The sequence below is a fragment of the Saimiri boliviensis genome, chromosome 4, assembly GCF_048565385.1.
Source record: "Saimiri boliviensis isolate mSaiBol1 chromosome 4, mSaiBol1.pri, whole genome shotgun sequence".
Taxonomy (NCBI): domain Eukaryota; kingdom Metazoa; phylum Chordata; class Mammalia; order Primates; family Cebidae; genus Saimiri; species Saimiri boliviensis.
This window is the reverse complement of record NC_133452.1, coordinates 95,354,140-95,414,172: the sequence shown is the minus strand read 5'-3', so window position 1 is coordinate 95,414,172 and position 60,033 is coordinate 95,354,140. Positions and strand designations below refer to the sequence as shown.

Below are 60,033 nucleotides of genomic sequence, written 5' to 3'. Positions count from 1 at the left end.
ATGCAAATTAATAAGCTGTTAAAACATATATTATGCTATAATACATTAATGTACTAAATTTTTTGTTTTTCCTTTTCAAGTACTTTAGAAAAACTTGGTATTTGTGTATATATGTGATGCCTATGGATACATAAATTTATGGCAGCATGGGATGACAGAAAGAGCACTGAACTTATCACCTCTCCTATTATCTTGCAAGATGAGCTTGAATGTGAACTTAAGCCTAAGTTTTCTCACCTGTAAAATCAAGAGAAGTGCTTTGGTAACCATCCTGCATCTCAGACTTGGTACAAGGATCAAATCAGATGATATTATTTATTTAAACTAATCAAAGTACTTCATAAAGTGAAAGGCAAGTAAATTTTAATTATTTTCTCTGCATAATGGGCACTTATTTTTGATTTAGAAGGAAATGAAGATGATGCATACCATACTGAAATAACCAGATGTACATTTTATGTTCATTACTACCCAAAAAGTATACTGTGTTCTACTTGGAGTAAAACTAAAATTGAAGAAATCTACGAACATGTACTCACTGTTTTTACCATTTAGAGTGCAGAGATAGGCATTGAAACCATAAGAACTTTTTAGCAATTTGTAGAAATCTTTTTAGATTTTAAAAATCTTTGTAATTTAATGTGTCAAGTAAGTGGCGTTTAAATGAAAATCTTACAAACATACAAGTTTTAGAAAACACAGAATGGGTCAGTCCTAAGGACAGATAAAACAGTATGCCCCAATGGAGACCTCTGCAGCTTGGTTGATCTGCCATCTTGTAGCCAATACCTAGCACAGCGGCTAGCACACAGGAAGCACTTAACAATTATTTTTTCTACTGTGATGCCTCTTGGTAAGCTATTAGCTAACCCTAGATAGATTTGCAAATGCAAGGACAATATACTTACCCTCAAGGACAAGTTACTGTAAATTTCATAAGGTAAAGGACCAGGTCTGTCTTATTTTCTGATGTAGCTCCAGATTGTAGAACTTGGTGATTGTTCAGTAGAATGTGTTGGGAATTTTTAAAAATACCTCATTTAATGAGCCAGCAATTCCTACAGGCTATGTCTTATGTAAGTTGACTAAGACTTGGTCTTTATACTCAAAGTTTATCATATGAAATAACTAGGCTGGGTGCGGTGGCTCATGCCTATAATCCTAGCACTTTGGGAGGCTGAGGTGGATGGATCAGCTGAGGTCAGGGGATTGAGACCAGCCTGGCCAAGATGGTGAATCCCATCTCCATTAAAAATACAAAAATTAGCCAGGCATGTTGGTGGGCACTTGTAATCCCAGCTATTTGGGAGGTTGAGGTAGGAGAATCACTTGAACCCGGGAGGCGGAGGTTGCAGTGAGCCGACATCGTGACATTGCACTCTAGGCTGGGCAACAGAATGAGACTCTATCTCAAGAGAAAAAAAAAAAAGAAAAGAAAAGAAAAAGAAAGGAAGAAATAACCAGGGAGACAGAATTTTATAGAACTATGGGACAACAGATTAAGTGTCAAATTATGAAATAAAGTGCTCTGAAACATATAGCACTGTTTTGCTATGCTAGTTGCACATTAGAATCATCTGGGGATTTTTTGAAGCAATATTAGTGTCCCAGATCAAATAAAACAGAGGATGGGGCTTGGGCATTAGTATTTTTTTTTTAAACTAGGTGATTTTAATGTGCAATCAGCAATAGAATAGTTGACAGAGAAGTTAAAATGAAGTAATTATAACACATAAAGGAGTTAGGAAAGGACATTTTCTCAGGTGAAGCCTGTTTGTCTCTATGATTCATGAAGTCCAGAAAAAAATGCCAAATTTTCCCCCTTCCAAATTTTCAACAGATCTCTTCTAAACAGATTATGAAGTCAAGTTCTTCCAATGTGCTACTCTTCACAACCCTTTGAAGTTCTAAATCCCAAAGATTTAAAGTGGCATCAGAGAATCTTAAAAGTCTTAGATCACAACTTACTTGGGAACAAGATTCAATATCTGGATCAATTCAAGCTATTGAATTGATCAAGATTTAATTCAACCTAGAGTAAGGTTAGAAAAAAAAAAGGAGAACTAGGATCTTGTAGGTCTCAAGTGAATGAATGTTTGATATATATCTAATTTTCTTCACTTCAAGAGTTCTTCACATGTAAGCAAACCCAAGGGTGTGGAGTTTCATGATTTAATCAGAGCTAGTATAACCTGAGAAGTCAAAGTATTATCTTTATCTGTAATAAGTTTCAATCATGTTCATACTTAGTTTTGATAACTTACACTCACTTATTTATAACAATAAGCAAACAACTTGGTCTACCATATTGAGAAGGGAAACAACAGGGTTCTTTATCTTATTACCCTGACTTTCCAATACCAACCAAATTGGAGGAAAAATTTTTCCCTCTTCTTGCAAGTAATACCAAAAATTATGTACCAAAAGAGTATCCATTGTAAAAGATATGTTTTAAAAATAATGTACTCAGGAGTAAACAGACAATCTATAGAATGGGAGAAAATATTCACAAATATACATCCAAGAATGGTCCAATATTCAGAATCGATGAGAAACTTAAACAATTTAATAAGCAAAAAATAAAAAAAAAACCATTAAAACTTAGCAAAGGACATGAATAGATACTTCTCAAAGAAGACATACAAGCAGCCGATGAACATATGAAAAAAATTCTCAATACCACTAATTATCAGGCACATGCAAATCAAAACCAAAATGAGATATCATCTCATATCAATCAGAATGGGTATTACAAAAAAGTAAAAAAATAACAGATGTTGGCGAGGCTATGGAGAAAAGGAAACACTTATACACTGTTGGTGAGAATTTAAATTAGTTCAGCCTCCGTGGAGAGCAGTTTGGAGATTTCTCAAAGAACTAAAAATAGAACTACCATTTGGTCAAGCAGTCTCATTACCGGATACATACCTAAAGGAAAAATAAATCATTCTATGAAAAATATATATGTCCCTGTATGTTCATTACAGCACATTAATCACAATAGCAAAGACATGGAGTCAACAGAGATACCTATCAACAGTGATTGAATAAAGAAAATGTGGTACATATACACCATGGAAAACTATGCAGCAATAAAAAAGAACAAAATAACATCCTTTGCAACAACGTGGATGTACCTAGAGGCCATTATTCTAACTGAATTAACATAGAAACAGAAAACCAAATACACTTCATGTTCTCACTTACAAGTGAGAGCTAAATATTGGGTATACATGTACATAGAGATAAGAACAATAAACACTGGGGACTATAAGAGTGGGGACAGAGGGAAGCCCGGGCATTGTGTCTCCTGGCTATCTATTACTTTTGATGAGTATAATGTGGATCACTTGAGTTCAGGAGTTTGAGACCAGCCTAGCCAACATATGGAAGCCTGTCTCTACTAAAAATACAAAAATTACCCGGGTGTGGAGGAAGGTGCCTATAATCTTTGCTACTCAGAAGGCTCAAGGAGGAGAATCACTTGAACCCAGGAAGCAGAAGTTACAGTGAGCTGAGATTGCACCACTGCACTTTAGCCTAGATGACAGAGCAACACTCCATTTCAAAAAAAAAAAAAAAAAAAAAAAAAAGGAGTGGGCAGGTAAAGGTTGAAAAACTTCCTGCTGAGAATTATGCTTACTACCTGGGTGATGGATTCAGTCATACCCTAAACCTCAGCATTTGGCAATATACCTACATAACAAACCTGCACATTTAACTCATAATCTAAGATAAAAGTTGAAATTTTAAAAATAAAAAATTAAAAGTAAAAACTTATAAGTTTAAAAATACTGTACTCCAGTCCAATAGGATCAGAATTTTTTTAAGCTTTCTTTCTTCAAAACTATAGATAGAAATATGTATATACATATTACATATGTATATATGTAGAGAAAAAATTGACACTAATAACTAAAATAGAAACCTAAGCTCTAACATCTATTGTAGAAGAAAGAGTACTTTGAAACTAAAGTTGTATTTGCAGTTCTGCCAAGAGTTACATGTATGAGGTTGAACAAGCCATTCTTTAACATCTTATAATTTGAAAGAACGCTTTTCAACACAATGTTATATCCCATTTTAAATTCAACTTATTAACAACATTTTCCAAAGGCATCCAAGGCAAATATATTAGTCTGTTCTCACATTGCTAATAAAGATATACCAGAGACTGGGTAATTTATAAAGGAAAGAGGTATAATGGACTCGGTTCAGCGTGGCTGAGGAGACCTCACAATCATGGCAGAAGGCAAAAGAGAAGCAAAGACACAAGCTACATTGCACAGGCAAGAGAGCTTGTGCAGGAGGACTCCCCTTTATAAAACCATCAGATCTTGTGAGACTTATTTGCCACCACCAGAACAGTATGGGGAAAACCACCCCCATGATTCAGTTATCTCTACCTGGCCCTGCCCTTGACACGTGGGGATCATTACAATTCAAGGTGAGATTTGGGTGGAAACACAGCCAAACTATATCAGCAAGCAAGTGAATATCCTGAGGTAAAAAAGGTTAACATCCCTCTAATGCTTTTGACACTAGTTTACAGATGCCAATATTAAAAATCACTTGAAATCTGGTTTCACTATGACCACCTTTGAACAGGAGCTTTTACAAGTCATTCTAAGTATCTTAGCACCCAGGCCATTCTACCTGGCCAAGTTACAAGAATCCTGAAAGATATGTATTACTTTTTTTGTTTGTTTGTTTGAGACAGGGGTATTATTACATTGCCCAGGCTGGTCTTGAACTCTTGGGCTCATGCAACACCCCTGCCTCAGCCTCCAGAGTAGTTAGGATTATAGGGGTGTGTCACCATGCCCAGCTATATATTACTTTTGATGGGTATAGGTAGCCCATGTGGACTTTGTCGGTCATCAGAAACCTTTTCCTACACAGCTATTACTCGCCTAAATAAAAGAGCCATAACTCCTGCACTCTATTTCTCTGCCTAAATAAGGCTGTGTGTGGATATAATGTTACTAGGCAGTGGAAGAAAACATTAAAAGGGTACTGTCATCATTACAGTTTTAAGTTCCATCATACTTATTCAAAAACTATAAAGCAATGGATTAAAAAAATGCATGAGTAGAATGAACGACAAGACAGATCAGTCCTAGAGATACCATACTTTCAGGGCTGCCACCAATAGATCCAACAAGTGTATTCAATTCAACTATACACTTACAGACCTAACCAGAGCCTGAGAAGACCACTGTTGCCTGTGTACATTCAGAAAAGGTGCTTCTACTCCCTCCATCCATATATATTTCATAAGTTCTTCTTTCATATTAATAGGACCTTAAATATTACCTATAGGTCCCATAAACCCCTTGTGAGGCAAGTGGTGCTTATGGACCCAAAGACTTGTCAAGGAATCAGCTGTATAGAAAAGGAACATAACATGTGTTTGATTGGCATGATGAATTATATTATTAAAACAACCCAGGGTATGGATGATGGCAGGTCCAAAGGAGAATTAAAATCACCCAAATCTTCCCTATAGCTGAGAAGGGCCACAAAGGACTTAACTGATTGTAAGGTTAGAAATTACATTTTCAAGTTCCCATCTGGAGGCATGTTTGTTTCTTGCCATGTAACTTTGCTCCTGAGTTCTTCAATGGCCTGTTTTGAAAGGGTGCGACTGAAACAAATGCCTCTGTCTTAAGGACTTGGAAAAAAAAAAAAATCATTGAAAACAATGTAGGGATATAAATGTCTGTGCCCACAGCCAAGATAAAAAATGCAAAGTCTGGGCCACCTTGCCTTTAATTTTCTAACTGCTGTTTTGTAAGGCTGTGTCATGCTTCTCAGTTCAAACACGCTTTGGCTCTTTATTATTCATGGACCTTTTTCTCAGTCAGTGGTGTTGAATAATAAAACAGCCCAGGATCAAATGGGCCAATTCTCCATGCCTGACACCAACTGCTACTGTTCGCTGGGCTCTGCCAAGCGTTGCCTCTGATAATGAGTGGGATTTGGTTAAACAGTAAATTAATGAATAATGAAATATCCAGGTTGATCAGTTAGAGAGCACGCTTGCTTTGCCCTGGGCTAAACGCTTGGGGCAGAAATTACTCTCAAACGGCACTTGCCTGGCTGCTGGTCTGGATAACTATTTTACAGCCTATTGCTTGACAGAATGCTGGGGAGGGGGAGTCCACGAGGGAGAGAAAAGGAAGGACAATGTTATTAACAGCAACAACAAAAAAAAAAAAAAAAAAAAAAAAAAAAAAAAAAAAAGAAAAGAAAAAAAAAAGAAAAAAATGGGAGAGAGGAAGAATAACCTAGTTATCACCTTGTAACAGGTTTCCAAACTGCATGTGTAAGAATAAACTCACAAATATGATCTGGAGAAGTCAGAGTTCCAAAATTCCCAACACATGTTCAACATCAAGGAGAAATGATGAGTGGAAACAGTCTTCTATGTGTGCACATATGTGATTCAATGTGGGATGATTCAACTGCAAACTCATGTTTCTGTGTCCACGTTAGAGTGATGACAATGCAGGGAAGCTATCCAGTATCCAGCAGACAGGAAAACTCTACCCTCATTTTAAGGTTTCACACTCTGGTTACTAGACACATCCTCTTCTACAAATTTTAAACATTAAAAATAGAATGGCTTTTCTAAATGACCTCCATTAGGAAAAAAGTTTCACTGCAATTGTGGTTCCAGAAGACACATGTAGAAAGATATAGAGAGATATTTTGTCACTTTTCCACCTAAACTTGACCCAAAAGTTTCAAATTGTTATGTAGTCTTCTGCATGTATTTGTAATAGGTTTGCTTTGGATCATCAAAAATCCACAGCAGAGTGCCATAAGGACAACATGTACTGAGGGAATGTGCTATTTCACTCTTGACATTTATTTTGGAGATAAATTTCTCTAATTGGTTATCTCTAGAATATCTTATTCTTTCAGATCTTTGACCCCTTCAAATGGGCTTGAGATTAGTTGACTCTGCAGTTTTACACACTAAAGACTGAAACACTTTTCAAAAAATTGACAAACATGTAGTGAGTATTAGTGTTTTGTCAAGGTTGAGGTTTGGTTTGATTTTTGTTTGTTTTTAGGTGGATGAAAGAGGGAAGTGCCTTCACAAAACTGATGAGAGAGTGAGAACATATTCAGTAACCTAATTTAATAGTCTTCACATCTGAAGGTAAATCCCAAACAAGATTGAAAAGAGGCAAACTTTGTCTTCTGTTTCTGGTGTATAGGTGACATATGATAGGATTGTTTTTTAAATGCCCACAGATAATAAAGATGGGAAAGAAACATGAATTACCTAGGGCTTCAGAGTACATCATTAGTATACTCCATTCCTCAGGGCCTGAGAAGCAGCAAGGCTTAGTGGATGTTATTCGACTAGTTTCATCCTGAAAAACAGTGTTATGGACAAGGCTTTAACCTCTGCACACTGGCACCCAATTGGCCCTCCCCAGGAAAAAATAAAATGCTCTAATTGTCTTTATTGCTTTCAGACATTGGCTCCAAACACAGATGTTCATTACTGAGAATTAAAGAAGGGTAAAAGGTCACAGTGACCAAGATCAGCTTAATCCTTCTTTAGACTATTTGGCCCCACTATCTTGAATGGTCTTCATCTTTGAGGAAAAAAAGAATATTTAGACTGAACATAAAGGTGAGCGCATCATTCAGGGGGCTCATTTCATCGGGCGGGCTCATGCCTGTGGCCCCCTCTCCTGCCTCCCTAAACATAGCAAAAGGAAAAGCCCCTGAAACGATCTGAGGAAAAGCCCCTGAAACAATCTGTTTTTTAAAAGCCTTACTTTTGCCTGAGTCTTGATAGTTCCCCAACTTTAGGATTCCCTGGACAAAAGAATTCTACTGAAACAAGAGAAGCAAGAGCCTTAAAACCTAAGCAATGAAAATAATAATAATAATAATAATTTCTTCATTTAATACATGGGACTCTCAGGACAAAGAAATTTCACATTGGCAAACACTGCTTTGTTGTGGTTGAGTTTTATTTAGTCCGGATATTGGGGCGTTCCCATGCTTTGACATTGTGTGTATGAGTGTAAGTAGCCCTAACTACAATCCCCCAAAAGGGCCTTTCACCCAGTCACTTTGCAAATCATGTATCGGAGAGGATAACATTTACACAAAATTCTTCCTGGTCCAAGATTGATGCTTTAATCGCAAAAGTCAGCACTGGCATTTTTTTTGTGTTTTTTTTAATTTGTTTGGCAAGGGCTAACTAATGGAGCACTGAGGTTTAATTTGGTTTTATACTTGTTTTCCTTGCTTTGACTGGTACTTTCTCAGCCATTTTGTACAACATCTACCTGACCCTTTTCAAACTTAGAACAAGCGGCTGACCATTGAAGTAAAATCCAACGCTGTGTAGAAACTGTCTTAAAAATCGGATTTTCTAAATACAAGAAACTTGAGTTTCGAGTTGCACTCTCTTTGCCCAAGTAACCGACACCAGCCTTCCTCGTAATCAGATGCTTCTGAGCTGCCGGGCATCTGATGGAGAGTCCGGACGCTGAATTTCCAGTGTTCAGGACCATATGATTCACATAGCAAGTGCTAGGGCTCAGTGGCTGGACTCGATCTGCCAACCTATTCTACGCAGTATACCTGTCTGGTTTGGGGAGTTTCCAACCTCGAGAGGACTTGCATGATTTGCATGTTCAGTCCCAGTCTCAGAGAAGCTCCGCTTTCCACATGTGTGTACCCCACTGCTCAGGTGCCAGCTTTTCTCCAGCCATTTGATAAATGTCTGCACAGTTCGGGACATTTGGCTGTTACAGAGAACAAACCGTGACACCCCTCCTTCCCCCAAATTCTACGCCTATACGCTGTGGCCATGCCCTCCTCTCAGGCAAATGGCTGGGTGAGCAGGCGTTGGCTAATGACATCTGACAGCCACATCCTTGAAACGTTTGCTAATATCTCCGCGAACAGGCACGTTCGGGACGTTAACTGGTCGAGTTACAGATGACTGCCAGAGCTGCCCTCCGTGCAGCCTGGGCAAGTCACGCTTTGTTAAGTCCATTGGCCATTATGCTGATTAAAAAAAAAAAAAAATTAAAGAGCATTTTTATGCAGAAGACTCTCTTGGTAGCAGGTGTGACCCCTATTTGGGCCCTGGACGCCTCTCTCGCCTGAGTCCGCTCCAGAAGGCTGTAGCCTTTCGGAGGGAAGAGAAAAAGCGAAGAGCAGGGTGGGCAGGCACCAATAGGTTTCCGAACAAGTGGGCGAAAAATCACTGACCTTGCTAGCTTGTGACCAGCGTGAAACGTGTTGAACCTGTGTGGTAAAACTGCTTCCTCAGTCTGAGGATACGCAGTTTACAAAAAAAAAAAAAAAAAATTAAAGGCTTCTCATGCTGCAGCCCCTTCAAACTCCAGGGCCCTGATCCCGAGGGCGCGCACCACGAACTCCAGCGGGCGGGCTGCGCGCCCTGGGCCGTACTGGCGGCCGGGGTCACGCCTGGGGGCGCCGGGGCGCGTGCGCCTGCGTGGGCGTCCGCGCGTGCGCGCTTGTTGACACCCTGCCTGGCAACCCAGAGAGCGCGCCTAGACGCGGGCAGCCTGCGCGGCGTGCGTCGTCTCGACGCAGGCTGGGGCGGCGCACGCGCGATGCGTTAGCCCGCGGTTCTTGTGCCCAGAGCCGGGTGGATTACCGACTCTCCCAGCTGGTGTCGGCTCTTGAGCTCTGGAAACCTGAGGGAAAGACGGTGGGAGTGCGCCAACACGTGACCCAGGGGAGGGGCACGGCGGGACCCAAGCGGAGAAAGCGGACCCGGGGAGACGCTGGACGGGCCTCATCCTGAGGAAGCCCATGGGGTTATTTATGAGGCCTGATTGAAAGTAGTGGCTGCCAGGAAAGTGAAAAGGGAGCTCACCTCCAGCTAGGAGAGGAGCTACAGTCGCAAGAATGCTGTTTATGACGATATAAATCACCGTGGAGCGCGTGACGGGAAATATGGAGACTGCGACTTTGGGGTAGAAACAAGGAAACAAAGTCAAGAAGGAAAAATGAGTTTTCGCCCCCTCGTTTCTGTCCACCCCCTCCGCCCGCGCGCAGTCCCTCCCTCCCCTAGGAGGCCGCCATCCCGGCGGGGAGGACCGGAGGAGACGGCAGCCCCCGCCCCCGCAGCCCCGCGTGGCGGGCCGGGTCTGCCCGAGTCTTCCCCAAGTTTGCACGAGGATCGTTAGAGAGCCGGGGAATACATGTAAATAAACAACCTGGAAGATTTACGGGAAGGAGTTCAATTTTGTAGGACTGTATTTATAGAGCAAGCGCTGGCTCACTTAGAAATAGATTAATGGGAAGCTAAAATTAATGGACTTGTGAACTGCAGGTTTATTTTCTGAGGCTTCGACATGACAGACAACCGCCCTCGAAGTCCACGCGTGGAAGGCAGTTTGCCTCGGGAAGGGACACGTCCTACCGGGCCGACAACTCTCAGGTGGCCCCTAACTCCGGCGCCCGGGGTACCTGGGGAGAGACCCTACGGAACTGTGACTTGCAAATGAAGAAAATGAATGTGGCTTCATTAAAAAAAAAAAAAAAAATCGGGTCTTCCTTCCAGCACTATTTTTAATCAAGTTCTTAACCCGCTAAATCGGGCCGGCGGGTGCGTTCTGGGGCACCGTAAGCCGCCTACCGGACCTGGTGGTCTCTTGGCAGTCAGGGGCGGCAGCGACCCCTCCTCCAGGGTCATCCGGGGTCCCCGCGCTGGGCCGGTCAATGACCTAGAGGTTTTAACTACTGCTTTTTCCCTACTCCCTCCACAGCGCCTTAACACAGTAACAAAGACCAGGAGCTGTGACACTCAGTCCAGGGCTGTCTTATGAGGCAAGGCTGTCTCCGGCTTCCAATCCCTTTCCTTCCCTTTTCTGGTTCTTCTTGCCAGTTCTTTTCATGCTCCTCAAAATCTTGAGTTTTACTTGCTATAGATGGTTGTCTCAGACCCTCTCTTTGCCAAATGGGGCTGGTGAGTTTGGGTAGCCTGGAGCTTACCTGTGGGATAATAGATTGCCAGTCGGTTTATCAAGGGCTGGTGCGAACCTTGGGCGGGGAAAAATTGCCATAGGATATGAAAATTACCCACCACCTGCTTTGTATAATCCCAATGGTAACCAACCCCCACCCTCTGTAAAGCAAATGAAAAGGACACTCAATGTAACGACTGAACCAGAGACTAAGACGTATCTATTTTTTTCTAGGTAGATGTATGTCCTAATCACACGTCCCTTGGTTTTCTCTGTTTCCTTTTATTTACCCACACACACAATTGTTTTTTGTTTTGCTTTTCTTTGAGTCCACTGTTTATTGTAGCCATGATCTCCCAGCTTTTAATTAATAGGACAGGAAAGCGAAATCTCACATACAGTGGATTCCACTGTTCCTTCTGCCTTTCCCTATAGGGAAGTCCAATTGAAAAAGATTCACCTTTAAAAACAAAATTGGTATAAGAGGCATATTAACTGAAAACAAACTATATGCTAAGCACTCGTATAATCTGGGATCATCAAGATTTAACATTTCCAATTCTTAAATTCACATACAGGTTACTATTTCTGCTTTTTATAATTAAACTAGGCAATATTAATGAAGTAGAGGAACTTAGGAAGTCCATATTTATTTTTACAGATAAAGACCTTGAGGCACAGAAAGGAGCAGTGACTCATCCAAACTGTATAACAATGTGGATGATTTTGCTTTCCTGGCCTCAGGGAAGACACCTAAGCCTTGGAATAAAATACAGATTGAGAGGATGTTTGATCACTGCAGCCCATTAGGGCCAGGCTGAAGCCTATTAACCCAGGTGCGAAAAGCTCTGACTTCTCTATGCAGCCTCTGAGCCTAAGAGTCATCTTGCTAAGACATGTACACCTTTTTCCTCTTCTTGGTTGAGGAAGGTTTTTCCTCCTTTGTTTATGGAGGGCCTTGCACTGCTAATGAGATCAGGGTTGGGTTCAATCCTAAAATGGGTGTTAACTCCTTTAGATCTCAAGTTGAGGGGTGCAGGAGCCCACACCCAGCCCTGAAGCCTTCTCCTATACTGTGCACCATCTCCTTCTTTGAACACCATGCTAGAATGCCACTGTATGAGCAGTGGGAAGGGAGCATCATCTTTGACAAGGACCCAGAGTCCTTTAGTTACCTGGGAAGTAAATTCAACTCCTCAATTTGTAAAGGGCAAAATAAACCAAAAGATTCAGTTAATGTTAGCTTTTATTGCAAATCTGGTTAGAAATAGGAGAGAAGAATGTCGATTTGGAATTTTAAAAAATCAAAAACACTTCCTAGTGAAAAAAGTGTTCCTTTTTCTGAGAAGCAAAATTTATTCTATTTCTGTTGTAATGAAAACGCTGTGGGTGCTTTGATGAGAGGGGACAAAAAGAAAAAAAGCTTCTTGCTATAGTTTTCCTGTCTGTAAACACTGTCTACATTTAAGAAACTGAAGATGAAAACAACAAAAACACAACAATCTTTTTATTTATGTAAATCAGATTAACACTGGACAATAAACCAATTTCTACCCATTACCATAACAGCTTGTTTATAAAGAACAGAAAAATTCAGATAGGATTCTACCTAGGGTCAAGCGGTTTTTTTTTTTTTTTTTTAACCACCCATTCACAGAGGTATAGATTCACAGATAAATAATCCCAAACTACTTGCTCGCCATATTTACACATTCCCATTAAATTAAGCATAAATAAATATATACAAACTTAACATGAATACCCTCCAGAGCTCTTCTTGTGAAGAGTCAATAGATTGATATTTCTTGATTGTGTGGCAAAAACAATGTTAGAGAATTAGAGATCAACTGAAAAGAGGAGTCGATTTTGGCATTTAAGGAAGGATAGTGATCATTCCGTTAAAAAACGGGTTTTTTTCGATACTTTTTTTTTTTTTGCCAGTAATTTCACATACATCGGCAAAGGAGGGGAAACGCTGTTTGGGCTTTTGAGGCAACATCAGATGGTATAAGGTTATTTCCTTTCCACATAATGTATTACAAGTATAGATTATCAGTTGTGACGAAAAATTATCTATAAACACTCTTAACTAGGAACGCCTTGTAGCAGAGGAACAGTGTGTAGATAAGTTCGGGGTTTCGAGTTTTCTATTCGACCAAAGTTTTCATAGGACATGAAATAATTGCTTGAGAGAAAGTGGCTTCCTTGGTCAAAGAAAACAATGCAGCCAGGTCTTTGAAAGCCGCTTCCGTTCCTTAAGTGGGGGGGGGGGGTGGAGGGGGGGGGGGTGGAGAAAGCTATGGGTGTGGAGGCCAGAAAGAAGGAAAGAAAACGCAGGGTAATTGGTGATGTGGGAGTGAAGGTGGTGGGAAGAGGAGAAAGTTACCTTCCCACTTTGGGGGACAAGGTAAAGATCTTTTTAGATGATGGAATCCTTACCCAAAGGGCACACTTCTTACTCCCCAGAGACCCACAATAAGTGTAGGAGGCAGCAGGGTTGGGCAGAGAATGGTTTGGAGATCTTTGGAACCTTTAAAAGAACTTGCGAAGTGGAAAATGTGAAGGCAGCACTGCCCCATCCTAACTCTTCCTGTCTTTCTCTATTTTGTTTTGGGACTTAGCATTTAGGAGTTGGCACTGGCAGGGGCCAAATGTCTGAAGAGTGCAGGGGTCAGGGAAAGAGCTGCAACTCACCTGTTTGGTTTGAAAACAAAGCTCAAAGGGATCTTCCTTAAACGTTTCCCTCGACTTAAAAGGCAAACTATTGCGTTAATCCTACTGTTTATTGATTTATAGGCCCAAGGAAACCAAATCTTTTAATAACTCAATTATAAGATAAACGTAGCTGCCCTGGCTAACTAAAGCAAGGGGGCGGGGGACCTGCATGAAAGGAGAAGTGAGGGAAGGAAAAAGGGTAGTGGGCTCACTCCAGCAACCAGGAGGCTGGGGGTGGGGCGCAAAAGGTTCTGTCTTGCTGGAGCAGGGAAGAACACACAAATGAGGGCGTAGGCCAATGAAGGTAGCCTGCCTTGCCAAGTAAGACAATTCCCATCCCATTTCCCCGCTTTAGGATTGTGATAGTGGGGTGGTTCCGTACTGGCAGAGGTGGAGAAGGGGAAAGCTTCGGATTCCTTGGATATTTCTAGACCACTTTCCCTCCAGGAGCAGCGCCCGGAGTGGCCGCTGGCAGCGCTGGGAGCCCTCCCCACCTGCAGCCCACAGGGCGCCGCCCCATTACCTACTGGAGAGTGGGGCTTTCTCGGTCGCCTTAGCCCTTAGGGTGAGACCGAGAGCCGGAAGGGCCCGCGCAGCCGGCAGCCCCTCCAGCGGCTGATTCTACGTCCTCAACACGACTGGGCGCCTGTGGCCCACACGCCCTCAGGACCTGCACAGTTAGAGCAAGGCGCGTCCATCGCGTCTCTCGCACGTCACACGCGTGGGGCGCGTTGCCCTGCAAGGAAAGGAGACGATCGTTTTCAGTGTGGTCTCTCCTGGCCTTGTGCAATTAGAACACATCTAATGCGAGTGGCCAGGCCCTCGGACGAAGGCACAGTCCTCTGAGCTGGGAAAAGAGAGTGGTTACACTCTCCATTACGTCTAGTTCTTGGCCATTGTATTCCTCTCAACAGGTCTAGGGCTGGGCCCTGAAGATCAGAGGTGCCAAACGAACCTAGGGGCTGAAGATGGGCTGCAGTGTGGCCCCAACAGTTGCTTGGGCCCTTTTGCTGACGTGAGAGCAGCTTCTTAACTTCCCCATCCTCTCTTAATAAAAACTGGCAAAGCACCCACCCAGCAGGTTCCTATAACCCCAACCTCCCAATCCTCCCCAGTCCCCACCCCCACGAAGGAAAACCAGGAGAGGTGCAAAACTGAAAATCCGGGAGAACTTAGTGGGTCCTAACTATAAATCCTGTAGAACAACATCTATATCGTTATCTTCAAGGGGTATTGTAAAGATCCTGTCTATTTTGTTAAATAGGTGAGTGTATCTACACTGTATTTAGAGACTTCTCTCATTCACCCCCATCCCGGGATAATTTCTCACAGCTTTTGGAAAGGTGCAGACAATGGATTCCACATCATATTTCATGATAATGCTAAGATGGAGCCCAAGTATGAAGCTGGGCTGCCAGAAGTGAGAAATATTAAATGCATGAAACTTTATCTACTGGGAATAGTCCCAGTGTATCCAGACGGTAAAAATCAAAGCTGAAATACATCTCCTTTCACTTTGCATTATTTTGCCATTATATGCCGAAACAAGTGCACGTCTGGGAAGGAAAAAAAAATGCCTCATTCATAAAGCATCTTGTAAGAAAGCAATTGTTACAGAAATGTGAGAGCTTGTGCCACCCTCCTCCCCACATTCACTCGCAAAGCTGCTTCTTTCCTCGTTTAAACAGCAATCACCAAAGAACCCAGGGAAATCAAATCAATTTTAAATGCAGGGCAATACTATTAGAATATAGGGCTCTAAGAATCCTCACTCTTTTCCCTTAAAATTCATTTTGCAGCCCCCCTCCCCCCGCCACCCCCACCGGAATTCGAGTGTTGAGGAACGTTAGCATGTAGATTCAAAGCTGCTTCCATCATATTGGCCACTTTCTAAATTATTCCCTTTGAGCTTCTTTAAAGAAGTGCACCTGCAGAATTCTGACACACAGGCTTTGATTAAAAAGGGATCCGATTTTTTTCTCTGTACCTTATAGATTGTGTAGGAAGCCCAAGTCCTCTTTGAAGAAGCTCATAAACCATGCGGGCAAAGCTTTGGAAAACAGAAGAGAATGAAATGGTACATACCCCTCCGAAGAAATTACATACTAATCAACGTATTCATATTGTGTGTGGTTTTTTTTTTTTTTTTTTTTTACTATAGTTCATAAAATTGGTAGATGACACAAATATAACAAATGTGAGATTCTCTGTATGCAGATGCTGGCAAGGCTGGGAGATAGTAACATTTCTGAAAGGAACTGATGATGAGTCTGAATCAACTTATTGGTCCGGATTTTCCTTAGCCGCCAGAACCTGCTCGGCCGGTCGGCACCAAAAACTGCAGCCTCCGCCTAGTCTCCGCAGGCCTCCCTCCCCGCCCTCGCCCTCCCTAATTATGCAAGCAGCCGGGGAGCCAGGCCCGGTGAGTTAGGATCGCAGGGCGGGGTGGGAGGGGTAAAGAGAGGACTGAAACCAAGCAAAAGGACCAACCACACTCATTTTCCTCCCAGAAGATTCCCGTAACAATGTGAGGAAGGGAGGGTGACGAGGAAAAGGGTGGCTGGGAGAAGGGTGAGGTGAGATGGAGGGCGGGGACTGCGAGAGAGTTTCCTAAAAAAAAATTTAAAATTAAAAAGTTCGTGCGTCTCAGTCAACCAGCTCTCAAAGCACTGAAACCAACGTTTCTCCGATTTTCTTCCAATAAGTTAGCGTTTTTCTCATGTTTAGTCTTATGTTTATTTTCCAAAGGGAAGGGGAAATCATGGTTTTCTTTTATTATCAGTATTACTAAGCTCGAAAGAACCGAAGTGGAAAATCCGGACGGTTGTCTCCAAGTGTATCTTGAAATAGACACTGAGAACCGATATTGTTGCTCCGTTGTACGCCTCAGTTTTTTTTTTTTTTTTTAAGTTATTTAGCTTTTTTAAAATTTTGATTGTATGTGTATTCTACCTAATATAATTCTTCCAAAGCCAATCCAGTATTTTAAAGCTAAAATTAAATTTTTTGTTTTTCCTTTTGTATTTAAAACATTTTTCCTTCTTTTTTTAAATTTTTCATTTCCTGTGTTTCTCCTCCTTGTCGCCAGTTTTACTACCTGGGCCTTCCCCAGACGTGTGCCTGTTAGTGGTGGTGTTGTTCAAGAACATCTTGTCCATGCCTTTGAGCGCCTCGGTGAGATAGTTCTGCAGGGCCGTGAGCGCGGCGCAAATGGCCGGGGCGCCGAAGCCGTGCGTGATGAGGCTGAAGTGCGTGAGGCAGCTCTGGATTCCCGGCTCCAGGATGGGGCTGGGTCGGCTGTTCCCGATCGGTGTCCGGTCCTGCGCCAGCAGATCCGTAAATTCTTTACAAAGTTGCCTGCAAAGGGGTAGGCGAGGCACAGAAAATCACCCTCAGTGTCGTTGTCATGGGCATTAGAAAGGAGACGCTCACACACTCCCTGAGGCGCAGGGTCACCGAGGAGCGAGGCTAATGTGGACGATTCCGCTCTGTTTCCTTTCCCAGCGCTCTCTCTTCTCGAGCAGCTGGGACTGAAAGGAAAGCGGGGGTGGGGAGCTAATGCACCCCTTCCACCCCAAAGCCTTGCCTTCTCCTCCCCTTTGGTGTTTCCCCCTCCATCCCCGGACCGCGTGGACCCTGCTTTGGGAAATTAGCGAAGCTTTAGCAGTTGATTTGGAATAATTCATAATGTTGAGCTGTTGAGCTCTTACCTGGCATTTCTTTTGAGCTCTTTCCCCCACGTCCCTCCCACCTCTCCAGCCTCTTGGTGATGAGGCGCAAAAAGCCCTGAAAGATTTAGGCTCCTCGGCCACAAGCCTGTCCCTGGCACTGAAGCAGATTGCTGGAGACTTCCATAGCCCAAGGCAAGAAACTGTTTATTCTAGAGAATGCTGATTCCATTCAAAGCAAAAAACCTGTTTACCTGCAGTATTGAGGGAGGGAGATAGTTTCTGCCTTTCCTCCCTTTCTTTCTTGCAAGTGTAGGCTACTGAAAATCTTTGTATAACCAGATTGTTGTCAGTATAAAAGGATTCCCATATACTTTAAATAAAACCTAAAGGTAGACTGTTAAGACACTGGGGAGGATAGATTTTTATTTGCTGAAGGTTTTTATTTCCTCAAGGCACCTACAATTTAGAGGAATCTCCCAGCCTTAGAAATCATGTGTGCCTAACTATGGATTGAGCTTATTTGAGAAATTTTAATATAGGAGCTGGATAGGATGGTTTTAGCCCTGAAGGTCAAATGGCTGGCAGGCAGACACACAGCATCCCAAAGGCCATAGCTTTTCACAGATGGGCAGATTTCTCCTGTTCACCTGCCTCTACCCAGCCTGTGGGTCTGTGGCGTTTAGAAAAAAGCGAACCCCAATGGGATGGCTTGACTGACACATATCTAGCCACATCTGGCCTAGCAAACAGGTAAACAGGACAGCTGACTGGACTCAAAGAACCCTGGGCATCCTTTTCCAGGGTTCTGGATTCTCCCTTTGAAATACATACATAAATCCCACAACCAGGAAGAAATAGGTAAGGGTTCTCGCCAAAGTGGTACAGTTTTTAAGCTGTTAAAAGGTACACCTTAGAAACACCTGTGAGGTTCAAATACACACTTTGAGGCCCCCACCTCCACTAATTCCAATTTAGAAGATTTGGGGATAGCCCCATATGGAAATGTCTTGAAAAGCTCTCCAGCTGATTCTGATACTCCAGGTTTAAACGTGCTGGACTAAGGGAAGCCACAGTGGTTGGACAGGGGCAGTTATATGCATACCTTAGGGAAATGAGAATCATTTGTGATCCTGATTTATACAGTTTGGTTTTATTTTTTTCTTTAAAGTACCTTTCTTCCTTTATAAAGCACAACTGATCCCCACCACCAGCCACCAGCGCAAGGGGTAGGAGAACAATCTACTGACTATTATATTGCTTGATGAAAACCCTCTAAAAAGAGGGTGGATGCCAGGTTTTGATCATTGGAAGAGATGGGTAAAGTCTTTCCTTAAGTTTGCACTCATTATCAAAGTGCCAAAAAGGATATTCCGAACTGGGGAGAACAAATGCTTAGAGTCAAACATTTTAAATCTTCAAAGCCCAAACCAGGGTCTGTAAGCAATTAAAGTTCTGGGACATTAATATTTTTTGACCCTGCGGAAAGGGGCAATCAAATTCCAATCACGTCTCAAAAACATCTGGACAAATTTGAGCAAATGATTTTTCAGCCTTCCATATATTTCTTTAAATTACACTGTCAACGGGACAAACCGCGTCCTCGAGCACTAAATAAATGAACGCCGCTGTTTGGGCCGCGCCTGCGAGAGAAACGTGCTGGCGCACGCAGCGCCGCCCACTGCAGGCCTGAGCCGGCCATAAAACACCAACAATATGACACCGAAGCCAAAGACAGGAGTAAATCAAATAAATAGAAAACCCACTGTAAAAGTTCAAATGAGCTCTAGACCTAAATTTAGCCAGAGATTTACTATTTTCCCCTCTGGAGTTGTAGTAAATTTTACAAGTCTGTGGAAGATGACAAACAGCAACGTTGGAAACGGAGTAATTAGAGCTGTGGGTAGAGATGGGTACACGTGGGTTTTATAGACACTCTGAACGAGCACACAGGGCTGTGCGGCTATGACAGGGAGATAGATGTGAAACCCAAGCAGGAATATGCACCTCCAGATCCAGAGAAGAGCTGGAACAAGAACTCACCCGGAAAAGATCTGTCTGACATCCCCAGAGTGATAGAAAAGAACTGTAAGAAGCCTGGATTCGGATTAACAAAGCCATTTTCCGCAGAGAGAAGAGACCTGAGACCAACCTGTAGCCTGTCAGCTCTGCCTACCTGGCTTGCCACAGCCACAAATGCTACTTCTAGACAACCCTCTGAGTTCTTTCTCTGCCCCTCCCCACCGCTTCCTCCCAAGCCAAACCAGGCGGCCTAGCCAGCTGGGAGTGAGTTGAGAGCCCAGGGTCTAAGACACTCACTTGGTAGCCAACAGCATATTCTTTCGGGAGTGCAGGTCACTCGGGTCTGTGTGCTGCCGGTTCAAATACTCAGAGACGGCTTTGGCAGGAAACTCTGTTTCGCAAATGTACCCAAAATCCCGAGCTAAGTGAACAGCTTCTCCTGAAAAAGACAACAGTGAAGGTAATAATCAGCACCCAGTCCCTAAATATCTCAGGGCATAAGACATTCTCTCATCAACTTTGTTAGTATTTCCAGAGAAGGCCAGCTGTTGGAGCAGAAAGCAAAGGTGAGACAGATGCCTAAAGTAAAAATGATTCTCAAGCTGTAATTAAAATTGGTGGGACCAACTTTGCTCCTGCCTCTTTTTCCCGCCTCTCCCTGAGCCAAGTCCTAGCTAGACATCCCCTGAATAGCTATGGGGTCTTCCACACCCCACTCTTTTTGTCTTAAGGGAAAGATGTGCCAATAAAGGCAAGATTCACCTTACAATTGGATCTAGATATTTGGCTGGATATTTAAGCCAGATTTCCTCCTCCTTTTTAAAGCATCTGTCACACTTGCTTTAAATAAAATTTAAAAGTCACCATCTTCTTGCTACAATTGTATTACAACAATTATATAAAAACAAGCCCATGTGTATACATGTTCACATATATTAAAGAACATATGTAAAATGTATATGGAAAGAGTATTTCTATCTGCAATGAAATAATAATTCTCCTTATCACTTTTCCTGCTAGTCAAGTTTCAGGTTTTTCCCCCTTCAGAGGTGCCTGTCATCATTCTCCTACTTTAGGACTTTTCACTGCACAAAGATTACATAGCAGCTATAGAAAACTGGGGTATCTAAGGTATTACTCAGCTTATATAAAAGCCCCTTTTAAGTAAAGCATTATTACCTTTTAAAAACACAGCCTTTGGGGTTCAAAGAAAGATCCCACACATGAAAAACAGATATGTTGAAATACCCCATGGCTACATTATTTTTAAGGAGGATGACTTACTTTTAATCATTATTATCATAATAACAAAAGACTTCAGGCATGCTGCTTACAAGGATTCACAAAACCAAAAACTGCCAAACAAATATTGGAATTTTAGTGGGGTTTCCAGTTTCCTCTCTTCTCCACTAAAATCCCTCTCTTGAGCTAAGGTTACCTTGATTGCTTTTCAAAATGAGGACTGTGATATTAGCAACTCCCTGAAGGGTAAAATGTGAAACTTCCAGGCTGAGAGTCAACTGCTAATAAGTGTGGTCTGGAAATTCAGTGACTCCGGAGGGTGTTTGGGCCAAGCAACTTTGCCTTTAAAATGTCCAAGTATGAGGCCTGTAACTATGATGATTAATGGTTGCTGCTTAAATATTTTAAGATTCCATCTTCTAAAAACCAACTCTCTACAGGAGTGTCATAATGTCATACCCATACAAATGGAATTAAAAAACAAGACCTACAAGCTAGGTGCTAGAGAAAATTCTGCATCTTCCTCCATTAAGACCATCTAACTGTATTTCATATTACTTCCCACAAATTCAACTGCAGATCCTCTTGTTCTAGACTGTGTAGATGATTTTGTTTATAACATACTATAAATATCATCCCTAAACTCAAACTGATGAGCAAATTACAAGGTGCTTATTGCAATTATCACCCTTTAATTCACAATTGATGAATCTACATTGAAGATAATACAGGACTCCCTTACATATTTCCTCAGCCCCCCTCTCCAATCTTCTCCTAGCCATCATTGGCCTTATTAAGCTATCAATATTTCATTAACAATTTGTCCCAGGTAGTCTGCAGATTTGGCCCTAGGAGTGACAAAGGTTTTTAAATAACCATAAGGGGTCATGAACGCAATGTGTTTTCTACTACTGACAATTCAAATCTGGGAAGGTGAAGGGTGATAGAATGAATTATTGCTTAAAGAATTACTCTTGCAAGAGTTCACACAGAGGATGTCCTGCACGTGGCAGCAGGGGTGTCCCCTGCTTTGACTTGGAGGCTGTACCTTCTGTCATATACTTCCCTTGGCCTCTCTACAACTGCTGGCTTCCTCTAAGTAAAAGGACCTTTGAACCTCTCTCAAGCAGTCGCTTGACATCCAACTCATAAGGGCACAACAATCACAATGATTTCCAGTTAATCATGAAATGTGTAAAATGTCAGCCTCCAGCCGACAGTTAAGCTCACCCACTTCATGAAATGGCTACACGTCTTGCTTACCTTCCACCAGGGAGGTGAGTAACGTGACATTTGCTGCTTTGCGCCTGCCCGCGGGTAAATTCAAACCGATTTTTTCTAGCCTTTCTCGCAAAGATCTCCCCCCATTTTTCGATTTGGCTCTGAAATTGCAAGAATTAACATTCTGATTAACCTTAGAGTGTTCCTGAAACAAAGTTTAGACTTAGCAATCTAAAGCCCAGTGGAGCTTGAAGAGGTTTTAACTTGAGGTTAGCACATTTTTCCCCCTTCCTTTTGGTTATTTGCTGATAGTTTGCTGAGGTTTGCTTAATTTCTGCAATACAGAGAATTTTTTTTAACTGAGTTTTCTTTTTTTATGTTGTGAGAAAAAAAAAGATACCAGATGGGAATAATTAAGTGTAGGTTATGGGTCTAGAAAGGTAGAAGTTGCACATGCACGTGCATGTTCCTTCCTTGTCATGAAGCCAGTGAGGTGAGCAGAAACTGGGCAAGCACAACCTTGCTGAAGAGGGAAAGGGCCCGGTGGCTGAGCAAGGAGAGGGCACTTGCTCAAACAGGTGGGCTTTGTGAGGAAGGGGTCAAGAGTTGCTATAAATGGTGTTATGTTAAAAGGAGACAGCAATGTGAAATATAAAATGGTGATGATCATAGTAAGAGACTAACACCTTTGGAAGTGTAGCTATGTGATGAGCACTTTATATTGATTATTTTACTTAATCTCAGCAAGTTTATATACACATGCTTAATGTTCAGAGGGTGACTGAAAACTTCACACTTGGGAGGCTCAAAGCACTCACTTGAAAACAGAATCAAAGGAGGGCAGAGCAAGAGGATTCAAAATGAGAAAGTTCCTGGGTCACACCCTTAATTTTTCCCAAGATTCTCTTTGTATGTGCTAAGGTCTGGAGAAAAATACAAGTAAAAATCCCCAGTTACTGTAATCTCTTTTGCTGTACTCTTGATACAATCACATTTAGGAAAGAAAAAGACTGCCAACTCCCATAACGGGTTATCTTGAAGAGTTTTGTCTCATACAAAGTCACTTTCAGATCAGGGACACTGCCAAAGTATTCAGGCATTGGCAAGGACTTTGGGGGAGGCTTTAAATCTTCTTAAGATAAAAGCCACATTCTGTCCCATTTCCATGAGGAGGAGTCAGTCTTTGGGCTGGAATACTGTGAAGCACCTGAATGGCTCCAAGGAATATCTCTAAGTACTTCTAAAATGGTATTATTGCTATTATTGATGGTGGTGTTATTGAAGGAGGGATGTCACAAATTTAGAAAAGAGTTGATCAAACTGAATTACGGTGCGTCAGCAGGTCGAGAGACCAATTTAACTGGGTGCCAACTGCATTTTAAAACATGCAATAAAAGAGAAAGAGTACACTGATGGTATAAAGAGAGTTGCTTCATGAAACTTATGTTTTAGGGGTGTGTGTGAGTGTGTGCGCGCGCGCGTTCTGCGTTGTACTCAGGCTAGAGAATGCCCCCCCCCCCCCCCCGCTCCCCAAGATGTCCTAGGGGTGGGAGGGAGAGAGGCTCCAGGCGCAGGGCCAGGAAAGTGAAACGAGTTTCCAGGGTGGCAAAATCTGCGGTAAAACCTACGGGGCTCGGGCAGGCCTGGGTTCAAGGGCGCCAGGGTTTACGGGTGAGCACGTGGCGGCCGCAGCTCCTCTCAAGCGCTGCGCGGAAGCACTGCTCGGGCCTCCCAGTTGCCAGGCAACCGCGTTAGACTGCAGATTGGGATTTGCTGGAGCCTTCTCCTCCCCGTCCAATAAAAATTGGTGGGGTTTTTTTTAGGGGGGAGGGGGAGGTGTTACCTTCTGAGGACTCCACCGAGGAGAGATGCATTGAGGCATTCAGGGGGCGACAGCCGTCTCTGAACTTCTCCCACAGTTACTTTGTACTTTGAAGTTGAACTGAGCAGAGACAAACGGCCTGGGACCGAGCAAAACACCTCGCCGGTGTTGACCGACATGCCTCCCAGGAAACCATCTTTATTCATCATTAGAGAAGTCACCGATTTGGGAGGAACCGGAACTAGAAAGAGAGAAAAAAATGCCATAAAGGTGACCAAGTTTCGATCCTGGTGACATGCTGATAGAATGTGTCAATGTGTTAGGCCACAGGACAGACGCCAAGTGGAAAGCTGAGGGAGGAAGTGTTTGTTCTACAGGGGCTGCAGTGCATTCAGGGCATCGTAAACAAACAGATGGAAAAGCCATCACTCCTCTGGAAACTTACTTCTTATGTAGACATATGAATGTCACTTGCTACAGTCCTGCTCACTACACAAATCAAAAAATCAAACAATCTAGAGCTTGGACTGTGCTGTGAACCAGGCAAATCCTATTCCATCATGTTGTAGCTCTGTGACCTTAGACACCCGAGTGACTCTCTGAATCTCCTCAGTTCCCTTATCTGTCTCCTGAGGATAATAATGCCTATCTCATTTGGTGCTGAAGCCTGAAGGTGATTATCACCATGTAGTGATATAAAATGGTAATACCAGTGGAAAACCCTTCCTCCTTTCCTATTGGACCCAAATCTATGGTCATCCCTAGAAAGGATCATCAGGGTAGGCCCCATCAGATGCCATGGCCAAGAACAGACAAATAATAACATTGAGCCAAGGAGCTGGACCCAAAAGAGCTGCTCTTTAAAGTGGGTCCCATTCTTTCCCACATAATAACAACAGATTCATTTAAAAGTGAACCTAAATGCTCATCTCCAGTGAAAGCAATTCTTCAGTGACATGAATTTCGTTTGCAAATTAAAGCACTGGCTGTGATTGTTTGGAGCAGTTATGATTTACAACAGGTGCCCTGATCAATCAACCAATCACTCTAATTCGTATAAGCGGCGGTCTTGCCTTGCCCCAGTTGTTTCATTTCGGCAAGTAATTGATAACAAACAACACTCAAGGTATGTTTTATGCAGAAGTTAATAAGAGTTGACAGCTGGTTGCCACTGCTACCCCTACCCTGGTGCATTCAGCCTCTCCAGCCTGTATTTCTACTTAATTGTGTTTCACTGTCACCTGCGTGTCAGAAAGAGGCTAGGCTTAGTGGAACCAGAAGGCTGGGAATGAGGAAGCGTCAACCTCCCAGTTCCGTGGCAGTATTGCCCCTTGGACTTCACTGCTACAGCCTATTTTCTTTCTGTAGGTTTTACAGGTCCCTGAACATGTGACTATACCTCCTGACTTTCCTTATACCTTTATTTCTTCCACTGGAATATGAAGCCTCACAATCTTCATGGTATTTATTGATCACCAATCCAAAAGATCCATGGAAACATGCATCAGATGTGAAAAAAATAGGCTTCTACCACTACCTATTTGATAAAGACTATCTCATTCTGTAATTGTGATGGGTGAAAGATATGCTGTTTCTATCATCTGGGGTCTAGAACCCTATATATCAAACAAGGTGCATAACCTCCCTTGTATGGAACAGAATAACCAATATTGAGCATTTCTGGAAAAGTTTATTCTCTCTACCACAGATTCCAGTATTCAAATCTCCATAGTTGTTTAGAGACTCCTAAAAGCCAGGTTGGTCCCCAATCTTTTACTTACTATGAATGTCATAAGATCCTTTACAAACATCTTGGAAAAGAGCTTTCTTACAGGAGTGGATGAGGGGAATAAAGCATACCCTTCTACTATACTTGATAGGCATTTTAGGATCTATGGATCTGTCCACAGAGCCCAAGGCCTTGTCCCAGATGGATGAATGATGTTGGTAACAGGGTAAATACTCTGCACTCTTACGGGGTGGAGACAGGGGATGTAAAAAGGAGTTCCTTCTTATTTCCCTCATTTTCTCACCAATGAATCTACTTCCCATTTAAGAATGAACCAATGAAAAAGTTGAAGTGTGAATGTTCATCAAATTTGAGTAAAATGTGTAGTTAAAGTCACTTAATAGACAGTGATTTGATGGCGCATCTATTGTAATCTTCACAACAGTGATGATTTCCATACTTTGGACTCATATTGAAGGCATTATTAATAAATAATTAACAATCATGAGGGCTGGCATTATGAAAACTTGGAAAAACTTTTTCCCAAAATATAGATGGCCCTTTGTAATTTTAACACGATATGAATTACAGAAATAAATTGTATAAAAATCTCACCTCTATACTCAGCAACATATTTATCCCTAAATACCATTTAGAATATTTTTAAATACCAACAACCAACTCCACTAAGCTGAAAATACTAAATTCAGTTCCTGCTTCCTACAGTGCATAACCAAATACACACTGAGGACTGGAATCTTACCTACTTCTCCCCGTCCCAGAAGCTAAACCTCTGGAAAAGCCAGTCCTTTAAAGAAACGTTATAAACTGCCTCCTAATTTCACTATTGTTAATTGCCTGATTCGCCTGACAAGAGCTATTTCCTTTGGGGAATGTATCTTGCTCCCTGCCAAGGGTAGAGTACCTTTCTGCATATATATTATCACCTGCATACCCCCAATTCAATCAGCTTCTGTCAGTACATTGACCTCTCTGGAAAGTGGGAAGTGGTTATTTCCCCCCCCCTGTAGTTCAAAGCACAGACAATGTGAGAAGATGTGCCTTGGATTGTATTTCCATTTTCTAATTTAAGTACCACAACTGTGTTCCCAGCCTCCTATCCTCATTTTCTAAACCTCTCTCCTTAGTACTGGTTCCCTAGACTAGATCTGACACATTTCTTGTCCCAACTTTCCTTTAGGTCCATAATTCCATCATCATTTACATTCCCTTCCACTCTCACACCTGCTTAGCTCACCTGATTAACCCCATATTTTATTCTCTTTGTCTTTTCCCTTCTGCTTTCTTCCAGTTTATCAATAAACCCAAAGAGCAACAGGGCCCGGTTGATTTGTTAGTAATTATGAGCACACTGTTCGTGCTCATGGAACCCAGAGATGACTGAGATAGGTTTAAAGCGACAGCAGGAAATAGTAAGGAAATGGGGCATAGCAAAACTCAGCGTGAAGCTTTCAGTTCTTTACATGTTTACAATTTTCTGTGCATACATTAAAAGTGTTTTTTTTTTTTTTTTTTTAACCTCTTCAGTTCCCAGTTGGGTGTCAATGCCAACTTCTGAATATAACACCCACAAAACTCATTCCCTTCCCTTTTTTGCTGCTTTATGTTGGGGAGAAGCAAAAAAGGCTAAAAACAGATCAGTATTTTGTTACCATGGCTGGAGTTTTATTTAAGAGACAGGAAAGAAAAATGATTAGAGAAATATTATTCATTAGTAGACCACAGAAGAGCTAAAGTGTTAATAGGCTAGCTTTTAATCTCTATTCTTTAAACTTAAGTATGAAATTACAGTTTTGAGATCTCTGTGTTTGATTGGATCTGCTGGTGAGGAGAAGGGAAGAAATGAATCTATCTTACAGATTCATGGTAAGTCTCTCTGAAAGGCACTCTTGACCTAAAGATGTAAATGACATCAGGAAACAACCAAGAGGCTTAGCATTGATTCAAAGTGACCCCTAAAAGTTAGCACTCTTCTTTTCACCAGCAGAGCACCCTTGCCTCACATTTGAAAACCTTCTCATGTACCTGAGATTAAATTGTATTCTGCTACTATAACACATATAAATGTGGGGACTGAAATTGTGGAAAGAAACATTAAATAATGTCCACAAAGAAAGAAGGGATATAAAAACAACTCAAACATCCAATATTGTCATCTTGTAGGGACAGAATATAAAAGGCTGGAAACTGAGTTGGGTGTCATCGCTTACATGGTGTGTAGAAGCTTGAGGAAGTCATTTATTGTCTGTCTGTTTCAGCACTTGGGGTGTTGAGGAAGAATGTTTAACCTGCCTGACTTTGAAAGAGTGGCCGCAATGTTTCTCAGGGTCTCTAGCTGATAAATAACTATTGGGATCCAAGTGCACCTTGGAAATTCGAACTTCTTTTGAAAGGGAAATTCATACAGTTCAGAGACTCTGACAGACTCTCAGAGCACTGTACCCTCTAGGTCAGAAGAATCCCAACAGAACCAATTGTAACAGAAATGTTGCAATGTCTATTTCCCATGAAAGAAAATCCACACCAATCAAAGTGTTTATGTGGAGAAGGGGCCAGAACTAAGGGAAAGAAAGTGGGAGAGAATGGAAGTTGAACTGAAACTAACCAAACAGGATATCCCTAAGACCAATGAAAATGCCCCACAGTCACAACATTTGAACCTTGGATTCTAGCCACGCTAGCCTTTCCAAGAAATCCCAGCATATTTTCTGCTGTCTAACGTGTTAAACAAATTGCATATTGGCCTCTAATTACACCAGAAACTTTCTTCTTAAAGTTTAGGTGAGCCTTTTGTTTTAGTTAAGCTATATGATGGTGGCAGTGATCATTTTATTAGCTGGGTTCACCCTCTTTCTCCTCCCAACCCCCCAGATTCCTAATCTTAATGGAATTTAGAGTTAAGAATGATTTTTTAATGTCTCGTTGGATTTTTAGACTGTTAATGTACCGAATCCTTCTCATTATTACTTTATTGATTGCTCATTGACCAGCCCCCTTCAAATCGTATTAACCACCCTCTGCCGGTTTAGATTAGGAGAGTTTAAAAAGCACCTTTCATTACTCCCCCCCACCCACTTCTGCCACGAAGTTGAGACTAGGCAGCTTAATGGGAGCTCTAATGGGGCAGCTAAGAGGAGAGGGGCCACGGTCCCTGCCGATTGCATTAATAGCTCAAAGGGGGCCAATACAGAAAATTAGCCGTAAACGAGCTCTGGAGATCTTCAAATGAAAGAGCCATTTATCACGCTGGCTACCTTCACTCCACTCGTTTGCTCTCTCTACTGGGAACAACTCATTTCCTCTTAACTAAATTACTTCAGAAATGTCAGCTAAGCCCAGATAGCAAACATAACAAGAGAGGGAGCCCATAATCTATGGGTGATAGAAACACAGGTGAAAACTTAGACTGGTTACATTTTAGAAGGGGCCTTGCTATAACTGGGGAAAGAGACATAGAGACATGTATCATTTATGCCTAAGTCTTCTAGCTTCGTAAACACAGGGGCAAAGACCCCCAGCCTAGACCACTTGCCAGTTTTTCACTAATGAGGTAGGTTTGTCTTTTTGTTTAAAAATTCTGCCTAAAAGCCCATTAGAAAATATATTAAGAAACGGAGCCTTCTGCCAAGTGTTGAAATTTAGAATATGAAGTTCACAAGACTTTCTCACCTCTTTTACAAAATTAATCTCTTGGAAACATCTCTTATAACTGGGGGGATGGTGACCAAAGATGGGAGGCTAGGGTGCAGGGAAGGGGCCAATGAACCCACCACAACATTAAGTGGCTTACACTGAGATAGAAAAGTAAATCAGCCTCGTATTCTTATTTTGCATTGGCTCTCTAAAGAAAAAAACAACATGACATTAGGATCTTTTCTTAATGTAATAAAGCAAACATGTCAAATATTAAATAATGGAATTGACCTACCATTGTATCATATTCATACCACACCCCCTGAATCAATTAAAGTGACTAGAATGCTACTTAAATATTTTAAGCTGCACATTTTTTAAAAAGCTGTACATTTTGGGGGACATAAAATGTACTCTGGTGTTTCCAAAAACAGATTCATCAACTTTAGTCATCATTCTCCTTTTTTTATTCCTGTAGACAACCTTGCACATAAATACTCACATTTCACTGACAAACATATACAAGCTCTGAAACCAAAGCATCCCACATCTAAGAAAACCTTCAGCTCCGTTTTGCTAGGCAAGCTAAGTTACAAATATTTTTATTGGACTGGCTATTAATAACATTTCTGATTGGTCATCTGTTGGGCATGTTCCTCTGCCAGCCCAAATGATGTTGCTAGGATACAGAACACCGAGCCAAGTGGTTCTAGCTTTCCATGAAAAGGGAGGAGGAACTAAAACAAACCGAAAAAGCCAATGAAGAAGCTCCTCCCCCACCCCACCCTAATAAACCAGCAATTAGCTGAAAAAGAAGACCCCAGAGAAAATGAGAAAAGTGAGCTGTCAGTCAGCACAGTTGCAAAGCTAAGCACCAAGCCTGGGTATCTTAGCAAACCCAGAAACAAGCATTAAAAGCCGAAACAATATTATTTAAAGGAGAGAGAGAGAGGTGTGAAGCAACCATTAAAATAAATAGTTTTACCCCAAACCTTACTATACATCAGGATATTCATTCCAAAGCCAAATGGTATCATTCCAAGTATAGCTTCCCCCAACCACCTTTCAAAACTACTCTGCCTGCCTTTGTAAAAGAAGACAGTTTGGAATACCTCACCCTGTTTGGAATCCTTATTCCACAACCTTTCTACTATCCCATTTGAGTCTGGATGAATTACTTCTCAAAGCATTTTTTCTTTTAATTGTTTTTGTGAATCTCAAGTGGCTCAAGTGAATCATAAATGATTGAAAACTGGGTATTGTTGACACTAAACATAGGGACAGGCTTCTCTAGCATCCAAAAGGAAGGGTTACAGTATTAAAATTCTATCTTCAAATGCCAGTTCCTGTGATAATTAAAGATTGTACTGTTTACACATTTAAGCTTCTAAATTTGTGGCATGTGAGTGACACTTAGGCCTTTCAGCAGCCACACTAATCGCCAGGCATTCTCTCAGTGACTGTCAGAGAAGAGGAGAAAAAAATTAAGCAGCTGCAATACGCCCGAAATGAGTTATTGTAATTACATTTAATTAGTTTAATTAGTTAATTATTTTGCTTACAGCTGTACAAGAGACTGCAAACATTTGTTAATATCACATGCCCTTTAACAGTATGGGGTGATTCCACAGTCACACTAAATCATGAATACATATGTAGGAAGATTTAAAAATGTGTATAAGCTGTCTCAGCTTCTCAGGATGCGCATATTTAGCAACACATTTGGCACAATGAAAAAAATAATAAAAGAAACAACTCATAAAACACAGAGAACTGGGAACAAAATGATCACCAAAAAATCAAATACAAAAAGAAGAAAGAACTATCTCAATAACATAGGATTCAGCTCAGCAAACTCCAGTTACCATTGAAATTATTACAGCACCGTCTTGAAACCAGTGTTTACCAGCCACTTCCATGCATGATGATAGCTCAATTATTTAAGATGTATCGAGAATGGCTACCAAATATGCCATAAGAAAAATGGCAATAATCTCCGTCCCTCTGTCTCACTCATCTGAGTTTGTGTCTGAGGTTTTCACTGTCCCTTGTCCAGTTTCCTTTTTCCCAACATGCCGTTTCCCCTAGTCTGACAGCCATTGTCCTATGATTGTGAACAAACATTTATGTTTTGTCATATAATGAATTCCCCCAAAGTGAAAACTCATCATGAAGACGTTAATGCATGAGAAAACTTTGCTTACTTTTGGGGGGAATAAACCATACCTTTTTTAATGACAGACTGGTCCAATAGATTCATGCCGCTGTTATTGGCATCTTCAACTGACTGTGAATATAAAAACATCACTATTCAAATTGACTGGATATTAAAGAATTGCACAAATAAATCATGTTATTCCAAACTGGAGTTTCTGTTATTTCCACTTATAATAATTCATAAAGGGCAGTTTTATTATTATTACTTCCAAATCGACATAGAAATGAAATCTACTCAAATTATAAATTCTTCCAATGGAAGAAAAGGAGAAAGGAAACTTTGAGAGACATCTGGGATGCAACATTGGTTTAGTTATTATATAAAACATAGATATTACAAAGACAAACCTTTATATTGTTTGCTCTTACAAATGTAAAAATTTGGCAACAGCTGACAGATTTTCACCAATATTAGTAAGAGCAATTTCTGTTTTCCATTCTATCCCAGTGCATTTAACCCCAGAGCCATTTTACAAATACATAATAGTTTACATTATGGGATTTTAATTAAAGTCTGAGCAATTTGGAATGGAATGCAAACAGCAACACATAGGAACATGTTTGCAAGCCTCTAGGACTGTACACCCATTACAGTCCATACACGTTCCTGTAAGCTATGAGCCTCTTGCTGCACAATGATAATCTCTTAGAGGAACCTGCACAATTTACCCTTCCTCCCAGCCCTGCTGATGCTGCTTCCCAGCAAGGAGCACACCTGTTAGGAAGGTAGTAACTACAGACAAGCAGACACACACAAAGGCCTGGATCCTCCCAGTCAGCACCTAGGTAATCGCAAGGAATGTTCATCTTCTGTGCCACAGTTTCATTCCAGAGAAGGAAACTTTCAACTCTGAGCACTGGCAGCACTTCTGAGAGGAAATAGCTGTTGGAGCAAGTTTCTTACTGTCAGAATACACATGAACAGAGTTCTGGCTGTGCATCCCAGGGCGTTCAAAACCAGTGATTCCCTTTCTCTCCCCACCAAGAAAATAAATGCTAGGTCTTGGTCTTTCTAAAATCTATAACTACTTTCTTGACCCTTCAAACCTAAGTTGGGACCAAATTGTCACCCACTCTATAGAGAAGTAAAAAGCAAAGGGTTTGAGAGTGAGGAGGTGTTTTCACAGAACTCACACCCACTCATGCTGCGTCCTCACAATGTGAGTTTATCTCACACAAAAAAGACTGTCTATCCCAAACAAGCAACACTTTAGATCTAATGATCTAATCATAGAGGGGGCATGTTAATTTGTTTCTTTTCATTTTTAATAGTCACTCCTCTGTTCTCAGAAAGGTGAGCAAAATTGTTACTCTCCATAGGAACTATTTTCCTTGCTGCAACATGCCATGCCCATCTTTAGAAATAGTAAAAAGGTGTTTTTAAAATAGTTCATGTAACTTGCTCATAACTCCTCAGGGGACCCTGCCACACACAAACACACACGATTCACACCTTCCTATGATCATGTGCCCACAGTGGCAATGTGTCTAGGCAGGACAGAAATATTTGCCTGTGCCTGTGGGCGGTCAGACCCTGACTTACACCGGCCTGGACCGGGGAGCTCCCACACCTTACCCTCACGTTTGTACGTAAATATGTATAAACGCCTCATCAGCGACGTGGGGTAGTTGTGGTAGTTAATGAGAAGGCTCTTGTCTGATTTTCTATCTAATTACGGCCGCCTGCTGGGTTTTTGTACAGGATATTCACGCAGCATGCTGGCGCTTAATCGTCACAGGGAGGATCGTAAAGATTTAATTAGGACTGCATGCGGAAGCGCAGAAAAACAACTCAGACTCGTAATTACTATACTTCTTTAGTTAAAAGTGATACCGGGGGTTGCTTTAAGACACTTGGGTGTGTTTGAGTGTGTGTATGTGTTTGGGGGGGGAGCTGATTTAACATCCTTATATGTTTATATTCATGGGTGGTAGAGGGATGGGAGGTAAAAGAGCAAAGATGGGAAGAAGAAAAGAGGTGTACATGGCAACTAAACAAATCTCAAACAAATCGTATTTCTCTCCCTCTGTCTCTCTGTGTTTTCTTGAGTTTTTAACACTTGTAGCCCCCTCCCCAACCACACACATACATACACACACATGCACACATGCACGCACAATGGGTGAAATGTAGCATACCCAGAACCCAAACAGCGATTTGCTAGTTTAATAGCCCCTGTGAGTAAATTGAAATAGAAATTGACAGGGTTTTATAGTTTCATTTTAAAAAAATATTAGAAGCATTTGGTTAATTAGCTCTCCTCCTTCTCTTCTCTCACAATGGGGGCTGTGGCCCTGAGTGTGTGCGTCTGTGTCGCACATCAAAACCCTCGACCCCTAGGCCAGGCAGCACCCTAAGGATCTGCCTGCTCCCTGTCTCGGGGCGGGGGGTGGTGGGGGATCTGGAACACACACGAGTTCCTTGAGATTGGAACAAGTGACTTTAAGGTCCAGGTCTAGGCACTCTCTGGTCCTTTTAAAGACTGGACCAATGCAGTTCACCCATTTGGTAGCTGCAGGGATTGTTGAAATCCTGACCTGCTTGTGTAACTTTAACCCCCGCACTCCAGATCCCTAACTCAGAAGCGGATCCTTCTGTATTGAGCAGAGGAATTGAAGCCTCTGGATTTGAGGCTCTGGTTCTGGAAGCACAACCCACAATCTTTGTCACCTGCTGAGTATCAGTCAACTTCACCCTGGCCTCAGGAAGTCTGTCATCACCGTGGAGACAGAGACTGTCCTTGTCTTTGCTGTTACCCTTTAGGGACAGCAGCCGGGTGTGTACTCTGAGATCCCTATCACTACAGGGGTTGTCCCAAGAAGGTCCTGAGGGCCTCCCCCAGGTGACAGGATGGGATGAAGCAGGGGAGGAACAGGGCGGGGGTCGGGTGAGTGAACAGCTTTTGAGTGCCCCCCTTCCCCCAGTCTGCTGCCTGCTGTATTTCTCCTTTGGGCTCTCCACCCCTCTGCGGTTTGTATTCCCGACAGCAGCAACTTGGCCCCGCGGTGCTCTGTTCACGCAAACACTCTAAATCCTTTCCGACGCTTTGACAAGAGTATTCTCCCAAATGTGCACTGACCTGGTCCTGTTTTTCTCTCAGACTTTGCATTTCACCAAACATAAAATCTCTCAATTCTGTCTTTAAAAACATTTAACTGAAGAAATCTGCTCCTTCTTTTGGGGGAAAAAATTCCTGAGTCCCTTCACTAGAGTCACTGGGCATGTAGGGTGGTGGTAACACTGCCGGCATTAGCATCACCAACAGTAATGGTGATGAGTTGATCCACTTCCATTATCCAGCACTTTGAACCATACTCCGAAAGGTTAATTTAAAAACTGTCCCCCACCCACACATTACCCCAATGCATTAAAAAAAAACTATTAAATACTTCCTTTCTCATATGATATTCCAAAATGAGCAGTATCTCTAAACAGGGACAGTCAAGCTCAGTTAAGTCAACAAAACCATCATCACTCTTATTACTATTGGTAAATCTAGCCACAAATCAGGTAATTCTGTCTTTTTTTAAAAAATAACTGAATTTCTTTTAAAACAATAAACAATCATCGACCACACACAGAATTTGATGCTGTCATCACATTTTAACTGTTTAAAAATACTTTTTTTCAGCAAGGTACAGAAGAATACTCGTGCACCCTTTTCCCTTTCCATTTTACTTTCCTTTGCTTCAGTTATGTCAAACGATGCATAATATATACAACTATGCCAATGAAACTGAAGTGTCAACTACATACCTGTAAACTACACCTTTTCTGCAGACTAATTAACTTAGGGTGAAAAAGGAGACCTGCTCGGAATCACCCAAACAGTTTTTAGGAATCATTTCTTTGATGTTTCTTTGTTTAGTTTAACCAAGTATTCTCAACCAAATCAGGCTCCATTGTGTAGACTGCAGATGGGATAGTGGGTGGGTAGGGGAAGTGTTTTGAGCCTTTTGTTTTAAGAAATAAACACGTGATGCCTCTCTACTGGGATGATTGCAGTGGGGAAAGAAGAGTGTTAAAAGAGGGGGAGGCCAGGAGAGGGAGGGGGAGAATATTGCTCTGCAGTCATACAGTCCTTTAATGCACCAAAAAGTGAAAAGAATTTCCAAAATGGTATCTACCATCACGGACTCCCAAATTATGGCTTTCTGAGTTTCTCCTTCACATACATTCTATTTCTCAGATGAGGACTGCAATTTTATCTTGGAAAAAACTCTGTAGCTTATGGGACAGTCAAAGCAAGACCTGGCTTAGACGAGCACAGCTCATTTTCATGCTTAGCAAAATCTTTGCGAATCCAGCAGGAACCTCTGGAGCATACAGAGGTCCCTGCACCTTCATGCTGGAGCTCTAGCCTCTAGGCACCCAGGTCTTCACCTGCCCAGTCAGCAGGACAGCCCCGCAATGGGGTGTGTATGTTGGTAAAGGTGGAGGTACCAAGCTTGCTTCCGCAAAGCACTAGAGAATATGCAGGAGATGATAGCTGAGGCAGGACAAAAGCATTCGTCTTTATTCTAATAATCTTAAAGTATCAAAACACATACATATTTTTCTTCCTCAAGATTTAATTTCTCATGATTCGGATTATCATAATTAGACCTCTGGAAATCGCCACTATAGAACCATACATACGGACACACATAAACAGTTCTATATGACTGTCTAGTCCTGTTCTAAACATGGGAACGAACTCCCCAAAAGGAGACCGAGCTGCCCTCTCCCGCCCCTCCCGTTCCCAAACATTCCTTATTCGTTGTCTTGTTTGTTTGTTTGTTTGTTTGTGGTTACCTGGACATCTTCCATTCCGGGATGGCCGAGGCCGTGCAGCGAGAGGCTGTCACCCATGCCCGCGTCCAGGCCGTGGTGCGCCGAATGCAGCAGCACGTCCGGCCGGCGGACCGAGTGGTAGTCCCTCCGGGGGTCAAGGCCCGAGAGCTGAGGCAAGGCGGCCCGAGGCTGGGGCAGGAGCGAGCCGGCTTCCGAACCCACTTCTTGCCGCTGCCGTTGCCCCCAGGGGTGCTGCTGGGGCTGGTGCAATGGGTTCAGGGAGTAGGGGTCGTTGACATGGGAGTAGGGGTCCTGGCTCTGGTGGTAGGGGAGCGGCTGGTAGGGGGGTGGGAAGTAGGGCGGCTGGAAGTCCGACGACGGGGTGTGGGACAGCGGCGGGGCGCTCGAGTAGGGTCCTTGGGACACCGAGCCCAGCTGAGAAAGCCGCGAGCTGTGGCTCGGGACGCCATCGTGCCGGTCCTGGGAGCGGAGAGAGGAAGAGACAGAGAGAGCGAGAAAGAGACAGAGATAGAGAGAGACAGAGACAGAGGCAGAGAGTGACAGAGAGAGAGAAAAAAAAAGTGACAAATGGAGAAGTCCGGCTTTTGTACGCTCTTCCCGGGACAAGGGAAGCAAGGATCTGAAACTTAAACCCCCAAGTTGATTCAGAGGGCCACATGATTTCAGCAATTTCAAACCCGAGGCTTGGGGAGAAAATGGGAAAGGGATCACCCACTTAACTATAACATTTTAGCTGCCTTTTGGGGGGTGCAAAGCAGGCAAAAGGCAGGAGTAGGAACAGCGCGTATGGAGGGAGATTCTAAATGCCTTAATTAAAATTGTGGGAATCTTACATATGATGTTTGCTCCTCTGGGTGTTTTTAATTATTTTTTTTTTCTAACTCTTCTAGAAGTCCAAATCACAACAAATAAAACTTCGTAGTGTTTGCTATCCTACTCCCCTGATTAAAAACCAACTTCTGCCTTCACTGGCAATGCAGCTAGCTGATCAGGAGCTTTTCACACAACCTGATCATTCCAAGAGCTCCAAGGAATCCCCCGGTCTGAGTTCCCAGTCACTCCTCCCTCCCCAGGAGGAATTAAATAACTTAAATAGTGTTTGACTGAAATGGATCTCATTCCAAATCGTATCCTAAGCCCAGGCTGAATTAAGTTGAATTGTGGTTCACAGGAGTTATTTCTAAGATTGTTTTTCTGTATCTAATGCTGTTATACTCCAGGATGTGAAAATGAAGGACCTAAAGTAGTTGTGAGGGGAAATGAAAGCTCAGACAACTTATTCCTGGTTCTATCTGGAGTGTGAACTAAGTGAAAGAAGGGGGAGGTGTGTATATGAGGGAAGTGGACTTTGTTTCTCCTTCTCCTCTGTGGAAATACCATGGTAAACTCCCCATGGTTCTTTTTGCAGAAATAGTCACCTAAATTTCCAAACTGCAATGGCAAATAAAAAAGTTTTTCTTTTCGGCCTCTCCCCTCCCAGCTGACTCATGGAGCTCAGACGAGAACACACAATGCAGAGAGAAGCAGCTGCAGCCTCGTCCAATTATGGTGCTAAATTACCAAGCCAAAGGCGCTCAAAGGAAGACAGAGAGAGACAGAGTATGAGACACACACACGCAGAGACTCAGAGACAGAGACAGTGAGAGGAGGGAGCATGCAATTCTGGTAACACGTGAATCCAAACTCACCATGGATGAATAGGTGTGGACTAACATCTGGAAAAAAAAGCCTGGTTACTGCTCAAAATCAAACAACGATTAAAAAAAAAAATCAAGGAGTCCAGCAGACAAGCGAGCTGGACGCAGAAGCTGAGCTTGAGGTGCTTCCAGGACAAGCCATCAAAAAAAAAAAAAAAAAATTACCCCCCCACCCCAACAAGATTGGCGATGACTGTCACACACAGACAGAACTGTTCATCTGTCTCTTTGCTGTCTTTTTGGCCCCTTTTCTTCTGCCGTTCTTCAGGGCTCCAGATGCAGTCCTCTTCCACCCGAAGCTGGGCTCAGACTGCTCGGGCGCCCCTTCCTCCCTCCGTTTGCCTACACCGCCTCATAATAATTGATATTCATGACTATTAATATTACACGAGTACTTTAAAGGGAGAATGGAGGACAAATGGAGCGTGAAGCAGCAGCGAGCGCAGAGCTCCCCTACTATTGTAAATGACGTTCATTCAGTGGAGAATTACTAGATGTAATCAGACGAGGGGGCTGGCAAAGGCAGACTGGGGAAAAAGTTTAGCAGGAAAGAGGCAGAACTTCAATTAACTGTGCCGGAGACACGAGTAAAGCAGCCCCTGCTCCTTTGGACAAGGCAGTGAGGGAGAGCAGAGCTGGGGGCTTGTACAGAATGGAGGTGTTCTCCTACCTGGAGAAAGATTTTCCTAATCGGAAGAATTGATCTCCCTGGGTGCTTTGTGTGTGGATTAAAAAAACAAAATTAAAAAAAATTGCTTCATCATTTGGAGGAGAGAGAAAAGAAATTGGTGGGCCTGGTTATTTACGGTGACTTTTGCAGACTTTTACGAAATGTGGAAGATTATGCTCATTTATTAAAGGACAGAAGCGAGATGGGGGCTTTTCATCTCTTCTACAGCCTTTTCCTGTTTAGTGCTCACACAGTCTGCGATTTTTACCTCAATTTAAAACATAACGCCATCAATCTTCAAATACACTAAACTTATCCTTTCCAGGCAAAGCCAGGGGCAACAGAAAACCTTTTTGGATGTTTCAGGAACCCGTTCAACTGGCCTGACAGCCATTTCTGTTAAAGTTCAACCTTAGTCCAGACTTAAATAGGCTCCTTACACCGAGCTGCGGATTCTGTTTTTTTTTTTTTTTTTTTTTTTTTTTTTTTTTTGAGCAGAAAATTAGGCGGACAGGAGTAGCTGTAATATTCCCTTTCTCTCCCTGTCTCTCTTTCTCTCTCTCCCTCCCCCCTTTTCTCTTCTCTCTTCCCTCCTTCCACTCCACCCCTCCCTCTTTCTCTCTCCCTCCCTCCTTTCTTCTCTCCCTCCCTCCATTTCCATTTAGCTACCTTACTTTCAGTAAAGAACGAGTGTTACCCTGGTTACTTTTTAGAACCCACTGAAATGCCGCTACATATACCTTGAGCTGTTTTCATCATGGCCCCATCCCTGCTAATGTCATACCCATTTTGGGCGCTAATATTCTCTAGGACAGTTCTAGCGCCTTCGACTTTACCATTATCCCGCGTGTTAAGGAAAGAAAAGGAGGGCGAACCGAAACAATCCCCACCAGGCGCATAGGCGCGGCTCTTCGTTACACTCGATACACAACCACAAAGAGGAAAGGAAAACCCCGAGCATCATTCAGCAACAAGAAGAAATCTCCCTCCTCTCCTCTCTCTTGCTGTTCTCCCTCTGGTCTCTTCTCCTCTCTCCTCCACACCCCCGCACACACACACACACACACACACACACACACACACACACACACACACCAGCTTTAGGATTCCGGATGGGCAGGAGCTGGGGGCGCCGGGCGCTGCTTGTGGACGCTCGTCGGAGCCCGAGTCCCGCAGGAGCTTGCCGGTTGCTCCTGTGAGTCGCCCACTATCTTAGAATCCTTGAGGGGGCTCCCCGCTAGACTTTCGGGTGCTGTCCGGATCCGGAGGGGTAGCGCGTCTTTCTCGGCTCTTTGGGGAGCCTCTGCGTCCCTCCACCTTTGGTCCTACCGAGCGGCCCGCGCCCGCCGCCCGAGAGTGTGCTGCTCTTCCTCCCTTTTCTCTCCAACTTTTCCTCTTAGCAATCTCCATGGTCCGCTTCGCCCGCTTCCACTTCCCCTTTTCTAACTCCGCTTCGCCTTTCCTTTCGCCTTTCCGAAGCTTTTCTTTCCTCCCTCGACGTGTCCGCAGAGCCTTCGCTTCCTCCCTTCCTCTGGCAACCACCTGGGGCTGTCCCTGCCCATTCCGCTTTAGAGCAAGGCTCCGCGGGCTCCCCTGTCCCCAGCCCGGCCCTCCGCGTGCTCCGCGCCCCGCCCGGACGCCCACCTCGCCCGCCTCTCCCGAGAGTGGCGGAGCCACCCGGCCTCTTCGTCAGCCCTCGCCCGAGCAGGAAAAGGGCACTGGCGAGCGTGGCCCGGGCCCAGGAGGCGGCCGGCGTCCTCCCGGCTGGGCGCAACTTCTCCGGCCCTGGTAGAGTTAAGCTAGTCTCAGTGCCAGAGACCCGTGCGCACTGAACGTGGGCAGACATTTCCGTGAAAGATGCCCAAACAGGGGGCGGCCGCGATCTCTGTCGGACGCGCTGACCCTCAAGGAAGCAAAACACAAGAAAACGGAAAATAATAAACTGCTACGGCTCCTTCGATTTTGCTCTGTCCATCCATATCTCCATCCGTCTACCTCTTTCCCGCTAAGTCTCTGTCCTTTACTTGGATCCATTTGTAAAAATTTTAGAAATTTTATTGAAAATAAAATTTAAAAGCCCGAGTCTGTTACAAATGAAGCTTGAAAACCCAATTCTCTTCCACACTCAAAAGGAGGAAAGCCCCTGCCTTTATCAGAATCTCGATTTTCTCTGACAGCGTGCCCACATTCAGTAGCACCACATTCCCCATCAGACCTTAAAAAGGTGAGGTGGGGTGGGGGGAGGCGACGAAAAGAGAAAGAAAAATAAATTTTAAAACTCCTAAATTAAAGTTGCCAGTTTTCAACCTTGAAGTCCCTTTTCAGAATGGCGAAGTCTCCCCAAGCCAGCTTTTCTAAAAGTTAAAGAAAGCTGAGAAAACCGACTGGAAATCTACAAGTAAATAGCTTAAAAACATATATCAGTTGGGGTCTCAAGAAGCTCAAATTCTCTATCTGCAAAGCTCTAAGATGCATCTGGGGGTGTCGGCTCACCTCGTAGATATCTTCGTACTTGACATTCTCCACGAGCTTCCAGAGCATGATGGCAGCCTGGTCTCTAGGAGGTGAGTGCATTCATGTGAGGAGCAGATGTCTGGCTTCTCAGGACTCCGCTGTCTGTAATGATCCATCTATAATTGGAAATGGGGGATACACACCAAATCCGACGCTCCTCTCCCATCGCAACTTATATCTGTTGTCTCAAACAATAGGCTGGACAAGTAAGCCTCAGCAAAGAGAAAAAAACATTATTGCACACACAGGAGTTAGATGCAACCAACAGACATATATATTATAAAAATTATACACCCGTATTTACACCCAGACACCCACATATAGTTATATAAGCACCTCTGGGTCACATAGTCTGCAGACTCCAAATGTGCATTTGAGTTGTTCGGGGTGATTAATGTAATATATACATTTAAAAACCTCTATATTGAAAATGACAAATCATTGTAGCCACTAACTGAAGTCTTTGCAATTCATAATAAGAAACCAGGGGCCATCAGTCCCTTATTTTCTATGTAGATTTTAAAGGGGGACCATTAGTAAGATTTTTAAACACAAAAGCTCCTTCCTATTCATGTGTGTTCCGGAGGAGAGTATTTTGAAAGGCTGGATATGGGAGATTTTAAGGACTATCTCTTTGTGTTGATAGCTACATAACTTTTTTTTTTTTAACTTTATCTCTGTCACCGTAGAACAAAAAAGCTAGCCACCGTTGGTGACCATTTCTAATATTTTCTGGTCGTTTTGCCTAAAACCTTTGGAAACTCAACTACAGCTCAGTTTGGGCTGCTTGTTATTTTGATGTTGTTTGTGTACATTTTCAACGGATTCCACGCACCATTCCTCTTGGCTGGAGTCTCCATTTTATCAAGTTTTTTCAGATGTTGAAAGCAACATAGGCACACATTCACACAAGGTTAATTTTGAACCTTCTTTGCAAAGGCAAAGGACATTTTGTATTTGCATCTGTTGTGTATGACTTGTAAGTGGTTTTAATCATGGAGAGTCAAGAAATGGCTACCTGAATCTTTGAGAATGTTTAAGCAGATTGTCTTCAAAGAGATAAGAGAAATATTTTAGGGCATGTGGAGTTTGTTTGGTGTTTTTGTTGTTGTTGTTGTTGTTTGTTTGTTTGTTTTGGTATATTTTTCTTAATAAGGTGATTCATATAGTTTTCTAAAAACATTATCAGCAACAAGCACAATATTAAACAGACTTCGAAAATGAATACCTTTTAAGGCACAGGGCTTCTGAATTTTATCATAAAATAAATGCTCATTTGTTCCCCCTTTTCCCATCCCCTCTGTTTTTCTACTCCCTTTCAGGGTGCGGAAGTCTACTCACAGCCGGAACAGACGCCCAGAAGAGGATCTCTTCCCCCTGGGACAGAAGAGAAATAAATGCCAGGAGGGACCGAGGAGGGATGGGGCAATTTGGGGTGGAAGTTATTAAACCTGTTAAGAGTGAATCTGCAAATGGTGATTGTCTTTAAATCCAAGGCTGCTGTGTGTTGTTCTGTGCGCGCAGGAGTGGACACTCTTTGAGCAGAGGACTCCGGACAACCGCGTTGGACGTCGATGAGATCAAAACCAAGGAGACCCTTCATGAAGTGCAGAATGAACAATTCTGCAGATTTTAAATTTAATTTTTAAAGATAAGTCCAATGAATAGAACACAAAGAAGGTGCCTCAGAAGGAACTTCAGAAATAAACCCTTTATTTCCGGTGCTAATTTATTTTTTGTTTTGCCTTTCCTTTTCTCTTCTTCCTCCTCGTTTTCCTTTTTTCTTTCCTTAATTTCCCTTTTCCTTTCTTCCTTTTTCTCTCCATTCCTTTCCTGTCCTTTAAATATTAACCTCAAATCATACACAATTTATACAGGTTTTTCCCTAAGAGCATCAGCAAAGATTTTCTTCTGTGTCCCCAGAGCTAGTTAGGAGACAGGAAGGCATTCTTCCTAATCTTATTGTGTGACGGGACTTGAAACGGGTTCCACACCCCCGACTGCTGAAACTAAAATCAGTGCCAGATCAATACTCTGAAAGATAAATATTATAGACTTGGAAATTCAGATTCTCCAGACGCAAGATATTTAATTAATGGAAATAATTGTTTTCACCCTTTCAAATCAATAACACTCTCATCTTTATTGCCTAAAGATCATTATAACACAAATAAAATGCGTTTGGAAAAATCCTACTTTTTTTCTCTAAATGCTTTTTACACCTTTTAATCTCTTTTTGGTATATTACTGCCTAGTCTAAAATAAATAAACTCTGAAGTTTAGCAAAATAAAACCTGCAAGAGATTTTTATATTCAAATGTAATATATATATATATATATATATATATATATATATATACAATATATTATGTTAGTATAACTATTTTGTAGGCTTATATATCAATAATTTCACACTTTTCATATGTAACTTTATTTTATGCTCGTATTAGGTATTTTTTTAAAGTGGAAATATCTTGAGAGATTTGGTTAAAATTTAAGTTCTTTAGGAAACCTGAAAAATAAATCTCGTATCATTAAGAATTAGGAATAAACCTAAAAATATACATATAGAGAAATACCTTCAAAATACATAGCAATAATTAAAACCCTAGTTAATTTTTTAACGTGGGCGTTATTCGAAAAATCCTAGAAATTGCAAGGTAAACCGTTCCCACGAAGCGTTCCTTGTCATTGAACGGGCAACAGCGCCCTCTGTCGGAATTTTGTAGAAGCAAACTCTGCAAGGCCCCTTGATTTTCGGCAAAGGTTTCTTTCCGTTCTTGAAAACCTGTTACTGAGAGGAACACTTTGAAAGTTCACTTTTTATGATATTTACTAATTTTAGAAACAATTTTCCTAGCGTATGAAAAGTTCAAACGCCTCCAGAAAGGCACAATAAGAACTCATCCACTACGGAGAAAATTTTCCTCAACTTGAACCTGCCTCTCTTGCTTTTTCTTTCTTTTGCATTTCGCGTTAGGAAAAGATTCCCGTAAGAACTCAATAAATGGAAACACAAAGACAAAACAAACTCTGGATTCGAAAAGGACTAAACGAGTAAAATACGCGTTTTCATAGTTATTTTGTCTTGCCTTATGCCCATGCTTCTTTTTCAGGATTCGCACATGCTCGCCTAGGTGGAACCTCACTTGAGAGACATCCCAGATAGTTAACACTCGTGCTTTCCTCTATCATGTATGTTTATTTCAGTTTAAAACAGCAAAGAGTTATTCATACCCTCTTTTTTTAGCCTCATATAGAGGAAATATTATTCAGTAAGTGTCGGAGTCTATAATTAAAAGCAAATGCACCCAGCGTGAAGCCCTCTGCTGGTGATTTTCGAAGTAGGTTTAGGATTTTTTTTTTTTTAATGTAACAGAAAAATATCATTATTAAATCAAAGTCAACTAGGAGCATTTTCATGTCTTCTTTCATCGTTCTTCTAAAAACCTAATTATGAAGTATCTAAAGGTATTTGATTTTCTTCCTTCCACTAACCTTCACCTTTACACCTGTGGGTTAAGACTTCATGAGTTACTTTCCTATGCAGATGCCCACTGTACCGCCTTTTCTTTTTCCATTACACAATCTCCCTGGGTTTCCCTTTTCCATCACCTAACACACACACACACACACAAAATACGAAAGTTAGAAAAGTCAAGAATTAGAATTATTGTGTCAAGTTTGCACCCTGGCCTTTCTCATTCTAAGTGGTGGGGTAGGCTACTTAATAGCCTGAGGTTCAGTGCACTGAACTACAAAATGGAAATGATTGTGAAAATTTATTAAAATAATATATGTGGGAAAATATATGTGGAACTGTTGCTTCAAAAACAATTTAACTTCTTATCACTGTCTCAAAACATTTAGCTGGGGGTCCAGAAAGTGGAGGCATCTAACAGCTAGGGATTTGCAGTAAGTTCTGGGTTAGCAAGTGGAGGTGGGAAACCCAACATAGGTCTTCAGACTATGTATTCAGCACTTTGCCCACAGTCTCATGATGCTGTCTTCCTTCTTTTCTTCTGAAGTTAAGATGACAGTAATTTTGGATCATTGAGTATTTCCAGGGTTATTTTTATAGTTCTGGATTTATAAATAGGCAAAGGAAAGAAGAAATGAAGGAAATACTGTCTTAATTCAGCATCCTCAAGATATTGCCCCACCTCTTAACCATCAGAAGCATTATTGTCCGCTGAATTGAATAGTAAGACATGACATCCATGTAACAGATCTTGATAAGTTAAAAAAAAAAAAAAGCTAAAACATGACAGCTCCATTTTTTTATTGTTACAGTCTGGCTACTTATTTTCCTACCATGTTTCTGTCTTGAAACTTTCTCGTGATTATGTTTTCTGGAAAGATTCAATATATGTTTTTATTATCAATTTGGAAAATGAATACTGTTAAATGTCTAAAACTACAATTTACGTACCTGCTTTCAGATTTCTAGGACTTCGATACTGTTTAGGTTTCAGTGACTTGCTATAAGGAAGTAAAACAGGAGGGACTAATGTTTGCACAAGAGTGTTTTTAAAAAATGAAATGTAGGTGGGGTTATCTTTAGATGACTCTTCATAATTATCCAGATTGAGGCAAGCTCTAAACAATGTTTTTCTTACTTTAATAATAATATTTAATTGATGGTACATTTGTAAATTTGTAAAAGATACTGAGTTGATATCACTTGTGAGAATAAAAATAGCTGTAACCGTTAAAACTCCTTTTTTTCTCTGGGATTTTGAGAAGCAATAGTAATTTTATTATATATTTTATATTTTAGATATCCTGCAGCTCTTAATCTTTTCTGTTTAACTGTGGGGGCATGAAGTGGCCAACAGGACAGTTTTGAAATTTCTATCTCTTGGAAATAAAGAGGTTGAAGAATGGAAGAAGAGGGGCTGAAGTAAATGATGCAAACAGCCATACAACAATTGTTTTCAACACCAATGGGCATTTCACGTCCAAAATCTGAGAGGTGTGTGTCTCCCCTGCCATGACTAATGCAGGAGAACAGGTATTTTCATCATTGTGGATGTTTTCTATATTATTGCTTTAAGAAGGAGCAATCTTGAAGGGTGACAATGCTAAACAATTTGGTTTCAAAATGCAACCAGTAGACCAGTACACATCTGTGAGAAAAAAAAAAAAAAATTTGCAAATAAAGACTTTGAAAGATGTAGAGCAGAAACATAACCTTTAAAGCATGAATAAACACATACGGTGTATAGCATCAGAGCTGAAGTGTCTCATAAGTGCAAGGGACATTTGGGAGAAATTAGCATTATATTGGAACTACGTCCTAAAATTCACAATTTGCATTTTAATAAAAATAGGGAAGGATCTTCCTTTTATGCCTCTTTTTTATTTCTTTAACATAAGATGATTTTTTCACTTACCAGTTCTCTTGGGCAATTGATATGACCTTTCCAGTCTCAATTTTCTCATCAATAAAATGAGGAGAATTTGGCCAGACACGGTGGCTCATGCCTGCAATCCCAGCACTTTGGGAGGCAGAGGCAGGTGGATCACCTGAGGTCAGGAATTCAAGACTAGCCTGGCCAACATGGTGAAACCCCATCTCTACTAAAAATACAAAATTACTCAGGCATGGTAGCACATGCCTGTAATCTCAGTTACTTGGGAGGCTGAGGCAGGAGAATCGCTTGAACCCAGGAGGTGGAGTTGCAATGAGCTGAGACAGTGCCACTGCACTCCAGCCTATGTGACAAGAGTGAAACTCCGTCTCAAAAAATGATTTAAAAAATTTTAAAAGGGAGAATTTACTAGGTGGTATTCAAGCCTCTTCCTTAGAAATGTACATTATGAAACTTAAAAGCAAACTTAAAAGCATCAAGTAGTAATTAATGAACATTTTTATTTTAAATATTACTTTTTGAGACAGGATCTCACCTGTTGTCCAGGCTGAAGTGCAGTAACATGATCATATGAACACTGCAGCATCACCCTCCTGGGTTCAAGCAATCCTCCTACCTCAGCCTCCCCAGTAGCTGGACTACAGGTGCATGTCACCACACCTAGCTAGTTTTTATCTTTTTAGAAACAGGGTCTTGCTATGTTGCCCAGGCAGGTCTTGAACTCTTGGCCTTAAGCAGTCCTACCTCAGTCTCCCAAAGCACTGAGATTACAGATGTGAGCCACTGGGACCAGCCAAAAAAAAAAAAAATTAAATAAAAGTGTTCTTTCTGAGCATGTTGCAGCAAATCTTATTTTTCTGAAACCTTCTGTGAGAGAGTTTAGAATAACTAGCCCCAATCTTTTGATAAATGCTAATCACAAACATTTTTTAGGAATATGATTTAGAAGAAAGCAAACAAGGAAATGATAAGAAAATAGTGTCTTAATTTGTTCAGGCTGCTATAAAAAAACACCTTCCAGCTGTGGCAGGAAGCAAGATAACCATTTGTTCCTATTAATTATGCTGTCATTAGGACAGAATATAAGACAGTTTTAAATTCTTAATCTTATGTGTTGTGTTTCTGATCATTTTCTCTCTTTCTCTCCGTTTTTTTGTTTGTTTGTTTGTTTGTTTGTTTGCAATTAAAATAATTTCTTATGTATGGCCAAAAAGAATACCTTAGAATGGGTAATTTATAAAGAGCATCATTTTGTGGCTCAGTTCTGGAGGTTGGGAAGACCAAGATCAGTGAACCAGTAGATTCAGTGTTTGATGAGGACCTGCTTCAGTAGATAGTGACCTTCTATGTGTCTTCACATGATGGAAAGGCAAAAGGAGCAAACAAGCTCTCAGGCTTCTTCTTTTTTTTTTTTTTTTTTTGTTTTTTAGATGGAGTCTCACTCTGTCACCCAGGCTGGAGTGCAGTGGCGTGATCTCACCTCACTGTAACCTCCACCTCCCCAGGTTCAAGTGATTCTCCTGCCTCAGCCACCCTGAGTAGCTGGTACTACAGGTGGCTGCCACTATGACTAGCTATTTTTTTGAATTTTTTTTTTTAGTAGAGTCGGGGTTTCTCCATGTTAGCCAGGCTGGTCTCAAACTCCCGACCTTAGGTGATCCGCCTGCCTTGGTGTCCCAAAGTGCTGGAATTACAGTCATGAGCCACTGCGCCAGGCCCTCAGGCTTCTTTTATAAGGGCACTAATCTCATTCACCAGGACTCTGCCCTCCTGACCTTGTCACCTCCCAAAGGCCTCATATCTTAATGCCAACACATTAAGCGTTGGATTTCAACATACGAATTCTGGAGGGACATAAACATTCAGACTGTAGATATAGCTTGAGGGAAAAGAATTGTATTTTAATAGCTAGTACTTAATAGCACTTTGAAAAAGTCAAGGATGTATGTCTACAGGAATTACATCTAACGCACTAAAAGAATTTGCAGCTACAGTCTTAAAATTATGGTTAGTAATCTTTGATAAAGTATGCAGAGTGGAACAAATGTCCAATAGCAAAGGCTGGAAAACACTTCATTCTTCAGAAAGTGCAATACTAAGGCTGGGCTCAGGGTCTCACGCCTATAGTTCCAGCACTATGGGAGGCTGAGGCAAGCAAATCACCTAAGATCAGGCATTCGAGAACAGCTAGGCCAACATGGTGAAACCCTGTCTCTTCTAAAAATACAAAAACTAGCCAAGTGAGGTGGTGCATGCCTGTAATTCCAGCCACTTGGGAGCCTGAGGCATGAGGGTCACTCAAACCCAACAGGTGGAGGTTGCAGTGAGCCAAGATTATGCCACTGAACTCCAGCCTGGGTGACAAAATGAGTCTCAATCTAAAAAAAAAAAAGGGGGGGGTGATAAAAGGATAATACTAGATGGATACTAGAAAGTGCAGATCGGGAATCATACTATTGTTTCCCAAAAACATGATAGTTTAGTTTGTCAAAGTGCAGTTAGTCAATTCTGGAAGGAAATGAAGAGATCTCATAGAACTAGCATGAATTCAAAAAGAACAGATCATTCCATATGTTCTCATTTCCTTTTGCTAAAATTTTACTAGACTGAATATTGGAGACACAGTGTATCTGGAGCTCATGAAGATATTCCAAAGGTTTTGCACTGGCTCCCTTATTTAGGTTGACTGATGCTAAGGTATTTGGAGACTGTCTTGCCTGATGATGAAGGATATGAGCTGCAGACATGGACAGATATGTGTGAATTCCAGATCTGCTACTTACTTTCTTGGACATTAAGAAAATTCCTAACACCCTGAGCCTCAATTGCTTTGTATGATACATATTTCCCTATTAAACATATTTCCTACATGAAATAGGTGCATGGTAATACCATTGTGCGGGAATGGTCATGATTATTAATTATGATAATATATACAAAATGCTTATCGTGACCTCTTGTATAAGGAAACCACTCAATATGCTGTATCTACTGTTTCCGTCTCAAATTTGCAGTTATTTGAATAATTATCTCCCAAAGAGATAATTGATTAATAAAAGCCAATTTGAGACAGTAGCTTTAATAGTTTGGCCCAGTCTTATTCTTTCATATTAAAAAAATAGACTTGGAAGAATAATTATAAGACATGTTAGTTACTTTTTAGGTGCTAAACATTGGGGAAAATAGTACACTGGAATACAAATGAGGATTCACAAATATTTTAACAGGTGGATACTCTGGAACAAATCCCAAAAGCTGTAATTTAGCAAAGATAAAAGTAACCAAAATATGAGCAAGAAGTGGGAGCCTCAGAGACTGACAGAGGAAGACATGAAAATATCCACAGTTCTTTTACCAGTCAGGGTCCTTATGGTTTCTAGACTGTAGTAAACACATCAGCATCATGCCCAACAGCTTACTGAAATGAACAAATCTATAGAGTAACTGAAATTCCAGGTTGCATTACTAAACCTGGTTTAAATGCAGAGAAGTTGCAATCCTACAATTTTTCATGTGGGTAAAACTGCATTTCAGGACTTGTGTCCAATTGGGGTGGCTTGCTCTATGACTATCATTGATAAACTAAAATGTCTCAGAAAGCAATCAGTCTAGGTACAGTGGGTGTAACCTCAGCACTTTGGGAGGTTGAGGCAGGAGGATTGCTTGAGCCCAGGAGTTTAAGGCCAGCCTAGGCAACATAATCACACTTTGCTTTTACAAAAAATAAAGAAAACTTAGCTGGTGTGGTGACCTGTGCCTGTAGTCCCAACTACTCAGGAGGCTGAGTGTGAAGGATCACTTGAGCTCAGGAAGTAGAGATTGCAGTGAGTCAAAATTGCACCATTGCACTCCAGCCTGGGTGACAAAGTAAGACTCTGTATCAAAACAAAAGCAAGAAAGCAATCAGATTAAAGAAAGTCCTGAAAGTCATGCTAAGGGAGAAAGACTTGAGAAAACTAAATTTTTATACTAACACAGAGAAAACTGGGAATGTGAATGCTGTCTTTCAATGTTTGATGATGGTCTTGGGGAAGGAAAATTAGACTGAGGGAAAAGTTGGCATTTGTCTTGTTCCCTGCTATATTGCCAATGTATAGCAAAGTGGCTGGCTTAAATGTGCTCAAAGCATTTTAGGTAAAATAATTCTGTTTTGCTCTGCAGATGCAGGATAAGATCAATAGAGAGATGCTACTAGGAGGTAGGTCTAACTCAGTATGAGAAAAAAGTTCTAAAAACTTCAAGCACTAAAAACGGCAACTTTGATTATGGTGAACCATCAGTCACCGTAGGATGCAGACAGAGCCTGTACGACCTCAGTCTAGAATGGAGTAATGCTAGGGCAGGGGGCCTATCTGTAAAACACTGGGCAGGAGGTCCTTTGCAACACCAAGATGTTGGGATTCTACTACAGGTACTCAGCTTGATATTGCATTATGAGTTCAGCAGATTAATCATTGTAAAGGACTGGCATTGAGAGATACGTATAGAAGATTCCATTATTTCTGCATCTGTAAAAGTATTATCTGATTGGGGAATTGTACACATTTACTGAGCCCATATTTCCATGTAATGCATATGTTATCTGATTTCTATTAGTAGAAACAACATCACAGTAATTACACTCAATATCTTCATTGGTCTGTCAGTCTCTGATTGTTTTACTTTTGTCATTGACACATTTTTCCATATTAAATAGGATTTATGTGGGTGGCTTTATAGAATGAAGAAAAGCAAATTTATTTATTTAGGGTATGTATGACAGGCCTTTTAGGCTTTTATTTGCAATAATTTTGGGGAAACATTTGTTTGATCCCTAAAAGAAATAAAAGCTTTACAGAACATTTCTCCAATGAACACATTCAAAGCCAGGCTGTCTTTGAGGAAGTTTCAAAAACCTTTAAGTGATTTAAATAAGCACACAAGTAAAGAGAAGCAATCCTTTCCAAGTCCCTCCTTAATTGCAAAGGAATGCAAAAACTCTTTATAAAACTTTCACTAGTATTTATAAAGAAAGTATGAAGAATGTTCTTTTCCTGCTGTATTATAAAATATTTTTATTAACCCCATCATCACAACCTAAATTAAATTTTAAAAAATATTTTAAGACCCAACTAAGCATGGGCAGTCAGTTTGTCATTCTCTTTCTTACTGGTTGTCTTGATAATTTTGGAGAATACATGAAATATGATGTTTTCAGCATAAAACTATTTGAAACTTTCAGAATGTTGAAACTGGGACTTGTGTTAGATCATATTTGTAGCTTTTGATATCACTGTAGGGCCCATTCTTTAAATATTTGTCAATATTGAATATTGATACTCATCAAATTTTTTGTAATGCATTATGTATGTATAAAGATAAGTCAAAGAAGTAATTGTTCAGAAGTAATATGCTGTCTTAGTAAAGGAAACGAAATGTTATGATAAGAAGTTTGTGGTCTATACAATAAAACTACATTAAATAGTATTTTAGTTGGTAAGTTATAGGCTTTAGTAATTTACCACATTTTATCTGGTGCCTAGATACTCTAGTGCTGACAAATTTTGCTTAGAAGGTTTTTTAAAAATGAAAATTGTGATTAGTGATTAGTAAATTAAATGCATATATATATATATATATACATATATATATGTATCAGTGTATTAGTCTGTTTTTATGTTGCTGATAAAGACATATCTGAGACTGGGTAATTTATAAAGAAAAAGAAGTTTAATGTACTCACAGTTCCACGTCTGGAAAGGCCTCACAATCATGGCAAAAGGTGAAACACACATTTTACATGGCAGCAGGCAAGAGAGAAAAGAGAACTAAGTGAAAGGGGAAACCCTTTATAAAACCATGAGATCTTGTGAGACTTATTCACCAACATGAGAACAGTGTGACGGAAACCACCCTCATGATTCAATTATCTCCCACCTTGTTCCTCTCACAGCAAATGGAAATTACGAGAGCCACAATTCAAGATGAGATTTTGGTGGGGACACAGACAAACCATATCAATAGCGGTTTCTATTTGTTTCATATCAGGCTCTGAGACTCTAGATTCTGCATTTCTTAAGATAAACTTTTCCATATTCTGCTAGTTGTGAATTTCTCCCATGAAGTCTCACTCTGAGCATTTCTAAATCTTGCTTTATACAGTTGCCAAGGGAAGCCTATCTCCAGGGTCACATCTTTTACCACCTTCTTAGGTTTTGGCTCTTGGCCTAAGGAAAGCAAACAGCATTGGGCTATGAACCAACGAGAAGGCTAGCCCTAGCCTGGACTCCAGTGCATTATCTAGACTTTGCTTGTCTTTTATCTCAGAATCCAGGAGCTAGATGCTGTGACTGAGTGTTCAAGCATATTGAATGACAGCTTTTCTAAGCCTCCCTTCTGTGAAAATACAGCTCAGGGAGAGAGCTGAATCAGACAACCAGTCATTTGGTGATACCAGAAATGATCTAGGATGTACAGCTTTACTTGGTAGCAACTTTTTTGATTTTCACAAATCCATAATGAAAGTCTGACTATGGTTTCTCTTCACCTGGTGTCTTGGGGCAATGGGTATTTCTTATTAATGACCTTAATGTCGTTTTTGCAAATACTTTTCATTTCAGTTCTAACTATAGGGACAATACTAGACTATGACGAACACAATTTAGAGAATATGATGTCAGTGGCTCCAACGTAACCTTGTACCCAAGTGACTCAAAATTTTTTTTAAAAGATGACTTTGGCTAAAAGGAGAGAAAAGAGTTCCAGGGCCCTCCAAGTTACATGAGACCTGAAGAGAAGCAGTATAGCAGCTCTAGTCCTTTATCTAAACATTATACAGTGCCTTAAACTGTTGTTTCCAATCAACATTTTTTTTTTCTTCAATGGAAGAAAAGTACCACTTCTTTTGGAGTGATTATGATATTAATAGACTCTATACCATTAACTAATATTTGAGAAAAAATACAGTTGCTCCTATGTGAAATGGTTATGTTACAGACACTTCAATTAAATTAGCAAGTTGTGGATTTAACTGGGCAGAAAGACACAAAGGACCACCATCATTAACTCTGCCCTTTACTCCACATTTATTTTATTTATGCTGATTAGGATTCTACTTGTTTTGACAACTAACAACAACACTGCTTTACTTTTTATTATGGGCTCTCCTACTCTTGAAACTGCTTCCTTGTCTCTAGTAGCCTAACAATATTAAATAATAGCTCCTACCTATTGAGACCTTGCCATGTCTCATGCCCTGAACGAAGCACAGTACTTTAGCTCACTTAATTTCATCTTCACAGGGTCTGAGAAAAATGCACTGTTACTCAAGTTTTTCAGATGAGGAAACCATGCCCCAAAGGGATTAAGTAACCTTCATCAATTTTTATATAACTTTTAAATGACAGAAATTGGATTTCAGCCTAAATTTGACTGCAAACCTTTCTCCTTAGCCACATAACCTTTCTGTGGGATTTACCAAGGCCCAGATTCAGCTTTGCTCTGACTTCCACAGGTCCATGTTTTGGACAATGGCAAAACCAGATCACATGTAAGAGAGACAGAAGGAAAAAAAAAAAAAACAGAATAAAAGGAGGAGGAAAGAGAAATCAAAAGAGGAAAGGAAAGAAAAATGAATGGAGAAAGAGTAAAATTTCAAAGAAAGAGAAGTAAACAGACAGAGCAGGTAGTAGGCTGCTGATTTTCTGAATAGTGGAACTCAACATGCAGGTGGGTAATCTTGATTCCCTAAGGGTATATGAAAATGTCTGGGGACATTTAAAATTCTCGGTTGGCCTGGAGGGTGCTGCTGCCTCTGGCATTTAGTGGGCAGAGGCCAACAACGCTGATAAACATTAACCAGTGCATGGAATCGCATCTACAAAAAGGAATTAGCAACAAGTCAACAGTACTGAGGTTGAGAAACCCTGGTCTAGGGTTTGCTTGTCCAACCTCCCCTAGCTAACACCAATCATAAAAAAAGGGCATTCTGGAGAGATAAATGAAGAGATCTTCATTGTCTAGGAGTGAAAGAACATGAAAGAAGATTTAGTGCTGGTAATTTCTTTTGTTTCCCTGCAATATCTGAGAAAACATTCTATAATGTAGTTTTAGAGTGGTACACTTCATATTTTAATATAAATTGAAGATGTTATTCAATATGAATTGCAATTTAAAGTGAGTGAACTCCAAGGAAGCAGAATGGGGTGGAATAATCAGTTCTAACTCCTCTGTGTGAGGACTTTCGAATACCAGTGTTGGAGTGGAGAGGACCGTAAGGAACCATTGTACCAGGCCTGTTATTTTACACAGGAGAGAGTTAGGGCTCAGAAAAATGAAGCAACTGCCTGAGGTCATAGATGGCTGGGTCGAGACAAAACCCCAGTTCTTCAACCTTCTAATTCTTAGTTCCTTCCCTCTACCAAACTTGGTTCTCCAACTTACTACTAGCACTTACCATCAGAAATGACTTAAGCATCTTTTTCTTTATCAGGTCTATCGGTTAAAAGTACACAACATACAGGCCAGGTGTGATGGTTCATGCCTGTAATCCCAGCACTTTGGGAGGCCAATGGGGGTGGATTATGAGGTCAGGAGATTGAGACCATCCTGGCCAAGACAGTGAAACACCATCTCTACTAAAAATACAAAAAAAAAAAAAAAAAAAAAAAAAAAAAAGCCGGGCATGGGGGCAGGTGCTTGTAATCCCAGCTACTTGGGAGGCTGAAGTAGGAGAATTGCTTGAACCTGGGAGGCGGAGGTTGTGGTGAGTCACGATTGTGCCATTGCACTCCAGCCAGGGCAACAAGAGAGAAACTCCATCTCAAAAAACAACAACAACAACAAAAAAAAACAAAAACAAACAAACAAAAACACACACACACACAAAATGCAAGCACAAAACCTGACACACACAGACATAACAACTTACAGCTTCTTTTAAAAGTTTTGTAATAGTTAATACAATATATCCTCTTTCTTCTGAGGAGAGAAATGTAATGATAAGTACTGCATTTGATTGAATCAGATTATAATTTTGCCATGATGATAGTTGCTAAGCTTTTATAACTCACAGTAGTAGTAACACTTTGAATTCACTGTTCCTCTTCATTTAATGTAGTTTTCAAATATGCCTTTCTCATCAGTGTAACTTAAGCATGGAAGAATAAAGCACAATAATTAAAATCAGATACATGAATGAACTATGTGTTAATATACAAACATTAATTAGTGACAACTGCATGTATTGAGCACCTTAGATTGTGACAGTGACAGCTAACATTTAAGTGCTTCTCTTTGCCAGGCAATGGTATAAGTGTATGTGTTATATGTATTAACTCATATCCTCTGTACTAACCACTGTAGGATCTGGAGATGATAAGAAACTAAATTCCAATTCCTCTGTCTTTTGGGAATATGTATTTAGTTAGAGAAACAATGCATATGAGGCTGATAACCACTTGTACATAGAAATGTCTGATCAAGCCTAAAAGGAAAATGAACAGGAGAAAAAGATGGTACTAGTAAGAGCATGAGTTTCACCAGACAGGGTTTCTGGGAGAGGGTGGGTATACAACTAAAACTAAAAGGTGGCAGAGGAGAGGGAAAACACAGAGAGGCACAGGAGGATTGGGTGTCAGGCACCGTCAAAGTATAAAGAACCCTCTCCCAACTGCAACTGAGAAACCATATTAATGATTTTGTAATATGTGTTTGACTAATTGCTATTTTTTCATAGTTGTATTCTAAGACAAAGTTCTAAAACCAATTAAATGACTCAAGATGAATTGAATTCAACTTGGCCACCTGAACATATGAGACCTGAAGCCTTTATCTGCAAGCCAGAGGGGAATCTCTCAGAAATGGGAGGGGATCCAGGCAGAGAATCTGTGGTTCTTCCTTCCTCCATGAGTAAATGAATGTTATTTTTCCCTTCAGGCTGGTTCTAAGGAGTTAGCTCACACATCCAAAAGGCATCTAGTAGTCTGTCTCTTCAACTAGCCAACAATTTCATTTGGTGGGAAATAAAAACAACAACGAACCACTATTTATTTTCCTTGGTAACTGGAATGGTGCATATGATAATGGATTAATTGGCTCGCTGATATAGTCAAGTATTTTTTGTTCAGAGGTGCAACACACTCAAATATTATGTATAGAGTGAGGTGATAAAGAAGCAGCAATAATACTACCTTTGTTTTAATATCAATTAATTATTCTAAAATAATATTTTAGAGAAATTGCAATAAAATCCTAAAGCCTAGATATAAAAATTTCATATGTGGTTGACTACACATATGTTAAAAACATATTCTACTATTTAAATTTACAAGGAAAAAACAACACCATTAAAATGTGAGCAAAGGATGGGAACAGACACTTTTCAAAAGAAGACATGTATGCACCCAACAAAGATACAAATAGAAGCCCAACATCACTGATCATTAGAGAAATGTGAATCAAAACCACAGTGAGATACCATCTCATGTCATCTAATGTGATTATTAAAAATCAAGAAACAATAGATGCTGGCAAGGTTGCAGAGAAATAGGAAAGTTTTTACATTGTTGTTGGGAACATAAATTAGTTCAACCATTGTGGAAGATGGTGTGACAATTCGTCAAAGATCTAGAACTAGAAATACCATTTGACCCAGCAATTCCTCTATTGGATATAAATCATTCTATTACAAAGATACATGCATGTGTATGTTCATTGCAGCACTATTCACAACAGCAAAGATACGGAATTAACCCAAATGCACATTAATGATAGACTAGATAAACAAAATGTGGTACATATACACCATGGAATACTATGCAGCCACAAAAAAGAATGAGATCATGTCTTTTGCATGGACATGGATGGAGCTGGAAACCATTATCCTCAGCAAACTAACACAGGAATAGAAAACCAAATGCCACATATTCTCACTTGTAAGTGGGAGCTGAATAATGAGAACACATGGATGCAGGGAGGGGAACAACACAGTGGGACCTGGCAGTGGGTACAATGCGGGGGGACAGAGAACATTAGGAAAATAGCTAATGCATGTGGGGTTTAATACCTAGGTGATGGGTTGATAAGTGCAGCAAACTACCATGGGTCACGTTTACCTATGTAACAAACCTGTACTCTCTGTACATGTACCCTGGAAACTTAAAATAAAATTATATACATATATATATACACATGTATACATATGTAAAATATGTAATATTTTATGTTAAAATAAAAGTATATACATATATAAACACATGTATATATGTATATATATCTATATACATATATAGATATGTATATACATATATACAAAATACATATATACATATATAGATATGTATATACATACATATCTATATATGTATATACATATATAGATATGTATATACATATATAAAAAGTATATACATATATAAACACATGTATATATGTATATATATCTATATATACATATATATACATGTGTTTATATGTATATATATATACATATGTGTGTATATATGTGTATATATATATGCTATATATATATACACATATATATGTATTTATATAGTATATAACTATATAACTATATATAACTATATAACTATATATATACTATATATATGTATATATAGTGTATATATATACACATATATATGTATTTATATATAAAATATATTACATATTCTACTGATTAATCAGAACAATTTTGGGGAGAGGGTCTACATCTAGTTGAACAAATCCAGGAGAGGCTTGCTTATAATTGTTGCTTTGTAGAGAAAATGGAAAGAATGGTATGGTTAAGGGACTGTATTGAGTCCGTTCAGGAAGCGGCATAATTTGTAGCATTAGGGAATGCACTATGCTGTTTTGAAAACAAATCTGACTCTATTTTTACTTACTGATATATGTTGGCTGTTGGCTTTTATCTCTTTGATTTTTTTTAGTAGGTCTCTGTTGCCCCATTCATTGGATCATTATTAATGTAATCTTTAAAGGAACATTATTAGAAGTTGTTGACATTGCCTGTCCACAGGATTTGAGGTCAGGAAGAAATTATATTAAAAATCATACTTTAAAAGTTTTATATAAGGATAATCTGTAATTAAAATCAGACGTTCCAGATTAACCTCTGCTATAAAATGAAACAAATATAAATGAAATATGGTGAACAAAGATAAATAAGAAATGCTGATAAATAAAACATGATTCTTTTCATTACTTAGGTAGCTTGGGTTTCATGATGAATGGGGAATGGCTCCGAAAATTTAAATTTTGGCATAGTTTGCTGTTAGACCATGGGAAAATACTAGCTTTCATTCTCTATGCAAATAATGGCAGTACTATACTTTGGGCACTCATGGGAAAAGAGACAAGATTCATTTTAACAAATACTTTAAACTCTTTTTTTACTCTTTTGATCAGAGGGAAGAAACACAAAGCACCTTTAGGAGGTGGTTTAAAAATAACATAATGAGCAATGTTCTCTCTTTCAAAATCTGGAACACTGGATGGGAACTAAGTTTCTCCTTTAGGTCACCAGATTCTGGGTTAACAGTGAGAACATAACTGGCTAGGAACAGTGAGAACATAACTGGTTAGATACAGTGAGAACGTAACTGTGAGAAAGAAACAGTGAGAACATAACTGGCTAGATACAAAAAGCGGAGGAAATTATGGAAGCCTAGAAACCCAGATATGATCATGATAATTGTGAAAGAAATACTTGGCATCATTTTCTCTATAGCACGCACCTTTTCCTTGCAAACAATCTAGATCTTGAAGTAAACAAGATGGTTTAATTTAGTGCCTGTAATAGAATCATACATGGTTCATCACTCAATTACAACAGATAGATAGTGTAAGGGGAAAATCTTTTTGCTTGAATAGTTTTAGCATATCACAAGAAATAAACATGAAATTAGATTCAGTTATGCATTTTTGGTAGGAATAGCAAGGGAATTATGTGTTCTCATTGTATCATGTCAGGAGGCAAATGATATAAATTTGTGCTATTGCTGGTGATATTAATGTTGATTGCTTCCTTAGCATAGTGTCTGCTAGATAACTCCATTGTAAAGCCATTCTTTTTCCTTTGTGGGGAGAGAGCACAGAACTAATACAATTTCAGAGATACACCACAAAACACCTGTTAATAATCATAAAAGGAAGACTGAGAAACTATTCTATGTTGAAGGAGATTAAAGAGACAACAACTGAATGTGAGATGTAATCTGATATTTTCTTTTGCTGTAAAATATATTATTGGTATATTTTGAGAAATCTAAATGAGTTTGTAAATTATATGTAGTATTTTATTAGTACTATGTTTCTGATTTTAAAAATTGGGTGTGGCTATGTAAAAAATATCTTTGCATTTAGGAAACACACACTGAAATATTTTGGGGTAAAGGAGAATTATGTCTGTGATTTATTCTCAAATGGATATATAAAGCAATTTAGGTAGAATGTTAATATTTAGAGAATCTGAGTGAGGTGTACGTTAACACACTCTTCAGCAATTTCTAAGCCCAAAGAAAAGACCCAGTTCTGACAGCTGGTTCTTGTTTTGATTTCTTGTCTAATCCTGGGAAAAATACTTAGATCCTGTTCTTTATCACCCTCACCATTTTTCACTTTGTTCTGTTCCCATCTGTAATAAATTCATATTCAGACTTTGAAATTCCATTTCTTTATAGCCTTAGTGAATTCAGTTTTACTAAGAATAAACCCTGCTGAAAGACTCTT

The 60,033-nt window shown here is 40.7% G+C and overlaps 1 protein-coding gene across 2 annotated transcripts; it reads right to left on the bottom strand.

The window, feature by feature from the left end:
- Window positions 1-12,461: 12,461 nt before the first annotated feature.
- On the bottom strand, window positions 12,462-41,149 carry TFAP2B (transcription factor AP-2 beta). 2 transcript variants are annotated; one of them, XM_003923109.4, is made up of 7 exons: window positions 40,928-41,149; window positions 36,068-36,526; window positions 31,282-31,342; window positions 23,694-23,913; window positions 21,893-22,011; window positions 19,685-19,826; window positions 12,462-17,054 (listed from the first exon to the last, which is right to left on the bottom strand). In XM_003923109.4, the coding sequence occupies exons 1-7, from the start codon at window positions 41,006-41,008 to the stop codon at window positions 16,754-16,756; spliced, it is 1,383 nt and encodes a 460-aa protein (XP_003923158.1). In that variant the 5' UTR covers window positions 41,009-41,149; the 3' UTR covers window positions 12,462-16,753. The 2 variants fall into 2 exon arrangements, with proteins under 2 accessions (XP_003923158.1, XP_010332300.1); XM_010333998.3 differs by lacking the exon at window positions 40,928-41,149 and adding an exon at window positions 37,756-39,006.
- Window positions 41,150-60,033: the final 18,884 nt, after the last annotated feature.

Coding starts and splice junctions, on each gene's coding strand:
- TFAP2B (XM_003923109.4), bottom strand. CDS start 41,008: ATGCACTCACCTCCTAGAGACCAGGCTGCCATCATGCTCTGGAAGCTC. Junction 31,343..36,067: donor CCGGAATGGAAGATGTCCAG/GTAACCACAAAC, acceptor TTATATTCACAG/TCAGTTGAAGATGCCAATAA. Junction 23,914..31,281: donor CCAGTCTGTCATTAAAAAAG/GTATGGTTTATT, acceptor CTCTCTTTCTAG/TTCCGGTTCCTCCCAAATCG.